At 38.5% G+C, this 72,089-nt stretch overlaps 3 protein-coding genes across 3 annotated transcripts in view; 1 reads left to right on the forward strand and 2 right to left on the reverse strand.

Annotated features, from left to right (window-relative positions):
* The window catches only part of ITPR3 (inositol 1,4,5-trisphosphate receptor type 3), a 128,435-nt gene extending 123,443 nt beyond the window's left edge, over positions 1 to 4,992 (forward strand). Inside the window, 3 exon segments of the mRNA XM_081948825.1 lie at positions 2,001 to 2,161; positions 3,854 to 4,015; positions 4,644 to 4,992. Of these exon segments, the coding sequence (XP_081804951.1) occupies positions 2,001 to 2,161; positions 3,854 to 4,015; positions 4,644 to 4,712 (392 nt within the window). The 3' untranslated portion in view covers positions 4,713 to 4,992.
* An 804-nt stretch (positions 4,993 to 5,796) lies between these two features.
* UQCC2 (ubiquinol-cytochrome c reductase complex assembly factor 2) lies at positions 5,797 to 10,511 on the reverse strand. The gene is made up of 4 exons (XM_081948823.1): positions 10,301 to 10,511; positions 9,112 to 9,186; positions 8,722 to 8,791; positions 5,797 to 7,146 (listed from the first exon to the last, which is right to left on the reverse strand). Exons 1-4 carry the CDS (start codon positions 10,436 to 10,438, stop codon positions 7,052 to 7,054), a joined length of 378 nt encoding a protein of 125 aa, XP_081804949.1. The 5' UTR covers positions 10,439 to 10,511; the 3' UTR covers positions 5,797 to 7,051.
* Positions 10,512 to 15,172: 4,661 nt separating this feature from the next.
* IP6K3 (inositol hexakisphosphate kinase 3) lies at positions 15,173 to 45,924 on the reverse strand. The gene is made up of 6 exons (XM_081947879.1): positions 45,723 to 45,924; positions 37,161 to 37,559; positions 20,685 to 20,895; positions 19,217 to 19,395; positions 18,140 to 18,315; positions 15,173 to 16,937 (listed from the first exon to the last, which is right to left on the reverse strand). The coding sequence occupies exons 2-6, from the start codon at positions 37,357 to 37,359 to the stop codon at positions 16,485 to 16,487; spliced, it is 1,218 nt and encodes a 405-aa protein (XP_081804005.1). The 5' UTR covers positions 37,360 to 37,559; positions 45,723 to 45,924; the 3' UTR covers positions 15,173 to 16,484.
* Positions 45,925 to 72,089: the final 26,165 nt, after the last annotated feature.

Below are 72,089 nucleotides of genomic sequence, written 5' to 3' on the forward strand. Positions count from 1 at the left end.
TCTTGTTTAAATACCAAATTCTTCTCCATCAGTGAGAGAAAACTGGTTTTATAATAAACAGGGTTAACTCTTGTTCCCAAATGAATTTTATGAAACAGTATTTCTGAAGGATATTTTATGGTGGATTTAAAGGACTCTTCAGTTTATCCAGTTTGCATCAAGATAGTTTTAAGAGATTGTTCTTACAGCAGAATATAGAAATCTATGAATAAAGATTATTCCATGTTGGTATATTAAAAAAATCAATATGTATGATTATTCTTCTGACAGAGTTAATAGGATATACATCTTGATCTATGGCAGATCTTTGAATTGTTTGCAGTGGAGCGGAGAGGATTTATAGACCCAGTCTTATAATAATAGAAGCAACAAAACAATTTGTTATGCCCCATCCCTTAAATTATATAGAAATGGAGAATGCTTAGATTTTACTGGATGATTAGCTTAGTTTAGCTTAGATTTTATGGAATTACTGGGAACTCTGTTTACTTTTGTTATTCTACTCAAGGCAAATTCCTCGGCTAAGAATATATGTGTGAGTTTTATATTAGAATTTACTTGATAGAACCCAAGTTTAAAAACAACAAAGTAAATTATGAAGGATTCAACCTACTTATTTTTAACTTATGGCATACTCTTAGGTAGAAAGCGCAGCATTTCTTTAATAAAAGTGTGGGTAATTTCACTACAATAGCTCATTGACTGATACATCCATAGATCATCTAGGCCACTGGTTCTCAATCTTCCCAATGCCGTGACCCTTTAATACAGTTCCTCATGTTGTGGTGACCCCCAACCATAAAATTGGTGTCTCGGTTCCTAAGACCATCGAAAATATGTGTTTTCCTATGGTCTTAGGTGACCCCTGTGAAAGGGCTGTTCGACCCCCAAAGGGATCCCGACCTACAGGTTGAGAACCACTGATCTAGAGGAAGTGTGCTGCCCTTCTGAATAACTTCTTTACATGTGGACACAATTTTACAGTTCTACAGTTTGCCTGTAGAATAGTGCTAGAACATGGCAGCACAAGGCTTTAAGTTTAAGAGTGAGAATGTAAACTGCCTGAAGCAATGAAATCAGTTCTATACAGCAGTACCTGTGTTTAACTTGCTTGTAGTTTAGTATCCATTTTGCAGTTCCAGGGGCAACCCTAGATTGCGCCAGTGAAACATGGCAACAAAACCATTGATTGTTGATGGTCTTGTATTATTTTGCTAAAATAAGAGACTTCATCCTATTTTAAATTCCACATTAGCTATCTACGCCAATGCATCTGATGCAGTGAGGTGGAGTTCATGAAAACTACCTTTTAATAAATATGTTAGTCTGGAAAGATTCTTCCAAGGCTCCTTGGATTTTTGGCTAACATAGATTAACAGAACTCTCATCCTGAAACATGAAAATGTTCTAAGTCTCAATGCACCATTTTTGTCTTTTGTGTCTTCAATTTACCTCCCAAATGAATGGAACATTTTATCACATCCCACTCCAAATGAAGAGAAATGAAAATATCCCCCAAATGTTGCCCTCTTTCCAGATTTCAGAGCAATATGAAGCAGTCAATCAGGCACAGCTGTCTGAGCTCGGGAGATAGTGTTGGCGTGAGAGATGTTTAGCATGAGTAGAAAGAAATGATGGATTGGTTTCTGCTACATACAGAATTTTTGAGAAGTCTTGTTTTAACAAATAATTCATCTAAGTGTCCAAACTGAACACCCTCATATGATTTTTTCTACTCCGCTACAATTCATTCATTTTCTCTTCCAGATTACTGAACTTAGACTGAAAATATCTCAAAGGCTCTCTGTTTTAAGTGTCTGCTACAAACAGGGCCATCAATCCATTAGGTAGTGTCCAATCTACTGCATTCAGATTGCTATAGGTTACAAGTGGAGGACAAATGGGCTGAAGAAAAATGCTTGGAGAACCAGACTTAGCAAGGAATGGAGGATCATAGCAGTTTCTAAGTAATATTTCATTTGACTTCACTTTCTCTACAGGACTTGAAAGGGACAAGTTTGACAACAAAACGGTATCCTTTGAAGAGCACATTAAATTTGAGCACAATATGTGGAATTACCTGTATTTCATAGTACTGGTGAGAGTGAAGAATAAGACAGACTACACAGGGCCTGAAAGCTATGTGGCACAAATGATCAAGGTGTGCATTGTTTAACTTCATAGAAATGAAGTAATAATCAAGTTTGTTATTCTCTTTGAAAAGACTGTCTGATCTTCTTAAAAGAAATTCTGCTCATTGTTCTATTGATGCTGTCCATTATGAAACTCACACCACACTTCATAGGAGTGTGGTGTGAATATCATAATATATTTGGTTTCTAATTTTTTTTAACAGATGGGGATTTATCTTTTTAAAAAATATTTAAAAGGTAAAAAGCTAAGAACCTAATTGTTTGTGACGAAGGAGGAGTGATTGCTTTTAATTTCCGACTCTCTACTGGCATTCACTTTCTCTTCTGTGGTTGACATGAGAAGGGTGGTGGCGGTGTCAGCCATACCAGTGTTGCCTTTGTGGAGGCATATCAATCCAATTTCAGGACTGGTTTTGGAACAGGGATTTGCCTAGCTTTCCCGTAGCATGACCTTTGCCAAGATGAGGAGTCTTAATGAGCCACCATATTGCTGCAGCTCCATTTTTACTAGGAAAGTTTCTGAAACATGCAGGCAGACTATTGTTCTCTCCCAATGGTGGGTTCTGGATCCTGTTGCAACTGGTACAGTGCAATGGGGCCGGGCGTCCACCACATGCACATGCACAGCACGTGCATGTGCGCAGCACAGGCATGCGTATTTACCGCCCGCAACGCTCCATGATGCTCCAGCTGCTCAGCAGAGCGTTGCGCAGGCGCCGTATGCTGTGTGCGCGGAAGCCCCAATTGGCTCAAATACAGGTAAGGAGGGCGGGTGGGCCCTCCAGAGTACCATACTGGAACAGTACCTGGTGCTCCCAGCAGGCACCGGTCTGCTCGTACCAGGGCGTACCGGTCGTATCCCACCACTGTTCTCTCCCATGGATTTTACATAATTCATGTTTTCACTAATTACTTTGGCAATCAGAATATAGGCTGAATCACCACCAATTTATAAATGAATCAAGTCAGAAAAGGTAGATGTTGAAATATTTGACTGTTTGTGCTGTTCTGGAAGACCCAATTTATATGACAGTGATATTAGGCTCATCATTGCCACAAGCAGCAATGATATGGGTGATTCACAGCATTTGCTAATCAAGAACCCCACAAGTCAACCATAAGATACAAATATTCTATCGGTACTTGCTAATCAGGTATGTGTCATATAGATTTATGACTGTTCCTGAAAGAGGGAACAGCGTGATAACTGTTTATATCCCATTGTTCTTGCAATTACTCGAAATAGCCTGGAAACTTTGAACTGTTCTAGGTATATATATATATATTTACACTAGTTGCCAGTATATTTCCACATTTCAAAATATTTATTTTGATTGTCAAAATTTCCAAAGATTTGGGATTAGGTTGCCATAAAGGAGGTTCTCTGATACTTAGCTTTTAATTATCATTTGAGATTTCTGTTAGGTACCTTCAACCCATTCATCAAGTGAGGCAGTAGCTCCAAAGGAGAAGGCATTATTAATAGAATATCAATCCAGACAGACTCATCTGGCACTTACATAGTATTTTCACTTCTTCAGGCATATTAAAGAGATATTTTATTTTAGGTTATATAACTCATACCAATTTTATTTCCGCCTAGGAAGATCTTACTCTATTTTCAGTCTTATTGTATGTTTTGTTTCTAACAATTCTAAACTCTTGTTTAAATTCCTGGTTTTTTAAAATAATCATTGCAGAACAAGAATTTGGATTGGTTCCCTCGGATGCGAGCCATGTCCCTGGTCAGTAATGAAGGTGAAGGAGAACAAAATGAGATCCGATGTCTTCAGGATAAACTGAATTGCACCATGAAGTTGGTATCTCATCTCACTTCACAGTTGAACGAGTTGAAGGAGCAGGTAATCAAAACATCTAATATTTTCTTCTTTTTGCTGGACTATATATTTCTAAATTTTAGAAAGGGCTAGGATATTAAGTGTCAAGTTATGTATTTTGAAGGACACAAATGTGTCTCATTAAAAAATGACATACTGATTTCAGAAAAATGTAGAATGTGCAGTTTTCTGAGAAATTCTCAGCTATGTCAGAAGTAAAATGTACTATTCACGAAATAGCTAGCTTCCTCGATCCTTTTTAAGGTTTCAAATTATGCTTTCCATTTTCTTGCACCAAATGCCCGATTTAGTTTGTAATCAGCATAAGGCTTCCCTTTGATGGAAACGATCTACTTATTTTTAAAAAAAATCAATTGTATTTGGAATAGTTTATCTTCCAGTAAAGTATAGCTGGAGTGCATTATATAAGCTTCTTGAGGATATTTATTTGTACCAATAATTTGCATGAAGTGGAGGAATACCCACTTCCTCCACGTCTCAGCCTTTGAAAAGGTTGAGACGTGTGCAACAGCTATGTTATTGCAAACTATCTAAAGTCGTTTATAGTTCAAGAACTATAGCTGTTGTGAATCCTTAATTAGAAAATTTAAGAACCATGTTTTAATGTTCCTTTTTTTACTGCAAATTTCAGATGACAGAGCAAAGAAAGCGAAGGCAACGAATGGGTTTTGTGGATGTCCAGAATACAATAAATCACTGAGACAGTGGAATCCAAGTCTTCAAACAGAAACTGTAGTATATAGATATGTATGCACTTCCTGAAGAGGTATTGGTACTAAGTTCCTTGCAAAGTTTTTATAGACAAGGAACATTGGTCCAGGCTGTGACAGTTCGTAAAACCTCAGCACTTCCTTTTATCTCAAGCAGGACTAATTGAAGGCATTTAATTCAGCAAGAAACTGAAGCCATGACTAATTGTTTCTTCATATGCATTCAGTTTGCCATACCTTTGAACTGTAATAAAACTGTTCCTTCTTTTTTTCCTCCATGCACTACATTTGGATGGCTACATAGCCAGGTGCAAATAGAATTGACAGTTGTCAGCGAGTAGAAGCTTGCTACCTTTTTAACTTATTCAAAGATATATGGAAAATCACCATAAAAGGATTTCTTTGCAAGTGTTTCATGTTAAATCTTTTGAAGACATGAACATTTTGTGTCTAGAATCACATCTCAACTAAGAAGAATTTGCAAGAAAATATTCTATTAAGTTAATAGTTCAAGCAATCATATAATTCATGAAATGGCTTTTTTTTTTCTTCAATTGACAAGACTGGACATTAATGAAAGATTGCACGTTCAAGCTGCAGTACGAATGTGCAATTTGTGCCTTGTTCACTCAATAGAATAGTATAAAATACTTTTAGAATTCATCCTGCTTCCAGGCACGAGTTTGTGGGAAAATGTTTTAACTGTCATGGGTATCAGAAATATCAGTTATAATTAGTCTATATGGAATGGAGCTGCAGAAAAAATGGGAGGAAAAAAATGAGTAGGACTACAAGTATAAAAGTTTTGAAATATGAACTTAGAAGTTCCTTGACAGAATAATTTGCTCCTATCAATTTAGAAGATTTGTATAAGAAAAAGCCCCCTGTAAAGTCTACTTCTGCTAGCTGCTGTCAAATGTAAGCAAAAACAGAAAACAGTTGTGTATATTAAGTGTGCCCAGTTGTTCCATTAGTACTAGTCTATGGGGGAGGCTAGAAACAATCAAGGAGTCTATTTCATTCACATTTGGACCAAAGCAGAGTGTTCTTCAAATATACAGACTGCTGTGCAGATTTAGTAAGAAAAAGATTTTACTAATCATAAACCCAACTTTGTAATTTATCTTCATCTGGTTTGTTTCTCAAACAGAAGTTTAAAATGTTAATATGTGAATCTTCTGAAATTTAAAACACAAAATCAGTATAATAAATGGAAAGCGGATGAATCAGCAGCCTCTTGAAAATGTTGGTAACTTCATAAAATGACAAATCTTGACTAATTTTCTAAATAAATGCTAATCACCCACGGCCAAAGTTGTAAGTTTTAGAAGGCTATTTTACAAGTCATTTATTCTAATCCTCTGCTCAATGCAGAGTTCCCCAACCTTTCTGGCTTTGTGGATGGGGATGGTTCTGTGTGAGCGGCTGGCAAGCATGTATGCGCGCAGCTCCATTTGCTCGAGCAATGGGCATGGTGCCCGCCACTTGGGCAAATGAAGCGCATGCACACACCCACTGCTTGTGCAAGTAGGGATAGGCGTGTGCTACCCCTTCCACAGCCTGGTTCCGAATGGCTCAAGACTTGGTAGTGGGCTGTGGCCTGAGGATCCCTGATGTATAGGCTATAAATGCTTTCCTTCTATGGAAGCCTCTTTTCCTGGTTCTATGGAACCATGGCCATTGTGACTTATGAACCACAAGATCTATGTATGTGCTGATACATATTTTAGCAAGCATGCTATTTTCTTAGGATGCTAACATGTCCCACTGGTCTTTGCTGTTATTTCCTGGCCACTGAGAATGGACTTTATCTACACTGCAGCAAAAAAATATTTGGGAGCTGCCCATGTATTTGCAACTACTTTGCTATCTCATTGATTTCACAAGCAGCAGTCACAGAACAGAAATTTGTCCTCTCAATATTCAATTCTACACAACATATGGTAAGCGTCTCCCCACCCCCCAATAAGTGCTGTCTTTCAGTAAACACACAAACTAATTAACAGTAAGAAGCCACACATCTCTTTCACAGAATCCCAATGTTAGATTTTTTTGTTTTGTTTTGACATAAACTACAGTTCTGTTAGGCTCCAACACATCAGTTGCAAGATGACATTCACTAGTGCAGATAGGTAAACACCCACAGCATATAACTATATAATGTCCTGTTCTTCAGAGGGACTTCCTAAGTCTTCATAAACCAATGCAGTCAAATGGAGCTAGTTTATCCCATTTCAGAATAGCAGTCCATTGTCCTTTGCTGGTAACAAGGTGGTTTAGCAGTACTGGCAAAAACAGTGCTTTACAAAACCAGTTACAGACTGAGTTATTATTTAGAATCTTCTTTGTGATGCTTGGCAGAGAATTTTTCACGTAACCTTTTCAATTTTCCAAGCTTTCCTTCTTCCATTTGCTTTAGTTGTTCTGCAAACAATGGTAGTTGAATAAATTAAAACAGAATACGTTCTAAAAAAATAAGTTTTATATTTCTGCCTACTGTTTTAAGAGTGCTTTACAAAATATAGGTGGCTAATGTACTTCTTCTAGTATGCAACTGGAAGTCACAAGAATTTTTCCTCCCTGATCCACATGGCTTTGCAATCCATGCTGAATACTCACTATCACAAGCAATAATTCTGTTTTAAGCTATACCTTCAAAACCCTAAAATGCAAAGCATTAGTTTCCATCTAAACCTCTGCTTTGTTGCCCCAGGCAATATGTTTTTTTTATTCAATACAGTAATTCTAGAGCCAGGAAAAAGTAACATTTTCTATATGTATTGAACAAAAACCTGCAATTTAGCTCCATGCCACTCCAAAGATATTTCAAATGCATTCTATTGAGTTTATAAACATATACAAAAAATAATTATAATAGAAAATTATTAAATGATAATAGATTTTAGCCTTAACTTTTATATAGTGTACCCTATATAGAGGAGGCATTATTACATTTAGATCTATTCCTCACATCTTTTTGATCCAAAGAAGAAAGTAAGTGGACAAAGAATATGGACTTCCTGTTACAATTACATGTTATATTACATGTTAGTTTTTGGCTGATCCTCAGCACATGCAGGTTGTCTTTGACTTACAACTGTTCAAGGACTATTTGAAGATATAACGGCCCTGATAAAAGTGATTTACTATCAGTCCTTGCATTATAACCATTCAAAAATTCAGGTGCTTGGCAACTGCCATGTATTATGACAGTTGCAGCATCCTGGGGTCATGTGAGTACCATCTTGTGATCTTCCCAGCCAGTTTCTGACAAGCAAAGTCAATAGGGGAAGCCGGATTTGCTTTACAACTGGGTCAATCAATCACTGCAGGGATTTGGTTAACAATCAAGGCATGACTCACTTAACCCCTTTGCTTATCAATGGAAATTCTGGTCCCAATTGTGGTTGTAAGCTGAGGACTACCTGTACATCCATTTCTTTCTTTAGACAGCAGTGAAATATTGAAAGAGTGGTATGGAATGATATTATATAATATCCACTGAATTCCAAGAGTCATGTGACTTTAAATGGAAGAAATATGAAAATGGCAGTTGGGGCTATGGGAAATGGCTTGCTCCATTAAACCTATAGTAGCCTAGAAGATTACGTTCTTATGTGGAATGATTCATGCATTTAAAAAAAAGCTTGACATATCTACTCTTTAAATTGTTCACAGCTTTTTTGGATTAAAAATGGATTATTGTGTATCACTTTATACCAACATGCAACTTACAGCCACTAAAATACAAATATCAATGAGGCACACTGAACCAGTCATTTACAAGTGTTTTTAGAATATATTTGAATACATAGCTAAGCTGTTGACAAGACAGAAAGTTAGTGGCATCAAATTCTTGTGTGTAAAAGAGCCCAGAGGAAGAAAGAAAAAAAATGTACAAAAATTGTACATAAATCTAGTGTACAAAAGACTCTAGATTTATGCCAATAAATGTTGTTTCAGTAAATAGACTCCAAGCAGTTACTACAGTTTAAATACCTGTTGCAAGGACCAACTTGCATTCCTCCACTGGCACTCCAGAGAAGTTTGTATCTCTCAGACGTGGATACTATTCCAAAAAGAAAAAAAAACATATATAAATATATACCTCCCCTTCTCTGATACAAGGTAATGAAATAAATGGCAAGAAATGAAATACATTTGCTAGGTACTAGAGTATTGTTATGGTAATTAACAGACTTTGTGCATATTCGGGTCTATAAATGCACGTTTCAGACTTATTTTCAAAGATTATACAAAATTTTAGAAGAATGGGATTGTCTTTTTCTTGAACTAAGATAATGAACAGATCTAAACAGTATGCCTATTAGAAAATTATAAAGAGAGGAGTCACTACATACTCATATTTGCCACAATGGCAGAACTCACCTTATTTCTATAATAGTTAGTATGAATTTTGGTTAAACTTTCAAAAATTTCATCACAAGTCACTGGGTCAGCAATCTGCAAGAATAGATGGCAGTAAAATAGGAATTAAAAACTTACATATTTCGCAACAATAATTAAAAATAGATTGTATGTTCTTAATGTTTAGAAGATATTTCAATTATAACTGCCATACCTATTCAGTTATCAAATGAAAAAGCTTCCTAAAATAGATTTAACATGAATCTTGTGTGAATTCCATTTTTTGTCAATCTACAAATCAAAGTATATATCGTAATCCATATAAAGAGTACCTGTGTGATTGAGTAAACAGCCCTAAAATATGCGCACATAATGAACCTAAGACCCACAAAAATATATCACTGGGATATGGAGATCCAGTGTAATTTATATCTGCAGTAATCCCAACATTTACCATCTCACAAGTGCTGGATCCAGATCCCTTCATTTTTGTAACCTATTTGGCTCCAAAATATGACACAGAGTGATACATTTTGCAAAACCATGACTCCGCCTCTCTATCCTACCAAGGTGCTAGCAGTTCTCAGGGCAATGGATACAATCTCCCTGCCTCTGGGCAAGGAGAACTTTTCTCGACAGTTACATAAGTTTTGGCTTTATTACAGTACCAAAGACAGGGACACGCATACACCCCCACACACTCTTGTAATTCAGATTGTTGGGGGCAATATGCTGACTCTGTAAACAGCTTAGAGAGGCCTATAAAGCAGTGTGGAGCGGTATATAAGTCTAAGTGCTATTGCTACTCATGAGAAAATGCTTCCATGAAGTCTTTAGAAGAAAAGAAAAAGAGTCCTGAAGCATCCTACAAACTGGAGATCCACAGATCCCAGGATTGAAAATCACGCAGAGGCTTCTCTTCGAGTCCTTGCTTGACTCTGAATCGCTTGAGCCTCATTCATAAATCGATAAGGCGGCCGGCAGAGAAAAAAAGGCCAAGTCCTGAACTTTTCACAGCCTGCTATCCTGCCGCAGCCCCGGTTCCGCCCACGGCCATTTAACAGCGCCACAGCACAGCCCCTTCCTCGCTCTGGCCCGGGACGAAGAAGCTTGATAGCCGCAAAGTAAACGACCTTGGCGCCGCCAATTGCCTACCTCGGCCCCTTACAGCGCAAGCCCCCCCCCCCCCCCCCCCGATGCCGGGTCCCACCTGGGTATTCTCTCCCTCACGGAAAGCCTGCATCACTTTCTGCCGCACCACGACTCCCAAATCACGGCCGCGCTTGGTCTCCTCCACGGGCCACTCCTCGCAGAGCTTCAAGAAGCGCCGGTACCGCGCAGACGCCATCTTGGCGGACGTTTACCCGGCGCTATTGGCGGCCGGCTCACATGGCCTAGCCCGGGCTGGTACGTCACTCGGTTTTGGCCCACGAAGCCAGGAATCTATTATGAAAGAACGGAAGATTGCGCCTGCGCGAGTGGAGCTGGCCGATACTGAGGGATATTTAGTTTTAATCACCGGGATTACCGTGGTAGAGTTACGGGAGAAAGTGAGACATCAAAAGATGAAGTCAGAAATCCACTAGGGATTGCACTGATTGGACTGGGGCCAATGGCTTTGAGCAGTGCTTCTCAACTTCAGCGACTTTTAAGTTATGTGGACTCCAACTCCCAGAATTCCTCAGCCACCTTGAAGTTCAGAAACGCTGCTGTAACTCGGGACTTGTTACAGGTAGTCCTCGATTTACGACCACAATTGAACACAACACTTCTCTTGTTGAGACACTTGTTAAGTGCGTGCGTTTTGCCCCATTTACGACCTTTCTTGCTACAGTTAAGTGATCATTGCAGTCATTTAAGTTAGTAACACAGTTGTTTAGTAAATCTGGCTTCCCCATTGACTTAGCTTGTCAGAAGGTCATAAAACTCGATCCCGTGATCTCATGACACTGTGACCATCATAAACGTGGGTCAGTTGCCAAAGTGACCATGGGAATACTGCAATGATTGTAAGTGTGAAAAACGGTCATAACTCACTGTTTTCAGTGCCGTAATTTTGAATGGTCACTAAATGAACTGTTGTAAATTGAGGACTACCTATATTAAGCATCTGAAGAATAGATTTCCCAATGCAAATGGCATTGTAAATATAAGCTGAGAGATAGGTGTCCAGAGCAAATGGCAATAAAACCAGAACGGTGACCCCTGTGCCCTATTGTTACAGCGCAAGCTATGCTCTCTGGCCCTTATGACGATATGGCATGCAGCCATGGGGCTGGTTAGCACTCTGAAAGCCCCCCCCCTTTCCCTTTAATTAATCTGTTTTTAAATTTTAACTTTTCCTAGCCTGTTTTTAAATTTTAACTTTTATACAATTTTTCTGTTTTAATATTTTATTGGACATTGGCCAGAGCTCCTCTGTGAGGGAGAGGAGCAGTTCCAGAATGTGGTAGCTAAACATATCATCGTCATTCACTTTAGCCTTGTCCCAGAATATCAGGGGCAGAATTTCCATTCTATTCCATATACATTTCATCACTTCCGCCTCCATTGAGCTCCTTTGCTGAAGCATCATTGTATCAGCAAAACTACCATGCTGGTGACTGAATCAATAATGTTTCTTTGGCAATGTAATCAAGTGTTTGGTACGTCAGGGTTTTGTAATTAAGTTAGGGGCTTATTTAAAAAAAAATACTAACCCTTGCAATAAATATTATTTCCCATCTGTGCATCTTACTGAACATTCACTCACAGTAAATATAATAAAAAGCAGTTGCAGCCCCTGCCTTTTTACAACCACCAAATACTTCACCAACACATGACATTAATCTTAACAAACTCAGTTCTTCAAAGTTTCCCCTATTTTTATTTTTAAAAACAGGAAAAACGTTAAAATGCAACTACCCTAGTTTTTGAGGAAAAACATCCTAAATACTCTTTGGGGGCCTTGAAAACATGAGATCTACTGTATATTCCTCAAGAACAGTGAACGAGACATTAACTAGCCGATTCATCTGACACAGATCTACAATGAGGACATTATGATGTCATTCAGACTGGAAAAATCTGACTGGATGGTAGTCAAAAGAGGGAAGATTGACGGAGTGGAATCACCAGCAAGCCACATAGTAGACATATAGACCAACTACAAATAACCTGGTTTTCCACAGTCATGTGTGAACCACAGTCAGGAGTCAGAAACATCAAAGTATCACCAAAAGTTAAGATAGGCCCTGAAGAGCAAGCTCAATGGGAAGAACAAGATCCATGCCATCAATATGTATGCTCTGCCAATGTGAAAACTTGAAGCTCCTCAAAATGTACCCCAAGCCCCAACACCCAGAGACTGTGCTCATCTGGAAAGAGGGCAAGCAGGGTGTACCAAAGGTCAAAGCTACTATTTATTTATTTATTTATTTATTTATTTTATTTGATTTCTAGACCGCCCCCTCTCCCCGAAGGGACTACTATCACGGGTGAAACCCAGAACGTTCAGGAGCACATCAGTAAAATGGTAATCAAAGATGTTGGGAGAATATCTGACGCAGCAGCAGACAAGAGAGGAAGACCAAGCAGAGAAAGTGCCATGGGAAGACAAGACCCTGCATGGGATGCACCATTGACAGATAGCTGAGTGGCAGATATTGGGGAATTTCTACCTGTGGATAGAAAGGGCTGGACTAAAACACAGCACTGAAGCGCTGATCATAGCAGCATGAGAATAGGCACTAAGCAACAGATCCACAAAAGCAGGGCTCTACCACACTAGACAGTACCAAGGTACAGATGTCAGAGACAGTCCAATACATGATATAAGATGCAGGCAGGAATAGCATAGCTGAACAGCACAACCAAGTAGCTAGCACTATGTATAGGAACATTTGCACAATGTATGAGGTAAACTCTCCCAAATCCTGATGAGAAATTCCACAGAAGATGGTGAAGAATAACAAGGCTAAGATCTTGTGAGATTTCCCGATCTAGATGGATAGGCAAGTAATGGCCAACCAACCAGCCATTGTGGTAGTAAACAAGGACCAGAAGGCAGCAATGATAATAGATATAATGGTGCCAAATGACAACAGCATCATGAAGAAGGAATATGAGAAGCTGGAGAAATATCAGAGGCTCAAAGGAGGAAAGGTTGTGGAAAATAAAGGCAAAAGCGGTCCCAGTGGTGATAGGAACACTTGGGACTATAACCCCCCCAGGTTGGAGTCCAACAGATCCCAGGAACAACTTAAGAGTTTTCTGTCCAGAAGAGTGCAGTGCTAGGAACTACTGAAATACTGTCCAGCATTCTCAAACTTTCAGCCACTGGTGGGGGATGGATGGAGGCAGGCAGGCAGGGAGGGAGAGAGGGAGACAGACAGACTGACATAAAACACTTCTGTGATGGAAACTTTATTGTAATATTTTCCAAGCAAGGTGAACATATGATTTTGGCAGCCAATAGAAGATAGCAAATGTAATGTACTGTTGTAGTAAAGCTACTAATCCTATTCTTCATAGATACACCTCCATTTTTTATTTCCTGGAAAATTTAGTCCTTATATAGGATAGATGCTACTGCTCTATTGATATGTTGAGACTACTATACTTGTTTTGTTGGGGAATATGCAGCCTAAACATCTGGCTGACTGTGTGACCAACCATAACAGTACCAGTAGTAAAAGGTGCCTTGGGTGCAATCCAAAAACAATGGTAACACCACTTGAACACTATTGGCATTGACAAGATCACCATAAGTCAGTTGCAAAAGGTAGCTTTCCTTGGAATAGTAAATGGAGATAATACCTTTAAAATCATCAAACGACAACTTCTGCCTAGGCTAGATCTTGAGAAAGACTCGATAGGTGGATAAAATGCCTAATCCAGTCTAAACATCTGACTGACTCTGTAACAAACCAATTCAAGCCATACAAATCCAATAGTTGGTTTCAAATGGATTAGCTAAAGCATGGCCCCGCGGCCCCCGCCGTTCAAGGTAGGTGAATGGAGGGCTACCTTTCTCCTTAAAATATGTGCAAATTTATTTTCCTGGAGAGCAAAGAAAAAGTATTGTTCTGCTGCCAAATTGCTTCAACGGATGTCTCATCTTTCGTGGGGCAGAGTGGGTTAAGCTGAGGAAAGGACAGAGATGTATGTGGATCGGTGCTAAAAATGAGCAAAATTGGAGAATTGTGAAAAATCCAAAGAAAACCCAGAATTTGTTGGAGAATTTGTTAATTCCATCTTCGTACCATCTGTGTTAGTACCATCTCCATTTGGCCCCAGTGATGTCTTTACAAAGGAACAGAATCCTTCATAGGTGTGGGCACTCCTGAAACTTCTAATTGCTAAGAGCAAAAGGCAGAAGCATAACACTATTTATGTCATTCTATTTGTGGTGGCATCGCTGGCAGATCCTTGATATATAGTTAGGCAGATGCTTTTTCAGGGCGCTATGTTCTCTAGTATAATTCCCCAGTGCTCAGGCTTGACCATTAACTCTAAAAGAGCAAATTTAAGAGGAATGAAAGGTTTGCTGGATGTCATTTTAGCATGGCAATATTTTTATTCAATCCTTATACAACATAATTTAAACATTTATCGTTATAATACTCATTGAATTGACCCAGGAAATTTAGGGGGTAACTGGGTTGTTCCATTCTATGTATATTTACTCAGACAAAAAGAGGAGTTTAATGCCATTTCCCTAAAATTGCTTAGAGGAACTTCCTGCAAAGTTAAGCTTTTACAGCCTTGATGTTTTATAGCACGGTTATCTACAATTCTGTGCTGTAATAAATCCCATTGAACTTTATATGGCATCCTCCCTGGAAGTAGGATACAATTGCAACTTTTATTTATACATTTACTTAAATGTTGAAGGATGTTCCATCAAATATATATCAATGTGCTTAATTCAGAAGAACTAGCTCAATGTCTTATAGTCTGCATTAGCAGTTGTAACAGTTATAATCTAGATTGTTGCAGAAAATGAACACATGCATAAATTGCTTTCTTACTGTCAAATTATTATTTTATAAATATTTGACACAACAAGAGTTTGAGTTTGACAGGCAGCTCAAATGAAGACAAATCCTTTTGCACCCGGAGCCTATGAATGTCTAATGTGGAATTGCTTTGGATTTTGCGATGTCAGTGCATATTAACAGTATTCAAGATTATGAATAATTTCTAGTAATTTCCTGAAGCTGGGCAGCAGGCTAAGTGGAATATGAACTTGGCCTAATGATTTCATCTGCCTGTCACACAATTTGTTTTAAAGACACATTAAAGAAACATGTAGATAGCAAAAAGATTTCCTTGGAGGTCTGGTATTTAAACTAGGAAAACATAATTTTACAGCAATTATGTAAATATTGACAGATATGTGAGAAATTACGTAAGGAAATATAGACACAGTCAATATGTTGTAAGGCCCATATACTTTATTTACAGTTTCACATTCCGTCTTGCCTGCATATTTCTAAATCTATACTTTGTATTTACAACACTCAGCGGATTTTCCATATGACATGGGAGCAGTGTTCTTTATTTACCAAACTCCAAACTCCTGTAAACATTTTGTGAAGTTTGTTGTAATGGTTACCCACATGCAAGAAAAATACATACATGCATAGAAATGTTGATATAAAATGTATACTGTATCATTATTGGGCCCATAATGATATCGGTACACCCATGTTTCAAGATTGTCTTAACTCCTCGGCAGTGTAACTCTGACCTGAAGTATCAAGGTATGAATCCTTCCATAACTGCTTTTTCCAGATTTTGCTCCCTCTCTGTAACAAGTCTCTTCTTATTCTTCCATCAATACCTTACATTATTTCTCTGAGAATATCTGGAACCCTCTGCTTTTGATTGTGGCTCTGTCTTTGGAAAATACTTTGGCATAGACACTAGCATGGAATACAAAGGAACAAGGAGTTAATTTAATGTTTTTAAAGTACTGCTGTTTAGTAGCTAAGCTTATTCAAAAGTGATTGTCCTTCTTAACCCATAAAATTGGATGAATTAAGATGAATTGTTTTAAGGACCTGCCAGCCTATCTTCATAGCTCTTTTCATGAGTTTCATAGTTGTTTGGTCCTTGCCTGCCCTGCAAATCTGAATGGCTCTTCATTAAAAAAGTCCTTAACTCTTTGAGTTCTTTTCAAGTATTCTTTTTCATAAGTGACACGAATAGGCAACGGTAGAATTAGAAAAGAAAATCATCCAATGTTCACAATTATGAGGACTTCTGCTCAATCTATAGTGGCATATAGTATGAGCTTTCCTTAACAAACTGCCCTTTTAATTGCTGTAGTAGCTGGACGGTTTCCTACTGTTATAGCCCAATGTACAGGTTCTGCTATTTCAAATCATGAGTCTTTAATTCCGTAATTGTCATTCTCCTATAGATATACTCTGGAAAATTTTAATTAAGTTTTCTAGACCAAAAATATAACCGTGATCTGGTCCTTCATATCTCAAGTCTTTGTAAGTTGCATGAGCAAAGTCTATCATGCGAACATCAACTTTAGGATGGCCATTTCCATGTGAAGCAGAGCAGACTATGTTTTGATAGTGTCCCTGAGGGTCATTGTCTGAAGGCATTGTTTTCTCCAGTCCCTCATAGTTTATGAGAAGTGAGCTAGAGAAGAACCGGTAAGAATTTTGGTTTTTGATGACAGATAGCAGAGTATTCAGCTGAAACAAAATTGGTTCCACAAGGTCTGTTCTAAAATGATTCCCATTGTGAAGGAACTGGCAAAGGGCTTGCTTGAAGCCATCTGGTGAAAGTTTTCGTCCGTAGTACTTATCCTTGCAATTATATTGGATGGTATCTGCCTGGTAAACCTGAATTAAAAATAACAACAATCTATATTAGCCATCTGTTTTGCAGATTGTAATTCGTTATGTGATTTTATGTACTCCTTCTGAAAGCTTCAACAGTACATTTTGAATGTGTGCATTAGAAGCTTACTATATTTATCTTTATCGCTGCAAAGCAGGACTACAATGTCTTGCATACAGGGAACTGAAGTGCTGAGAAAGTGCAAGCTGAGATCAAGGCTTTGCATTCATGTTAACATTATTTATTATATTTGTATAGTATCTTTCTTTTCAAAGTCTTTTTGGTGCATTCTTTCAGTAAACCAATGACGTACTTGGGCTGAGCGCTAGTTACTGGTTTCCATGTTACCCAGCAATATTCAGAGCTACTGTATCATCTTTTAAAAAATGTATATGTCAAAGGATTTAATTTAATAGTTCTTGATGGCAAAATAAATTTACACTCAGGCAATCCAGTTCTGAAATTTACTTTCAGTTGCCACACTGACAGAAATGACTGCTTTGATGATTACATAGCTGCAATTATTCAAAGCCACAGGACAGCTTTGTGTTCTCCCACTAAGGAAGAATTTATTTAGTAGATGATTGTCTTTGACTTAGATCATCTGCTAAAGTGTCTCTCTCTATTGAAGTAGTTAGTAGGAGGATCAAAACCTAAAGTAAAATCTGCAGCTTTAATATATTTGCTTTCTATGAATTATCCTTATTTTTAGTGGCAAAGAAGCTGCTGTTTAGCTTTCTTCAGGGTGTAAGGATAATTCAGGTACATTTAAATAAATGGGCATTCCTCATCTGAATAGTGGACCATTGTCATTGCATATTTGTGTCTCCATACACTTGCTTAACTTAGATAAGAGGTGACATTTTGTTGTGGTTGCTATTTGATTAGTATTAGCTGCTCTGTGATGCACTGAAAATTTCAGTGATTTTCAACATGACCAATCTTTTCCCCAAAAGATTTCAGAAGGGCATTCATAACTTTTGCAAATTAATTTTTTTTGGAAACTGTAATTATCACCGATCAATAAGCATTTCAGATATATCATGTCTTTCTAAGTACAGACTGAGGCTAACACAGAGATGCTTGGGTGGAAAATCATATTTGAATTTAATTTATTTATAACCCTTTGTTTATTTATAATCACTAAATTCATGGTACTCTTTCATGGCAACACGTGTAATTTTTAAAACAGATTTCTGCTCACCTGCATGCCACAAATACGGACTCCAAGGGAGGCTGATGTACTCTGTTCACATTTCTTTATTTGCCGTGCTTTCTTCTCCTCTGATGCATCATCACCATGCTGCCTGGTTCCCATTTTTAAGTCCAGAATGCATGGGTATTTATATTTGGATACAACATTTTCTAGCAACAGAAATTCTGGATGTACTAGTTAAGGAAATCAGTATTTTACTTAGGTTTACTTTGCAGTTTTCCATTAGTTTCTGTACTTAGCTTTTTGTTTCCATTTCAGCTCATTTAGCACGAGAAATGTGTCCATCGTTTTCCATCCCTGGTAAAGGTCAATATATTATTTCTTCTTAGAGAGATCAACAATCAATGTACATACGTTGAAGGATAGTTTTAATTACAAGGTTGAGCTTTCACATACTACTAAGATGTGAATATCATGGTTCCTTGAATACAATTTCTAAGTGTGTAGTCTTTTTTAAAAAATTATATCTGAAAAGACTTTCAGCACAAATTCAAAATTTTGTTGTGTCTCTATATAACATTCTAGTGGGAATGCAATATTTTAAATATTCTTATAATCTGGATTATACAAAACTGAGCTGTTACACATCAAGTATAAACAGTGAAACTCGAAAATATATGAGATGCAAATTTGGTTTCCTGCAAACGTTTACTAAATAGGTTATGGCAAATAGGATGTATAAACAAGATTAACATTGTTAATTATTACTATACCGGAGATACATAACTGCCTTTCTGATAATTGTTAAATGCTAAATAAATTAAAATCTGCATTTTTCCTATTATAGAGAAATCCAGATCAAAATATTTAAGAGTTTCATCAGGTTTAGTGTGTACATTGCTGCAATCTTGGTCCCACTGAAATACATGTTTACCAACATAATCAGTGTATAATTTAGACATAAAATGTCCTTTTTGTCATTAACCTATTGCACATAAACTTTTGATTAACTGTCCCTTCTATGTTTGTACTTATAACAGTACTAGCAGCCTTTAAAAAGTACAAATTATCAATTATACGTGTGTACAGTATTGTAACGTTCAGCTAATTCAGGAAAAAAGATACGATGAGGTTTATTCTCCTTATATTTGGAAGACATGCGATTTAGATGCTGTTTGTGACAGTGCAATCCCCAAGGATTAAAGCTGTTATTTGCCTCTTGGTTCCCATTGGCATCCTTCATAAGTGATGATACATCTTGGTGGTACTGAAGATCTGTCTGCTGTCGTGTGTTCCCATGGCAGCTAGACACAAAGGAAGCTGATTAGCTTATTGTCTGGAAGGAAAAAAATTACTACCATATATCTCAGCATATCTATGTATTTCTAAACCCTTGTAATCTCAGCAGGATTTTAGACATAGTATTAAGCCCATGTAGTCAGAAGTAGGATTCTGCAAGTCCACAATTCAGACTGCAGCCTGACAGAGTCATTTGGTACATTGTTTAGAAGCCTTACTGAGTTCAGGCTGACTTATTCTTAAGAACGTGGGCACTAAACTGCAATTTTCATTGTGAGACAGAATGGTAAGGATTGTAACCTAGGTAAAGGTTCCCCTCACACATATGTGCTAGTCGTTCCCAACTCTAGGGAGCGGTGCTTATCTCTGTTTCAAAGCCCAAGAGCCAGCACTGTCCGAAGATGTCCGTGGTCATGTGGCCGGCATGACTAAATGCCAAAGGCACACGGTTACCTTCCCACCAAAGTGGTCCCTATTTTTCTACTTGCATTTTCACATGCTTTTGAACTGCTAGGTTGGCAGAAGCTGGGACAAGTAACGGGAGCTCACTCCGTTACTGGAACTGCCGACCTTTCTGATTGACAAGCTCAGCATCCTAGCCACTGAGCCACCGTGTTCCTCAAGGATTGTAACCTACCTGGTGTTAATAATTGTAGACCTATTTACATGTAGGCAATGCACACAGTTATCAGTTAGTCATAACCAGCAAGCAGTTTTCTGATTAACGAATATAGGAAATTTTTATTTTATAGTTTAAGAATAGCACAATGAACCAACATTTTAATTGAGAATAAATCCCCCAAATTGTGCAAATAATTCAGACTTAGTCCACTTATCTAAAAGAAAACCGTTCATGAGTTTAACGTGCCTCTTCCCTCCCTCCTGCCAATAAAAGATTAGATAGATCATCTTCCTCAATTACTACATTGGTGAAGTTAAGCAGCTTATTCTGTGCAAGGGCAGCCTCAAGGTGTATAAAATCTCTTTGACTTTGTCATCTATTATCTTAAATGGAAATCAAGTACTGTATCCGGGCTGGAAATAGAGGCAATGCAAGCAGGATTGTGATTGGCAATGAAGGAATAGGTACAATATAAACCTAACAGTTCATTTAAAAATATTCATGCTAGTACAGTTTTCTGGCAAGTCAAAATAATTGGATAATCCTAGAACTCATTTGTGGGGCAAGGCTCATACATAAATGTGGGATTTATGTTAGTAATTTACTGGATGGAAACCAGAAAATTAAGCTTTCTTCTTTTGTATTGCATTTCTGGCTTTTTGTATTGCTCACCTGCTTTCAATGACATTTGTGAATGGGCTTTGATTCCATTTGACAAATGTGTGATCATTCTTGACGGTTTTTGCTTGGTTGAGTTTCTGCCATATTGTCATTGAACCCTCCTTTGAGGTGTTATCCAAGGAATTGTGATGGTCTGTGTGTGGACAGGCTACAAAATTCAGGTTTCCCATGCTGTCCTTCTTGAGATATACAGATATTACACCTTTAAGTGGAAAAATAAATTGCATCAATGTGGGAGAATTGATATGTAAATTCATATACATAAAATCTGATACAATGCTAGATTTCTTTTTCTAATTTAACAAATGTTCATTGCTAATTTAAGAACCTCCATATTCAAAGCAAATAAAATAAATTGTAGTTCTTCATACAAAGTTAAACTGCAGTTAAACTTGCCACAGAATGCAGTGATGATTATAATATTGAATTATTTTAAAAGATCAGAAACATTCATAGAAAGAAAGGTAAGCAATGACAAGTATTAACTATGTCTACAAATTTCTAGGGAGTGCAATTAAGAGAATGCTTCAGCCTTCCATCAAATTCTGGTGGGCCTTTGTGGAAAGAAGAAGTTGCATTATGTAACCTTTGATCAGATCACAGCTGAACTCTTTATTTGCTCGACATTTATTCCAAACCATGTCTATATGAGACTTTATAGAGAAGTACAGAGATGGCCTTGAAGAAAACTGATTGATTAAAAGCCATCAAGTCAGGATCAGCTTCTAGTGACCCCATAGTTTTCTCTATCACAATTTGTCCCTAACCTGGTCCTACAGGTCTTTCAAAAATGCACACATTGCCATTGTAACCGAGTCCATCTACTGATTCTACTCTTCTTTTTCACAGTATTAAACATGATTGTAGTTGGAAGAGGCACTGGAAGTCCTCCAGTCCACAACCCTCCATTCAAGCAGGAGACCTCATACCATTTCAGATAAATGGCTGTCCAGTCTCTTCTTAAAAACCTTCATGGACGGAGCTCCCACAACTTCTGAAGGCAAACTATTCCACGGATTAATTGATTAGTTTCCATCCATTGCTGCTTGTCCTGCCTTCAGGTGCTTTGGAGAATAGATTGACCTTCTCTTCTTTGTGGCAGCCACTCATATATTGGAACACTGCTATCATCTTAGCCCTAGTCCTTCTTTTCACTAGACTAGTCATGCCCAGTTCCTGCAATCGTTCTTCATATGTTTTAGCCTTGTTGGTTTTGTTCTTCTTCCTTAGCTTATCATTTGCCCATGAGTAGTTTGTCTACAGTCAGCACCTGATGATATTTTAATGCTATAATTAAGTTGCTATACCTCAACTCAACAATAGTAGCTTTAACAATAGTATGGTCACTTAATGTTATGTACTCCATATGATGATGTCCATATACAGGCATTGTTTAGTTGTGTGAAGAAGTATTAGTTAAGAAATCATTGGATACAGAAATTGATAATTACTTCTCCTGCTTCATCTCCTGTAGCAATTATTAGGAAAACATTAACTTGGCCCAGGAAAACAAGGAAGTACGAGAAAGAAACTCAAGACTGTTTTGCCTTGATTCTCTTTGATATAAGAAGTAGAGAAGAAGAAATAATAAAAGGATTTCAAGATTCAATTATTATAGCCAAGATCAGTAAAGTAGTGTCCCCAGTATTTTATGTAGTGTCTTTTTCCTGACCTAGGTTATCCTGAAGGGCTGATAAATATATGTTATTTTGGTGTGCTGCCATTTCTTTAAAGTATGTAGAGATGTCAACTATGGATGGGGGATAATCAATCTCTGCTCTCCGTGTTCATATTGATCCAAAATTCTTGCTGTGTGCTCAAGCTCCTTAGTTACAGGAGGTTGGCAAGCAAATTATATACTCCAAAGGCCTAATCCCTGTGTCAGAATGTTGGGTGTGTCAAATTGCCCCCTAAAGTAGAGAATAAGGATATAAGTTAAATTACACAGTAAACTGGAATAACCCCATCTTTCTTTCCTTCCAATTTTTTTCCATTTCAGTATGATTCCATATCTTCCAATTTGGGTAAGGAGAGGAATCTAGAGAAATCTTGGCAAGAAAACTTTGTCTCTATTCTGATAGTCATCTTCACAGCACTAAAAGAGATGTCTGAAATTAACTATAAAGTCTTCACAGGTTAAGGTTAAGATAGACAGATAGATGATTGATAGGCAGGTAGATGATAAATAAATAGATAGATATTTAGAAATAATTTTTTCTCTCCAAAAGATACATTATGGCTTACTTTTCAGTTAGTTATTATTTTCGGGGAAATATTGTAAATGTGTCTGTCTGGTTGACAATCTTCAATGGGGTTTATTTTGGGGGTGGCTTATATTACGAGTATCCTGAAAAATCATGTTAGGGCTTATTTAGATCTTAGTTTTGGGTAAACACGGTTCTGTTGACTGGAGATTTCAGAATTCTTTAAAATTAAACCAAACTTCGTCTACATAGGTCTAATTCCAGGACTGATCTCTGTAAAAGACAAGTTATGACTATTCTATTCAGCACTCTATTCCTGCATTTCAAATTAATTCCAGTGCCCATTCCATAGGAATTCTGAAGCTATCTGATTGGAAGGTTCAGATTTACTATTATACACAGTCTTTCCCTTGAGCTTCACTATTGAGTAGTAAGAGAGCATGAAGTGCCTTTAATTTCCCCAGATGAGATTATCATCTTTGGAAATCAAATACAATCCAAATCAGGCAAAGAAGATGATTACTTTAAAATTTGATTTCACCCCAATGTAATTTGGGATTAAAAAGTAGTATAGCCATATTATCTAGTCTTAACCTTTCCTTTAGTTATCTAGAGTGCTGCTTTGCTTGTTCTAAAATAGAACAAGCTCTTTTTCACATTGCCACATATGTGACATTTGAGTAATCTGCCATGCCCTAAAATAATACACCATGGAAAGCAAAAGTGGGAGCTGCCAGTTACTAAGAAAGTAGAACTTGTTGTTGAAATAAGTTAGAAGTTCTTCCAAACAGGAACAAACATGACATAATCAAATTAGAATAATCCTCTCATATGTTTATATAATTTTTCAAATGCTGAAGGCTCAGACGTAAAGGGTAAAGGACTTGTATTATCCTCAATACTCTTTCCTTGGGAAGTAATTGCAAATTAAGTAGTTGTTTCACTCTTAATATTGACCAAGAAAATTTCTAAAAGTTATTTTATTAACCCCACTGTTATACTGTAGAATACATAATCTTTACTCTGACATATGGATATGGTATATGTTTTTACCTTAAACAGAGCATCCACATTTTTGTTTATTCTTACAACTCTATTATTTATTAAATTGTTATCTTGCCTTTATTACTTTATTTATAAAGTAATAAATAACTCAAGGCAGCAAACATATATAAGACTCCTTCCTCCTTCTATTTTCCCTGTGAAATGAATTGAGTTGTGAGTGACTGGCCTAAAGACACCCAGCTAGTTTTTATGCTTAAGGCAGAACTAGAACTCTCAGTGTCCTGGTTTCTAGGCCAGCACCTTAACCATTACACCAAACCGGCTCTTCAAACTCCATATGGCAATAGTGCAAGCAAAAATTATATTAATAAAGAAGGATATTTGTAGCTCAGGGCTGAAATGAAAATTATATTCAAAAATTATATTATATTCAAAAACTATATTCTTTGTCTAAAGATGAAACAAAATTAACAAAACAAAAGAAGACAGGGGGTGATGGAAGAGGTCAAACTACTTGTACAGATCAGATTATTACTTTGCGTATAAAGAAATAGCTTCCTAGAATTTCTAGTAGGAGAATAATGCCAAATATTTTATCCTTCTGATTGAGATTACAAGTGCATTAATTTATTTTGGTAGTGAAAAGAATATTGCAGAGACTTTAAAACTATAGCATGTTCTTAAAATTGTATTCTTTTATCTTTATTCAATAATGCTTGGCTTGTTAAAAGTTCTATCAAAGCACCTATCTACAAAATGCAGACAAGTTCAAAAGAGAGAGAAATTAACACTATACTCGCTTCTAGGACTCCTCTTTATGCCAAACAGGTGGTGACCCCTGTTGGTAAAACCTAGGCATTGCCGATGGCTGTGGCTAGTGCTACCTTTATTTTTTTTTACCCACTATGATAGCACAAGAGTTGTCAATCAATCAACCAGGCACTCATGAGAGTACTCAGTTCCAGCTTTCTTCTATGCAAATTGAGAGGATAGTAAGACTTACTCCTTTTGAACTTGAACATGTTATTTTCCCCCTTCCCTGCAAGCGTTTTGATATTTCTCTATTGTGCCACTGGAACCATTAGAGGCCTGCTCTGATGTCTGATCTTCAGAAACAGAAAGAATAATAATCTAATAGAAGAAAATATAGTAACTCAGAGCTTAAATGCTCTCTTTTTTTTTTTTTTTGAAAAAAAAATGTTTTATTGGTTTTTTAAAAACATTTATAGGGAAAAGGGTAAATGGAATGGTTACAGATTTTGGCAGTAGCAAGTGTGACAGACGCCCCCTCCCTCCAATCTCATAGGTTACATCCATATATCAAGCATTAGTCCATAATCATAAAAAATCAGCATATTAATTCTAGAAAAAAATTTTTTTTCAGTCAGCTTATATTGTTATAATATATAATCTAGATATAATTTCATTATTACTTTCGGTTTGTTTATAACATTGTGGCTTTCTTATTCATTTTTGTGATCTGAGCTTTCTTGGTATTGCCCCTTCTCCCCCTGCTGGCAGAGCTCCGGCCCCTCCCGTGTCCTGTGTGACCATTGTGGTATCTTCTGTTTTTTCTAGGTTCGCTTTGTTTTTTTCCATAAAGGCCTGTGCCTCTATGGGTGTGTTAATTCTAATTCTTTTCTCCTCCCAGAATATCAGCATACCTTCAGGCATCAACCATCTAAACCACACCCCCTTCTGGTATAATTTATTCGCCAATTGCGAATAATTTTTCCTTTTCTCCCTAATTTTTTTGGGAATCTGTTTTAGAATGGTTATCTCCCTATCATGGTATGTGAGTGTTTGCCCCCTTTGCACACCCAGAATTTCATCTCTTGTGCTTTTCCTAAGGAATCTAATATGAACCTCCCTGGGCACATTGTGTGTTCTGGCATATACTGAGTTCACTCTATAAGCCAGATCTATCTCCCATTCCATCTGTTGTTTATCTTTATGTATGTATTCAGCTAAAATATTAGTCATTATGTCCCTTATATTTTCCCCATCTGTTTCTATTACATTTTGGAATCTAAGATAGAAGGACATTCTCTCAAAATCTGTTTTCATTTGTTGGGTATCAAGTTCTTTGTTTCCCCTCTGCAAGGCCTCAACCCCCCTTCTCGCCTCCGCCACCCCACCCTCCACAAAGTCCAGTCTCTGTGAGTTCTTATAGATTTGCACTTGATTTTCTTTGATTTCATCTTTCATTTCCCTTAGCTGTTTCTTAATTTCCTCTTGGCCCTGTAAGATTTGTTGGAGCATTTGTTGAAAGTCTATCTCTGTAGTCTTGGGTTGCATCAATTCTGTTATCTTTGACTGTGTGGCTGGGCTAGATGTTGCAGATGTTGGAGCAGAAGTGGCAAAACCAGGTTTTCCAGGAGGTGGTCTTTTTGGAGACATGGTTTGAAAAGCAAAGGAATCAGTCACTGTAGAGACTGGGCAGCTGGAGAAGAAGAGCAGGCAGACGAGTCCAGGAGATAGAGAATCCAGACAGATGGGAATTTCTTTAGTAACTCTAGCAATAGGTGAAAGTTTTTTTTTTCTCCAAAGGGTTCAAGGAATCACAATCCACAAGAGGTTCCTCTGGGTGGCTCGGAAACAAAGACCGGAAGCCTGAATTTTGAAGGTGGAGTCAGATTTCACAGTTCACAAAGACAACGGAAGTGTGCCATCTTGCCCTGCCAGTTTTGGGCTCAGAGGCATAGCAAACTTTTAAAAGATCAGAAAATTCTCAGTTCACCCATAAGTTCTGGATCTAAGTCCAAGGAAAGTCACTTTTATAGGGGTGAGGCATCATTAGTTGGCTCTCCCCCTCCCTCCTTCCCCTGGGGGCGAAAGCAAAATCTTTTCAAGCCGCTTGTCCAAGGGGGGGGGGGAAATCCCCCTCCCTCTAGCCGCACCTCCAGCAAAAGTCCGAAAGAAACTTTGTTTAAAAAAAGGCTGAAAAGTCCATTAATTCAAAAGAGAGGGAATGGAGAAGGGAAGCCTCTCACCACACCGCCGCTGCTTCATTCAGAAGTATATTCTCCGATCGGCATGGGGCGAGACGCGCGCACACGGGCGCCCTCCGATACTGCTCCCCGGTGCCTAGAACGAAGCGGAAAAGCCCCCGCCAGCCGACGCCGACGCCAGGACCTTCCGCAAGCCGTTCCCTCGGCAGGACGCCTCTCCGGGGCGTCCTGTGCCCCCCCAAAAGCGGGGGAAGCCCACCGGGAGAGCGGGAGCAGGCAAAGGCTTGCCTGTCGCCGTAGCCGCCGGAACCGGAAGTGAGAGCTTAAATGCTCTCTTGAATTGGTTGTTATTTTACTGATGCTTCATTACCCAGCTAGGTAATCATTATGAGTATCTTCATTACCTAGTCAGGTAATAAAATGTCTGCAAGAAAACTATCTTAGAAAGCATCAAGAACTTCACAGAATAATATTTTTTTCTGACACTTGCCTTAAAGATAAAGTGGTCTGTATACTCTGTCTTCAAACAGTATGTTTTGTTACAAAATGCACATTCGATTTTGGATTAGTTATTGAATGAATTAACCCATGGTGGTCTTGAAAACCATATTGATGAGTATAATAACAGAATAACAGAGTTGGAAGGGACTTTGGAGGTCTTCCAGTTCAACTCCTTGCTCAAGCAGGAAACCCTATATTATTTCAGACAAATGGCTGTCCAATCTCTTCTTAAAAACTTCCAATGTTGAAGCGCTCTCAATTTCTGGAGGCAAATTGTTCCATAGATGTTAGAAAATTTCTCCTTCATTCTAGGTTGGTTCTCCTCTTGATTAATTTCTATCCATTCCATTGTTTGTTGTTCTGCCTTCAGGTTCTTTGCAGAATAGCTTGACTCCCCCTTCTTTGTGGCAGCCCCTTAGATATTGGAACACTGCTATCATATCACCCTTGCTCCTTCTTTTAATTAAACTTAGACATATCCAATCCCTGCAACCGTTGTTCATATGTTTTAGCCTCCAGTCCCCTTAATCATCTTTGTTGCTCTTCTCTGCACTCTTTCTAGAGTCTTAATATCTTTTTTATATTGTGATAGCCAAAACTGGATGTATACTATATGTGATACCCAGCCAAAAATGACTTAGCTAACAAACCACAGTTGAGCAAAATCATGGTTAAATAAGTAGCTATTCTCCAAGCCTGTTTCATTTATGTAACCCTGTATCAGTAAGTGTGGATTTGGGCTTAATGGCTTTTTTAGACATAAAATTGCTGCCATTTCAAAATGAGATAAATACCCACAGTGAGAATGAGACAAGTAGGTGCCATTATATATCCCAGGGGTTCAGTAGGCAAAGAAATTAATCTTAATGTTCACAGTCCGAAAGTTTTGGGGAAAAAAAAACAATTTCTCTCCCAGTTGGATAATGCCAGAAGCTTGCAAACACTGTTGCAGCAGAGAATTTGGGGCTGTGTGTTTAGGTAAGCCTTAGATCTTTACATTCAATTTAGATCTGCTACAAATTTATTGTGTACTGTTAAAATCACCTGCTGTGGTAGACAAAGAAACTGCGGCTTCTCCCACTGATTCTTCTATCAATCCTTTCATCCAAGCCGCTAAAAAGCAAAATGACTACAAGATTGGAAGGGGGAAATGGCTAAGGAACGGGTGGGAGAAATCACAGTTATTCAGTCTATTCCTACTTTCAAAAGGCATAGGACTAATTCTACATCATGACAAGGCAAATCTAATTTTGAAAAAACAACAACACCTTAGTATTTATTTCATGTAATAAACAGTGCTCTGTAATTCTATATTTCAGCCATGCTTCTCCTGTTGACTTAAATGGGGCTCACATGGCTGAGGTGTCAGACAGCCTTTGACATATTTATGCCATTCCCAATAAAGCCTGGCGGGGACACAGTTGCAGCTCATAATCTCAAATGACAGAGTACCTTTGAGCATAGCTGGTGGATAAGGCATCTTTGACCTTTTGATGACACATCAGTGATAGTGGGCCATCTTCTCAAGGATACTACAGATTCTACTTAGTAAGCATAGCATTTTCAATTCTAGTTCTACTTCCTCTCAGCTGCCCCTAATGAGAGTCTTACATAGTACTGCTCTTTTATAGGCAGCCCCCTTAGTAACATGAGCTACCTGAAGCAATATCTGAATAATTTTAAGATTTAGATGGGAAGTCAGGGCAAAGCAAAGTTGTCAACTGACTATTTTTAATCTCGAGCTAGGAGGAAGGTCACTACTCCCTCTTTCTGTCCTTCGGCTCATCACAGAAGACCATGCAGGCAGAAAACCATATTTTTTTTATTTTTAATGTTGCCTTTTTATATTTGTGTTGTATTTGTAGTGATAAATAAATAAAGGGAGACTAGTATAGATCTATTTCGAGCTAATTAGCTCTCATCAGCTAGCCATACCCTTACTGGGATTTGAACCTGGGCTGTATTATATCTTAGGCAGGAGTCTTAGCCACTAAGCCACATATATATTTGGGCATACCAGGGGTTGTAACACAAATACATACCTATTTCCCTCGCTCAACTGATAAGGAGGCGAGCCTGTGGCTTAGTGGCTAAGACTCCTGCCTAAGATATAATACAGCCCAGGTTCAAATCCCAGTAAGGGTATGGCTAGCTGATGAGAGCTAATTAGCTCGAAATAGATCTATACTAGTCTCCCTTTATTTATTTATCACTACAAATACAACATATATATATATAATAATAATATATAATTTGTGCTGATAAATAAATAAAGGACAAATGCAACACAAATGTAACAAGGCAACCTAAAAATAATGGCTTTCGGCCTGCATGGCTCCTAGGGTGAGCCAATAGACAGAAAAGGGAAGCAGTATGCTCACTCCCATATTTGTGCATACCAGGGGTTGTGACGCTATATATATATATAGTGTCATAACCCCTGGTATATGTGTGTGTGTGTGTGTGTGTGTGTGTGTGTGTGTGTGTGTGTGTGTGTGTGTATAATTTATATACCAGAGGACTCCAAGGAATATATCCAAAATTCACTTAAAATTGCATAGCAAAAAAGTTGCTGCATAGCAGCATTTTCTTACTTTATTAACCTTGTTTTGCCTGTATTTAACATTCATTACATTTTCCTAGCTCAGTGGTCTCAAGATGTCCTAAACACCTGTTCTCACCTACTGGAAAATCTGGATGCTGTTCCTTTTTCCATCTGTTTAAATAAGACCAGGGAAAATACAAGAGTATATCTGAAAGATATATCTATATCTCATCCAACACCTGGCATCTGTATTGCAGTCCTGAATTTATAAAAATGAAGAAGAAATGTGTGAAACAAGGGGTTTGTGTGTATCAGAAAGCTTTGGTGTAATAATGTGTCAATATCACCGTCAGATTTAATCCCCTTAGTCTTTGGGATCGTATGACACCAAAGTAGAGCTTTTCATATATTCCTCCTCTTTATGTCAGGCATGCTGAATCAGCTTCCTCTTAGTGCCTAAAAATGCTTGCTCTATGTACCCAAAGAGACAGGAGAAGGCCATTCTGACTCATGAATCAAGCTGTCTATTTTTGTGCATTATCTAAAAAGATGGACAGATTCAATCCTGAATTGTCAGGTAAAGAGCCACATTTCATAGCTAAAGCAAAACAATTTAAAAATAACCCTAATTTATGAGCTGGAATAGAATGACAAGTACAGGAAGAGCTCTGAAGAACCAAGCCAGACTGAGAGTCTTAAGGCTGCAATAAATGCTGGCTGTATTTTTTAAAAAATGTTTTTGAAAAGAGGGCAGATCATTTTATTGATCAACTATAAACAGAAAAAACCTAGAATGCCACTAATATGAAAGGATTAGCCTAAAACAATGGATTCTTTGTACGTTCTATGAGATAAAGAAGTTGCTTTCCAATTGCTTGTTTTGAAAAGAAACATTTGGAAGTCTCTAATAGGTGAGGGAAGAGGGACGTGGTGGCTCAGTGGCTAAGACGCTGAGCTTGTCCATCAGAAAGGTCGACAGTTCAACGGTTCGAATCCTTAGCACCGCATAACGGGGTGAGCTCCCATTACTTGTCCCAGCTTCTGCCAATCTAGCAGTTCAAAAGCATGTAAAAATGCAAGTAGAAAAAATAGGGACCACTTTGGTGGGAAGGTAACAGTGTTTCGTGTTCCTTTGGTATTTAATCACACCGGCCACATGACCATGCAGACGTCTTCGGACAACACTGGCTCCTTGGTTTTGAAAAGGAGTTGAGCACTGCCCCCTAGAGTCGGGAACGACTAGCACATATGTGTGAGGGGAACCTTTACCTTTACCTTAATAGGTGAGGGACACATAAGACCATTTCCTGCATAATTTTTCTTGACCCAAAGGGTGGTAACTGAGTAGAAAAGAACTAAACAAGTGGACCTTTCCTTGTTGTACAGCAGGGGTGTCCAAACTTGGGAACTTTAAGACTTGTGGACTTCAACTCCCAGAATTCCCCAGCCAGCCATGCTGGCTGGGGAATTCTGGGAGTTGAAGTCCACAAGTCTTAAAGTTCCCAAGTTTGGACACCCCTGTTGTACAGACTTCTAAATTGTTTGGAGGAAGATCTCATGCTACTGTTGGCTGATGGGAAAAATTCAAAATCCACAACAGTAGAACCAAGTAAAATGTTGCAAAGTTACAAGCTTTTGAATACTGCAGGACTGCTCATTAATCCAATGAAGAGAGACCATAGAATCAGAATGGTGAGGTTTCTACACTATGATAAGCCATAATATACTGGTAGTTGGATTTTAAATAGCATCTTGGGAAAGCTTAGTAACTGTGTTTAGTAAGCTATGAATTTTGGTTAAGTAATTGTGTTTTTTCAATAGGCCATGGCCTATCCTTTCTATTAGCTTATAATATAGCCTGATTTTTTGTGTAGTGCATGTGACTCACAAAATGACTTAAGATAACTAAAGGATGCAATTAGCATATACTAATTTGAAAGACTAATCATTCAGTTAATGGGCACTGTCATTGGAAGAGTGGATACATTGTGCAATTGCCACTTATTCCAAATGACCATAACATCTCCTACTGGGATTGTGTCCAGTGCTCCCACGAAGCAAACTGGAATCACTGGGGGACAATTGCAAACTGGTAAAACTCTTGGCCACCTTCAAATTTTTGCTTTCCCCACATTTTAGGTGCACTTGAAGATGGTTGCCTGCCAAATATGGATCTTCCTATCTTCCTCCCTTTCGCAGAAGAGAAAAGAGAAAAAACATAGGCCAGATAGCCTATTGTCCTTAAAGAACCTTCAGCTTTCTATATGAAAATCCTAGGAATAACAGCAAAAATGGGGAGAAAAATCCTGACATCAGGTCCATATTTGGAAGATATTGTAGGCACTGTAGAGAAAGCCATTTAGGTAAAATGAGAGTTGAAAAAAACTTGCAAATAAAACAATGTACCAGATTCCAATTAGCCTGTTGCAGCATAAATAGCCAAGACTCTCATCGCATCAATATGAATGATATTGTTGTGGCCCGCGACAGAGTTGGGCAGTGAAGAGGTTGAGGAGGAACATAGACCAGTCCTGGAGGCCGGGGAAGGCTCAGGCGAGGGCTCTGCATCAGAGGCAGAGATGGAGCCAAGGCCGTCTGGCAGTTCTCAGCTGCCTTTGGAGCTAAACAGCAGTGAAGCAGAGGAACAGCTGGAACCTGTTACTGGTGTGCACATGCGCAGAGCTGGCAGAAGAAAAGAACAGCTAAGGAACCAGGGTCGACTTAGGAGTAAAACCACAGGTGGCTGGTGAATGGCCCCTCCCATAGGAAATAAAAGAGGAGCGAAAGGGGAGTGGGCTTTTGCAGGAAACAGTTCATTCATTCATTCATTAGTTCGTTTCAGGAGTGTGAAGATCTGTCTGTGAATCTCAGAGACTCTGTGCCAAGTCTTTCCTTGCATAGCACTGTGTTTGGAAAATATTTTACATGGCAGCTTTCCAAGCTAGATAATGTATGTGGTCATAACTTCACCTTTGAAAGACTGTTTACCAGGTCTTTGCTGAATGTGAATGAGATAAATTCACATTCATTTAATAGAAGGGGTTTTGTCGGGACCAGGAATGTGCTTCGTGCTTTTTGGGGAAGCCTAGATCAGAACAGATATATATGACTATAGAATCCATCAACATACGCAACATAGTTTCAGCACATTTATTTCTGCAGGGCTCAAACCTGTTTGGCTTTGTACATGGCAATGGCAGGCAGAGGAGAATATTTGCAGAAGATATCAAGTTAGAAACATCTCGGCAATTCTTAGAAGCTGTTTTGCTTTGAATCTCTATAGCTCTGCTCCTGGATGTGTGTTTTTAAATAAATAGGCACATTTATTTACTGCCATGTGCAACATAAACCTGAACAAAACCTAGTTGAAAATAAGTCTAATCTCATAATGAGCTCTAAACTAGACAAGTAATTTTGGGAGAGAAGATGTTGCCCAAAGGAAGGCATTTGTTTCAAGATTGTCTAATTTGTACTGAAATGAATAAAAAGACAGTTTTATCTGAAAGTAGCCTTCTGAAATAGTGCTAGCTTGTAGTAGACTTAATTGGTGGTAGCTGGGCAACATTTTATAAAGTGATATCATTACATAATGGCTCTTAAACTACCTCAAAACCTCCAGGAGTTATAAATATATGCAACTCTATAAAAATATCTAACTCCATAACTCCACTGGTGAATCCATGCCAAAAATAAACAGCTATTTCTACTGACGCTCAGACTGACCTTTAGTTTTCTAGGAAAGTGTTCAGATTTTTTTCAAAGGTAATGTCTAAAGATATGCTGATACCAGATGAAGGGTTTTTTGGGGGTGGCATGCCCTAAAAATTATAGGGGGCTAGTCAGTGGAATTTGTATTTCATTCTAGTATTCCGAATTAGGAATTCCATTGCTATGCTTGTAGGAAAACTAGATCCTTATTATAAAGGTATTGAATGACAGTCATATACAGTAGAATATCTGAAGCAAAATTATGAAAACCTGTTGTTTCATATTTTTAGTTTCAAACAGCTGTCTGAAGAAACTTTCTAGTTCCCAACAAACCTCTTTATGACTTAACACTCCAGCCTGCCATTTGAAGCAGCAGGCTGGGTATTGCTGTGTGGAATTTACTTTTGTGAAAGTGCTTCAATCTATTTAAAATGGCAACACTTTATGTGAATTCCTGTGATGGTTTTTGCAGGCATGAAATGCCTTCTTGGTAAAAGTAAAAGCTATGTACTGAAACTACAAAGTCTTATTCCTTTTCACCCCACCAAAAAGTAGTTGCCTTTGAGTGTAATTACAAGGATGCCTTTGAATGCGTTTCACATGATATACAGTATCTGTGAAAGATTCAGAAAACTGAGCTGTTGATTAAGAATTTGCAGATCATGCTTGGGTGAATTTATCTGACTTTGGGTATAAAACCTTCTTGGGACATTAGCAGCCAAAAATAGCAGTGGGACAACAAAAGAAGATGGGGAAAAATGCTACTTTTTATAGAGGCCTACTGTACCTAAGATACAAAAATTCAGATCATCATTAGGTGATAGCAAAAAAAAAAAAAAAAAAAAAAAGCTTTTCTGTACAGTTTTGTTGCTATCTAGAGTCTCATCTGGAGTTCCCAAACTTTTGGGGTCTAGCACTTATGAAAAGATTTCTTCATTTCATAACTTTTTCTGCAATATTATAGAGAGGGAGAGATTATTTTTTAAATACAAGCAACACTTGTAAAGTATGTATTATTTTTCAAGGGAAAATGAGCCATCTTGATGTTTTCATGTTAATGATAAAAGAATGAAATAAGAGACGTGGGAGGTGATTGTATATTCTATTGAGCTCAGATAAGAACTCTTAAAACGCAGGCATTCTTGTAAAACAGCTCTCGGCTGGAAAAGTGCCAACTCAGCCCCAGGGGGACAATTTTATGTTTAAATCTTGCCTCTTAGAAAGAAATGGGGTGGAAGGGGCTTTAATTGGGTCAGCCTGTCTTCCATTGCTTCACAGCCAGGGTAGAATGAACGACAACTGAAGCAATGTGTAGTCTGAATACATATTATAAAATTGGAGCGAATGGGGGGATATTTTGGGTTGAAGCAGCGATATTTCTTATTACATAATTCATATCAATGTCTTTGTTCCCTATCCCATTTTGAAAATTATTGACTGCAAGCTCTTTTTATATCTCAAAATGAAGTTTTCTCTTACACAAATGGGCTTGTTTCAAATTCTGGGTCTGCATTAATTCAACTTAACAAAATTATACAAAATGTTGCTGTTGATTTGAAGCGACCTGTGTTTAGTTTTATGGCTTTATTGACTGGTTTGTATTTATTTATATTTTGTTTTCCAGATTTTATAGTAGCCAGCGTCCTAGTATGGTTTCAACAAAATGTAATGATATAATGAAAAGTATTTCTATAGAGAATATTAATATCTGATCGGCAATCTTTCAGAAACTCTGATTCCCGGTCAGAACAAACCTAAAGACTCATCAGACTGACATAAGTCTTTTTTTTTTACCTTTCTGTGTGAAAACTGACCAGATTGGTAACTGAATCTTACTTCGACATTGGAAACAAGGTTCAGACAGGAAATTTCGGCCTAGAAGTAGCAAATAAGTCAGAGACGTTGAAGAACTGACTTAACATAGTCATAATCCTAAATTTTGGCAATTCTATTGCTATATTCTCCTCAAACATGAAGTTATGAATAAACTTTAATAAATAATACTGGTACATTGCACTTGTTCAAATAATTATGATGCAATGGATTTATCCCAACTTCCATTGTTTTAAAACTTATTTGTATTCTGTTTTTGTTATTTGTATCATACTAATTCTCTAAGGAACCTATAACTAAATGCAAAGAGATCTTCCCACAGTATTCCTGATGAAAAGACACTTGGGCCAAGAGATTATGAAATCCTGGAGCAGGTGCTACTTCTTTGGAGCAGATATCAGCATCAAAATTAGATAATATATCTAGGCTAGTTATTGTGTATCTGATTTCCCAGTATTTCATTTCATGTGTTCTTTCTCATACTAGGAATTGGGCAAGGATGAATGTCATCTGATTTAACTAATTTAAAGTTTATTGTACTTTTGTTTGCCACCCCCTCATGCTTTTATTTATAAAACTTTGAATATTGGCTTATCTTTCCAAGACAACTAAAAACCCCACATCATCAAAGAGATACATAAGGGTGGTTCCAGTCCAAGGTCATTGTGCCCCTCATATATGGAATGAATAATGATCAAAATCAGAATGACAGATTTTCTGCAATTTAAGTTGTTCCCAGCCAAGTTTTTACTAGCTAACTTTTAACTGGCAGGTATTTGTTCATCTGAACCATTAAAGCAACATTGTCTGCATCCTGACAGATAAGACACTGAAGTATTCTCACCCACCCACCATCTATTAATCCAGCCTTAACAAAAATAATGAGACTCACCAGTATCAAACCGTTTCTTAAAATAACTTCAGTGCAATTATTCCCTGGACAATTGGACAACACAATCCATGGTATTAGCTATCATTTCAAACAACAAAGTAATTCACTCCCTCACTTTCAGCATCATTTAGAAGCGTCACTTTTCATCTCTAATTGTTAAAAGCACACAGTAGGTTTTGTAATCCTTCTGTTGTCCTACTCTTTGCAAGTTTACTTATCAGAAAGGCGGGTTATCTAAACATTGGCATGTGCCATCCTCCGTCACTTATTCAATTTTTCTCTGCATACGTATTTATATTTGCAGGTTCTTAGCCATAGTTCCACCGAACGTTGGAAGGTTGTTTCCAGATGTGAGGTATTCAAAGAACACGGTGTAGACAGAAATATGAAAAAATGATAAATGCTGCCTGGATGTTCACAATATTTGGTAACCAAGGCAGGACAACTGCTTCCAGTGAGGCTTTTATAGAGCAAGATCATCTTGCCTTACAAATACCAAGAAAGACACAACAATCATTTTCTTGCTCCTGTCTCAGATTTCATTCTTTCCTTTCACTAGTTGCTAACAACTGCCCTGTATATTTTTAATGGCTTTGAACAACATATCATTTCTCTGTGCGACAGGGTCTAGTAGCTTCACTTCTTTCCTGGCAACCAGAGCAGAAAAGGTGGTATTTCTGATATATATTTTTATAAGCATCGTTTGCTAAGCTCATGCCCTTAACCTCTCAATATTAACCTGGCAACATGGCCTATCTTACATTTATTCGGAATCTATAGGCCCTTATTTCCAAATGTGTGCATTCACGATTTGAGTCTTGGCCCTACCTTTGTAACAAGGAGTGAACTGTTTCATTGCTGTTGGAAGAGCTTCGTAGAACCATTGCTCCTGAGAGACCAGTGGCTTACAGACAGTGCAGTCATCATACTTCATCATGCTCATATGTCCTCCAACCTGGTGGGTGAATGGTTCCAGCAGGATTCCTTTCCTGGTTTCCCCGATATCCAGATTACTCTGCACCACCATGATGTAACCAGAGATATTGGAGTCTTTTTCTGTTGGCTGTTGCTGGGTCTCTAATGGAGGAGCCACTGTCTAACTAGGATCAGAAGGTTTCTTGAGATTTTTATGCCAGCAAGTAAACTCAGCGATGAAACATATATGCCCCTTGGCAGTTCAATAATCCTTTTAGAACTTTTCTGCACCCCAGAGTATAAATTCAACAGCTGAGGGGAAAAGAAAAAAAAGCAAATGGCATCATTCCTTCTCCTGTAACACATCCACTTATCCACTCCCTAGTGCACTTGTTACAGTATTTAACATCTAGTACTTTGGCTCATAACTTTGCACATGTTAAATTGATGTATTCCTAACTTTGGGGAAAGGGTGAGGTATCTTCTGGGATTCCAGATCTGAAAGACTAAAATGGATTCTAGTTAGATTGCATGGACAGCAGTGTCTGAGTAAAAAGATAAGGCAAGTTAAACTAGAAGAGCTATCAGGCTAAAATGGCCTCTCTGACAGCAGCCTAATTGCACTTCCCAACAGCCATCTAGCACTAATGTATTAATAAGGGGTTCATTTTCTCTTCTTGTTAAAGAGAATCCAGGTTGAGAAAAAATGCTCAATTTGTTGACCCAAGGCTGCTCCCAACTGGCTTTTCAACCTTCATTCATGGAGCCCTGGAGCAGAATGTTCCCTACCAAGAAGGTTATTAATATTGCTCTGTGAATAGTAGTCTCTGGGCTTTAACAATATAGTGTTAGTAAAAGGGATATTCACCCTTCCTTCAGGGAATCATTTTACCATTACACTATCCATCTTTCCAAAAGACACTTGAGATCAGAACATTCCCTACTTCAGCACTAGGACTTGGGGAGGGGGTTTCTTTCTTCCTATCCCTCCTGAAGTCACATCAGGGCATTTTATTTTATTTTATTATTTATTATTTTGTTCATATAAATTAATTATACATTTTGATGTGATTTCAGGAGAAATGGGAGAAAAGAAACTACAGTTATACCTCCATGTTAACAGATATAAAACTCCTTTAAAAAAGAGATAGAGGCCGTGGAGGTGGGTTTCGACCTCCCCTCACTTCTTACAGCTCACTTTACAAAAATTCAGGATTCATCTTTTACCCTGTGGTGTTTATACCACAGATATTCATAACAGTTCCTCTATGACTGACAACCTACTCAATTTTGGTAGAGTCCCTCTCTTTTGCACACATCACAACAGAAAGACTGGGTTGACATTTCCTATCAGGTTATAATGTAGTTTTGTGGACTGTGGCTCACAGAGATGGCTGGGGCCTACTCAACAAACTTAACAAGATTTAGTGCAATATGTGAACCCAGCTACAGTTGTGCAATAGGTCAGGGTGTCCTTAACATAAAGCTAAGGGCATAAGAAACAATATTATATTGCTATCTTTCAAAGTACCTAAGGCATAGCCAATAAAGACTGTGATCATCATCATACCATACATATATTGTGATTTTATGACAGAGAATAGTAGATACTACAGAGCAGGAGACATTGTGACATGATGTGACCCGACTTATACTAATTTCTGGAGAGAACTCTGAAGAAAATCAATAGAACTAGATGGGACCATGGTACTTGCATCTCCATCTGACTCAGGGTCTGGAATAGCAGCAATATATCTTCTGGCTCCATATTATCACTTAATCCATTACGGTAGTCTACAGGCTGTTTCCAAGCCTATTTATTGTTGTCCCCAGATTTAAGGTTATGGCACTGAAAATTGACAGCAAACTGCTAAACAACAACATTATGTCTCCTGCCAATTTTCAGTGGGAAACTCTTTACACAAACAGTAGTTATTAGACTCAATAGGTTTATACGCAGAGAAAACTTTAAAAAAACAAACAGGAAACAGTCCACCCCTTCGTCTCTCTGCTCTTTCCAGTAATGTTATTATGTCACCACCCTGCCTGCATATCTTTTGGCTACCAAAATAATAAAAAATGCAAAATAAGACTTAGAAGAACACATGGCAAAGAGGATTAAGAAAAAGATCTCCAGGTTGTTTGGAATAGAAAATTGGTTAGAATGATAGTTGGACAATTGGAGCATTATAAAAGTCCTAAAGGGGGATAAGAGTAATAGCAGAGAAACTGAATGGGATTCTTTATTTCTTTCTTCACTGTGAAAGATGTAGAACAGATTCCTGTGCTTCAGCTGAGGGAAAGCAGGACAATGGATATTAACAGTCATAATCAGAAATATAACATAATGTGTTATAAATCAGATAAGCTAAAGATAGACCAATTCCAGGGCCAGACAGCACTCAAGACCTCAAGTTTTTATTTCATAAAAATACTCAACTTCTCTTCAATATCAGAATCTGTTGCCAAGGTCTGAAACAGTCAATGTGACCTAAGTTTTCGAAAGGAGATTTATGGGTGGTAAAGGAAACCAGTTATGCTAACATCTGTTTTCAGGAAAGTATTTTAAAGTATTATTAAAGAGAAAATAACCAACATAGAAAAACAAGCCTTTCTGAAAAGAAACCAATAATTTCGGCAAAAGAAAATCCCGTTTCACTTATTTTTCTAGACTTTTATTGAGGGCGTTGATAAGCATGTAGGCAAAGTGTTATTGTATACCTAGATTTTCAAAAACTGTCTGACAAAATTCCTCAGCTAACTCAGTTGTCATTAGTATTTGGATTAAAAAAACAGGAAACAAGAGAATGGGAATAAACAGGTAACACTGGTAAGATACACATACAGTAGTGGAACTGCTGCTTTTAAGCTGGCATATAATTTGTGAAGCGCTTCGAAGGGAGTTCAAGCTTGGGGATTGGGCATGAAAATGGCAAATGCAATTCAGGATAAAGTAGAGTAAAGTGCGGGACCATTGGCACTACCTAATCAGGAAAAGGATTTTGCAGTCAGGATGGACAGCATAATTAAAAATATCAGCCCACGTGCAGCTGCTGTAAAAAAAGGTAAACTCCATGCTTGGAATCTTTGGAAGGGAAGGGAAAACAGAATTGCTAATATAATTCTGTCCTTAAATAACACTGAAGTGAGATCATGCTTGGAGTATTGTGTACCGGACTTATGGGATGCTATGTTTTCAATTTGGAAAACAAGATAAACATCATACAAATATTAGGAAAAAAATGTGATTTTAACTAGCAGACAACAAGAATGTATGAAGTGGATTCTGGATGTGTGCTGCAGGATGGTTTTTACTTACAGGATTTAAATAGTACTGTTGCAAGCGTGTTGTGTTAAATGTGAAAGCACAAATTACAAGCTTAGTTAAGGGACCTAATCAAGGCAAGCGATTTTCAAGAAAATGTGCTATTTAAACTTTTCTTCAGCTTTTTTTTTTAAGGTTTTGCTTCCCTTACAAGTGTCACCTGAATACTGGGGCAAATCTCCTGCAACTAAGAAGAGCATGCAGCAATAGGTATTAAAACACTCCCTGCTAGCAACAGTAAAGGAGGCAGGAGTCCCTTTTTAACATCTTCTAATGTTGCTGTTGTACAAAATTCTTGTTTTTCATTCCTGTCCTCATAGAGACTAAAGATAGATTAGAAACTATAATTGCAAAACTAAGGTAAGTGACTTAACTATATATATTTTCTATATAGTAAGGGTGTTAAGTATACAACTTTTTAAAAGAATATATATTACATGTACATTTAGTTTGGACAACAATTGGATTTCTCTGAATTACTGAAGCTACGCAATTTTCAAATCTCATTGATTGAATCAATGACTAGAAATTGTAGGAAGCTATTGAACTTGCTTTCGGCCAATGTGTGCTTTTCTACAGGCAATAAGACTTGTTTATTTATTTGTTTGTTTGTTTAATTTTTATGCCACCCATCTCCCTTACAAGTTGACTCTTGAGTTTTGCTGATAAATTCAAAGAAATGATAATAATTTGTTTTCAGGCAAGGAAAATCAGTAGCATCCTTTCACAACCTACGTAACCTGCCCATATTAAATGTATTAAGGGCATCCTCTTTGGAACAAGACTGCCCATTGCACAATTGGTCTGTGGGGAAAACACTAAAGGCTGGAATCCAAGAGATCCTGAGTTCTAGTCCTACTTAGGCATGAAAGCCAACTGGGTGACTTTGGGCCAGTTACTCTCAGCTCAACTCACTCACAGGGTTGTTATTGTGGGGAAAATAGAAGGAGGGAGGATTTTATGTACATTTGCTGCCTTGATTTATAAAAATAATGAACATATGCATTTATAAATAAATGCATAAACAATTATTGTCATTATTGTGAGGTGGTTAATTTTAACAGAAACATTGCAAAGAAACTGCCAGTTTAGAATGAAACAAGACTGACCATCAGCCCTGGCTACTCCCTGACCATTACATTCAATGGCAAAAGCAGAATTATCATACAGGAAGCTGCAAAGTAATTTTATCTGGCTTAGGGGTTAGATGTAATCACCATTATAGTCAGGTTTTTAGAATATGCAATTCCCAAGAGTAACTTTGACAGGACTGTTACGCATTCACATTTCTTCCCCCAAAGCTCCAATTTTCAAAATCACACAGGGTAACACTAAGAAAAGGGAACCAACCGCTGGCTGTAAAGATCTAAAAATAGTTGACTGGTGCAATCTGCTTACTTTTCCCTTTGTGCATTTCAGTTTCCCATTACAGCCACAGAGTTATATATACGCATAAGTCTCCCTGTTGATTTATACCTGCATTACTTAATGTCTGATCAACAGCTGCTTGTAGATATGGGAAGAAAATTGCTTAATTTTAGTAGACTCTTTACTATTTCCATGTGGCTATTTCATGCATGATGACTAGATGCTGTATTATCCTTCAGTGTATTTCTAAATCTGCTTTTGCTCCTCTTCCCTCATCTAAAAGAAAAACTATCTTTGGTGACAAGAGCATTGCTAATGAAAAGCTCCATTCTCTGCAAGGAACCACGTTTCAGCCCCGATGCCATAAATCCTTGTTTGCACAAACCCCGAGCCCTTTTAATCTTGCATTTCCTTTCCTGAAAGAATATGATGTTCATAAACTTTATGGCTAGTCCCAGCATCCCTCATGCACACGAAGCAAAGAAAGATAGCATTTGTTTCCCTGAAAGATTTATATGACTGCTTTGCAAACCTGGAGGATTGCAGAAAAGATGGGAGTCACGTTTTCCTGGATTGATTGGCCGTTAAAATGCTCTGTTTATTGCCAAGACTTCTGGAATAATGGGGGTTAGTTGAGGGGTCTATGGTTGCACTACAGATAGTCCTTAACTTAGAGCATAATTGAGCCTGGAATTACAGTCAGAAGTCATTGCAGTCATAGGTTGAGGCATCGCATGGCTGGACCTGATGTTTGCGGCAGTTGGTAAGTGAATGCCATGCGTGTCAAGTGGCAGTGGTTGTTAAGTGAACCCCACACTCATTAAGCAACTCAGTTTTCCCCATTAGGCATGTTTTGTCAAAAACCGGAAGTAAGTGCTAGAAACTGACAAAAAAAGTTGTAAATCAGAGTCACGTGACCAAGGGAGACTGCAAATGTAAATGTGGGCTGGTTGCAAAGTCCCTAAAATACAATTTCATGATTTTGAGGGGTGGGCCTGGCTGTTAAACTTTGAATCTGGGTTGTAAGTAGTCCTGGAGTGGCACATGGTAACTCTGAATGGTTGCTAATTTGCCAGTAGCATGTTTCTAGCTATCTTTTGATATATTTTTTAATTATGTTTTTTTAAAAAATAAAAGATAAAAGTCATACTTTTTAAAACTATGGATTCTGGAATAATAATATACATCAGAAAGATTTAATCAAAATGTATATTTGGCCAAGCCTAAGCAGAAGATAAGAAACGTTGGCTGTATTTAAAGAGTTTTGGTGGCGCAGTGGTTAGAATGAAGTATTGCAGGCTAATTCTGCTGACTGCCAGCAGTTTGATTCTCTCCATTCTTCTGAGGTTGGTAAAATGAGGATCCAGATTGTTGGGGGCAATGTGCTGACTCTGTAAACTGCTTCGTGAGGGTCATAAAGCACTGTGAGTGGCATATAAAACTAAGTGCTATTATTAGTGCTAATGTTATTTGAAAACTAAACGGACTCAAATTTGGATAGCACTTGAAATGGAGACCACAAGGAAATCCCAGGCTAATAAGTTAGATGGGGGAAAAAAAGAACAACAAAAACAAATTCTTGAAGAAGACTATAGCTAATCACTTACATTGCCAAAAAGATTGTAATGGAATATGAGAGTGACAGAAGATACGGTGGGGAGAAAGAGATGCTTTGTAGGGGACAATCAGATAAAAGGGGGAGGAGCCTGGAACTGAGTAATGGCAGAGAAGACTAAAAAAGGTTCCAACTTCCACCCTAACCAAAGAGGCAGTAAAACAGTTGGAGGGAGATTTGTATTTTAAGACTTGCATGATTCTGTTAATATAATCGTATAATAAAGTGGAATTAGTTCACATTGTTATATTTCTTGTCTGGTCTACTCGGGAGCTTGATAAAGCTATATGGATGAGTCTATATAGTCATCAGGTGTGAAGCTTGACTCAAAGGAAACATTTGATAGGGTGACTCTAAATCATATTTCCCTGTCAATATTCGTCTAAACTGTTTTTCAGCCAGGTAAAAGCACTCGGCTTTCAATATTTTCCTTGCAATGTAGATTTGGGCTAATATTTTTCCAAAACAAACCTATTTGAATCAAAGAATATTCTGAGAATCTGCTTCTGATTCAGAAACACAAATGCAATAACTGTCTTCAACAGCAAAGAGATTGAGCACATGGCCCAGAATAAATGAGAAGATGATCTGTTGTTATGTAAGAGACGGAAAGGAAGAAGGGAAGCTTGTTTTCCTAACTCCATTAGCTTTAGCAATGCTTTTATTAAAGTAATAAGAGAGGGGTGGGCTCTCTGCCATTACTACTGGTTTGGTAGTAAAAAGATTTGCTCCGCGTGTGTGCGCATTTTCATTTAAAACAATCTGCGCATGCGCACAACATTAAGAAACAAATAAAAATTATATTTTTAAAATGAATATTGTTCTGCGCATGTGCAGAACAGAAAATCAAGATGGTGCCGCTGATCATAGAACCGGTACAGTCACGTGTCCACCAGAGTTACTACCTATTCGGCCGAAGTGGACCGAATAGGTAGGAACCCACCTCTGTGTCATACATTGATATAATGAAGACACAGAACAGGACACAAGATCAGACAAAGGAATTTCCAGGAGCAAATTAGAACTTTGAATGTCATGATAATTTTCAAAATGAAAACGATAGAGATATACTTCTTTCTACTCCTCAAAGCTTAGACATATATCCCTTTGAAGATGAAACCATGGGTAGGACCAGTGTTCCTTTTCAAATACTGTAAGCACACTTGCAATTTTATTTATTTCCTAAGCTTTTTACAGTGCCAACTCCCAACATCTTTCTGTGGTTTACATTTGTAGCCATATTTTAATTTCTGATGATTTTGTCAAAGCAGAAAAGAAAACCGAAGAAACTACATTGTTTGCAACGGGTATCTGCCATTCATTCGCCTCGAGCCGCTTGTCTGCCTGAAATATTTTAGTAGGACTATGAGACTAATGTATACTCTTCTTGGTAATTGCTTCAGATTTATATTTGGCTGGCCACTGGGAGCTTTTTCCTGTAATGTATCAGTTGACTTAAAAGGCTATGGCTATTTCACTAGGTTTATCAAAAAGCATTTAAAAGTGATGTACGAAACCTTTCCAAAATGACATCACTCAAGAAAGGTTAATGTTTTAATGGAATACGCTGACTACTGACTATATAATAATAATAATAATAATAATAATAATAATAATAATAATAATAATAATAATCAATTTCTTCTCTATGCTCACAGAAACATTCAGATCAAGATCAAGAAAGGAAAAAATCTACAGGACCCACTGAGCTTTATCCTTACCCTAAAGCAGTTCTTCGGTAGCCTCTCAGGCTTTTCAATCACATCCTTCCAGATGTGCTGGACTTCAGTTACCTTAACTACTATTTCAAGTCAGTTGTATCAGCTTTGAGAGCTCAAGTTTTGAAAGTCAGCTCGTTGGGGAAAATTGATTTAGGGAATCTTAAAGGCTAGCTAGTTACCTTAATTAGTTTGCAATAGAAGCCATAACATTTTACACAGCTTCCTCTAGAGATAATTTATTGTTCAAGTCTCATGATTAATATTGTCCCTCATCATCTTTACTCACCTTGCTTCTTCCTGATCCAAATGGACAAGGTATATGCCACTTTAAATATCAGCTCTAACAGACCACGGTTTTAGAATCAAATGGAGAGTTTTACTTAGAAGGTTTTTTTTTTAAAAAAAACCATGAATACAGACCAATCGCATTAAAAACTGTTACTTACCTAACTGCTCCTTTCTTTGCTGGACAGTTATTACATTCATAGCCACAGTAGTGTGTGAGTATCCCACCATCAGCAGGAGTGTGAATCTGCTGGGTTGCTTTGCAGTCCTGCTAGGATGTGTAGCCTTAGTGTGGGAGCTGGGGATAAGAGAGGAAAACGAGTTGGAGCGTGGGCCATCATCTGACCTTCTTAAGACATTCTTGGCAGGCATGTGTTATGTCCAGCCAACAGCTGATGCAATTGGACTACATGGGGTTAAATTGAGACACTAGGAAAGGGAAAAACACTTATGATATTGAAGGAAACAAAGCTGTGACTATGAGCTGCCTCATCCATTTTACTTTCTCAATGCACACCAAAGGTTCATTGAACCAGTGTATGAGAATCCAGTGACAGTCACTTGCCTTGTGTGGGGGCACGTTTCAATATTTTTCACAGCAAGTAGCAGTACCACATTCACTCCTTTTGAAATTGTTTAAGCATGATCAGACTTGGTTAGTATTGGAAGGGAGATCATTAGGGAATCTCTAACTGCAGTTTATAGTGGGAAATAAAGAAACAAAAACAAACAAAAGAAAAAAAATACAGAAAAAAAACGCAATAGCAATTCGCTTCTGTATTGTTATCAAGAAAACAACACACAGTGGATCCACCTAGCAATCAGGAGGTTCGGGGAGAACCAATTTGGCAACACCGTTGTTCTGCCTCATCTAATTAGCTTGAGGAAAATCAGATGCTCCTATAAGCTTCCTTTAGGAGTTGCTATAGGCCAAATTATAAATGTAGGAGGGGAGATTTGTGAATAAGAGAAGCTATAATTAAAACACTAATTTGAAACTGTTGGGAGAAAAGAGATATTGGACCAAGATTGTAGTTGTCAATGTGTGTGTATGTGTGTATGTGTATCATTCCAATGATTTCTGAGACTGCAACTACCCACAGGTTAAATGTACAGATATAATTTGAGTACTGGTTTATTTTATCCTCTAAAGCTAACAGCAGCTTCCAGAAAATATTTTTAATTAAGGGGATGGTAAAGGGGGAATGTTTCCTCAGGGCTAAACTTCCCGCTGCCAAGGTTACTATGAATACTTTTAAAAAGAAAAGGGGAGGGGGGAAATTTATTCATAGAACCCACTTTGGGAGCCAGACAAATGTTCAAAGTGTTCAGTCTCAGATCATGCCAAATGCACGGGAGTGGCAAGGCTCTATGAAATGCTGAGAGGTGCAGGACAAATTAGCTGAGATGGAAGAAAAGTGAGATAAATAAACCAGAGAGAGGCAGCAAGAACAACCAATACTTTTTGGTGATAGAATATCATTTTTTATCTAGGATATGTTCCTAAAGTAGGTATTCCTCCAAGGGGTGCAAAAAGCAAGAAAAGCTGTGATTGTGAAAGAGGATACCACCAACTGGGGAGAAGGGACAGAATTCACCCCTTAGACATGGATATGAACAGAACAGAATGTTCTTAGAACTCAAGCATTACTGCAAAATTGTGGGGCTGTTTTAGAATTCAAGCTTGGGATGGATCCTGAAAAATGGAATCTGATTGGAATTAGGCACCTCCTGCCAGAATGGGACAACACACTGCAGCCAACTTGCCACAATCAACTCACCACAGCCAACTTCTGTGGACAACTCACCATGGGACAACTTGCACAGGACAATTTAACAATTCAATTTAATTATTTAAAGTAAATAAAAAATATTATCTTAATTTTTGTCATTCACATTTCATTTTTGTCTCTCCTTTTGCATCCTTTCTTTCATGATTCTATTCCACCATTTCTTTGATATGAGTGTAACTCTTGTTCTGCAGTGAGCTGTCCTGCGGTGAATTGGTTGCAGCAAGTTGGCTGTGGGAAGTTGGCCATGATGATTTGGTTGGGGCGAGTTGGCCGGGTCAAGTTGGCCAGAACAAATTGTCATAGACCCACACCTGCAAGACAGCCGGCCAAAGCAAAACAAGGTTCTTAAATATCACTTGACCAGATTAGATCATAACACCATACACAAATCACAAACTCTTGCCAGTCAGACTGGCCACTGTTGATACATCCTCTTCCATAATTGTTGCAGAGAAACATAACTCTGAAGAACATTCTGTGCATTCTATATAAATTCTAACTGGCTGGAAATTGTAAATCTTGTTCCCAAAATTGGTAGTATCCAATTTCTTTTTTACTGGCATATGTACTGTTGATCATGTTTCTTCAAGTTGGTGCCTTCCAATTTTATTGAATTATGCAAGCTGGGGTGGCAACTGTATTTCTACTTGCTCAGTAATAATATAACTTTATATTATTATAAACTTTAATAATAATATACCAATGTTGAGAGACTCTATTTATCAAGCAGTATAGGTGGCTCAGTGGCTAAGATGCTAAGCTTGTTGATCAGAAAGGTCGGCAGTTCAGCGGTTCAAATCTCTAGCACCGTGTAATGGAGTGAGCTCCAGTTACTTGTCCCAGCTTCTGCCAACCTAACAGTTCGAAAGCATGTAAAAATGCAAGTAGAAAAATAGGAACCACCTTTGGTGGGAAGATAACAGCGTTCTGTGCGTCTTTAGCGTTTAGTCATGCTCGCCACATGATCATGGAGACGTCTTCAGACAGCGCTGGCTCTTTGGCTTTGAAATGAGGATGAGTACCGCCCCCTAGAATCAGGAACGTCTAGCACATATGTGCAAGGGGAATCTTTATCTTTACCTTATAGGTGAGCATGGGATGTTGCAAGTACACTTAATAGTTGAAAAAGAAAAAGAGGGATTCGAAGAATATCTGAAGAACAGTGAAAAAAATGCATTGAAGCTAGTACACCATGAAGGCTTGAGTACCAAAAAGATTAAACTTGCCTATAAAAAAATAAAATTAAAAATAGAAAAAAACATGCTAAGGCAAAATATTACATGGCCAATGCATAAAACCCCTAGCAAAGAAAGCAGATAACAACAAAACTTGGAAATGGATAAGAGCAGTTGAAGTTGAAGAAAGAGACAGGAGGGTTAATTCTGGATGGACAAAACCAAGATTTAAGAGAAATGCGTATAAATCCAGATCTGAAAATATAGCAATAGATAGCAATGCCATCACTGTAAAGAAACAGTGGATCATCTTGTTAGCTCCACAGATTGACTACAAACCAACTACAAACCAACATCATAACGAAGTAGCAAATGGCAATAAATACCATTTGCTTGCAAGCAAGAACTTGTGGGACCACAAAACAAAGGGATAAAAAAATAAAGAAGCTAAAGTACTCTGGAACTTTATAATTCAAACAGAGAAGCATCTGCCATACAACATCCCAGATTTAACAATTGTTGATAAGAAAAGCAGAAAAGTCTGGGTAGTGGACTCCAGTCTCTGGAGACAGCAGAAGAGAAAGAACTATTAAAAATGGCAAAATACAAAGATTTGCAAGCAGGGGTGAGTTGCTGCCGGCATTATTGCCAGTTTGCTGCGCAGGCGCTTTGTCAGCGTTACTGCCAGTTTACTGCACACACATGCGCAGTTGCCTGTAAATTGTTCTGCGCATACACAGAACATTAAAAAAAAACTAAAAACATGCCAGCAATGGCATGGGCAACCGGGGAACTGGTTTGGGGGCATGGCCAGCCTGCCATTCCTACCAGTTCGGCACCCCAGTCCCAGTTTCTACTACCGGTTCGCCCGAACTGGTGCAAACCAGTAGTAACCCACCTCTGTCTGCAAGTCTTTGAAGTAGAATGAGTCTGGCATAAGAAAGCAAAATAGTACCAATAATAATAGACACCTTGGGTGTAATCCCAACACGTTGGAAGCACCACTTGAATGCTATTATCATTGGCAAAATCACCATCAATCAGGTCAAAGGCAGCTTTACTTGGAACAGCTGACATCCTGCGATAATACCTTTAATATTGTTAAACAACAACATTTACTTATCCCAGTTTCTTTAGCAGGCCTTGATAGGTGGACAAAAATGCCAAATTCAGTCTGCAGATCTGGCTGACTGCCTGACCAACCACAATAATGTTATAGATGTTATAGATGTCCACTCTGATAGACGCTGGGTGACTTACACAATCTAAAGTAATTAAGCAAACTATACAGTTAAAAACATACACATTTTAAAGGTTTCACTGAATTACCCACAGATTTAGTTAGACTCTTCAATGCTAGCAGAGCAAACAAATACATAAATACAGTTAAAACATACAATTTTTAAAGGTTTCACTGAATTACCCATGGGAGTTTAGTTAAGTTTTCCAATGCTACAGTAATATAGCCCTCTGTCTAATAATGTGAATAAGTGCACTGCATATACTTCCTGTTGGTGAGATATAAGCAAGGGTGTGTTGGCTTGCAAGACAGTCTCCAAATTAGAGATCTTAGTTTACGTAGAATAGTGTAAGCCTGCTTGTGATAAAGCTGGACTTTAGCTGTGTTTGGGCTATACTGGCTAAACTGGCCAACCTCACTGGTAATGTTAACAAGGAATGCTGTATGTAGAATGGAAATGACCAAGGTGTGACCAAGTTTGTTCTTTTTCTTATTAAAAAGCATTGTATAAAAACAGATGGCAGGGAGCAATTATGTGGGCCCATCTGTTGATAAACATTATATATGGAAGAATGCAACTAGGAATGTAAGAGAAGTAAAGGGTGAAGAATAAATAAATGAGCATGCAAGTGGAAATAAATATGTAGATGTAATTATGAATGAAAGGGCTACAATGTATATCTGCATTATAAATAAATATTACCTACATGTTCTGGGTGCATATGAAAGTAAGAATTCAGAGACATTCCACTCATGTCAACGTTCATGATCATGATAATGGAAGGAACAGAAAACAGAGGTGTGTTTCTGCTGGTTCGGCCTGGATCTGGCGAATATATACATATACACCAATACACCAATATATATATATATATATATATATATATATATATATATATATATATATATATATATATATATATATATATATATATATATATATATATATATATATATACACACCAATATATTTACATGTCTTGGCGTATTCGGATCTTTTCCCGTGCAAGATTGAGAGTACCTTGGCGATGTTTCAATGAGGTCCCACTCGCCATCTTCAGGCTGGTGCCTTCGGCTTCATGCTTATGTGAGCAAAGCCTGATCGGAGCTACTGTCTTTCTATAAATATTGGTGTGTGTGTGTGGAGTGCTGGCTTTGTTGCTGTAAGCGGATTGGTTGGCTGTATTGTAACATCTTGATTAGTTGATAGAGTTGATGTTTGCAGATTAGTCGGCTATTTCGTAACATCCTGTGTGGCTGAGGTACTGGCTGTATGCCAATTGTTCTTTTGTGTTGTAACGACCTGGGTAATGGGTTGTGTGGGTGAGTGGGACCTCGTCGAAACATCGGCAAGATGTTTCTCAATCTTACACGGGAAAAGACCCCGAATATGCCAAGACCTTACACTCTCAATCTTACACGGGAAAAGACCCCGAATATGCCAAGACCTGCATACCTGTACCCGTGAAAATCTATGAAAACATATATCTATATCTATATCTATCTATATCTATATTATCTATATCTATATCTATATCTATATCTATATCTATATCTATATCTATATCTATATCTATATCTATATCTATATCTATATCTATATCTATCTATCTATCTATCTATCTATCTATCTATCTATCTATCTATCATCTATCTATCTTATCTTTGGTGCCTTTGATGTAAGGGAGGAGGGCGATGCTGTTGTCCTGTTCTGTGTCTCAGTTTTTGGGTGGAGCCTCCCTTTGAATTAGGTTGGTAACGCACAATCCCATCACCACCCTGCACCTGAAAACTGAATTACACACTCTCACAAACGTATTAATCTCCAACGGATTCCAAAGAAAAACAATTACCAACCGAATCCAAAGGGATTGATATTGTGTTGTGGTACCACAGATAAAATCAGCAAAATTCTCCACAAACACAATATCAAGACAGCCTTCAACACTGACCAAAAAATAGCCAACATCTTAAGAAACCCCAAAGACAAAATCCAGCTAGAAAACCAAGGAGTCTACGAAATACCATGCAAAATCTGCCCTGCAACATACATAGGACAAACGAACAGGAGAATAAATGCACGCATCACAAAATAACACAGTAAGAAAAAAGAAAAAAACTTCCTCCCTTTTCCAGCACCTTAAAGCTATAGGACATGAAAGTAATTTTGAAGAAATCAAATTAATCTCCAAAACTGAACACTTCAACAAGAGAATAATTAGGGAAGCCATCGAAATAGAGAAATATCCCCACAACATGAATAAACGTGACAATACCTCCCACCTACCAGACATCTGGAAACCAGCCCTAGTCAACAAACGAGCCCCACCCACCACCCAGGCCATTACAACACAAAACAACAATGGACACACAGCCAGCACCAATAAGCATCAATCATGATACAGTCACACATCCAATCAATCCATTTACTGAAACAACTCTAGCACTCCACCCCCCCCTCCAAGATTTATAGAAAGATGGCAACTCTGACCACGCTTTAAGCCGAAAACACCAGCCTGAAGATGGCGATTGAGACCTTGCCGAAACGTTGCCAAGACAATCTCAATCTTACATGGGAAAAGACCCGAATACAACAAGATCAGCAGGTGGGATTCTGCCTATTGCTGTTATATTTTTCTGGATTCTAGTTGGGAGATTTTTATTAATTTTTATCTGTATTTATTGGGGACATAATATTTGTTTGCTGCTGGCAAATTATGGCTGGCTACCTGTTGAATAAATTAATCTAATGAATAAATCAGCTAGATAAAAGATGAAATATTCTGAATCTGGGACAGATCATAGTTTGATAGTGTCAAGAATGGGCAAAAGAAAGGAAATGAAACAAAAGGAAAGAAATGAAAGGAACCAGAGTGAAAGTAGAATGTTTACAGGAAGAGGACCTGTGAGACCCACACAAAGTATTAGAAGATGGATTAATTTCCTGATTGTATGAATGGAAAATGAATATAAGAAAAGAAGATGTGGAAGCTCTCAGAACAACACCTTACAGAACTGTAGCAGTTTGTGAAGTCGTGGAAACGGAACATATGAAAAAAATGCTTCATATATCACAGCTAATCATTAGCACTATCCAGTGATTTATGTGGAAGAATATAGTAGCAAAGCAAATTTTGCGATATGAAAAATGATGGTTTTTAAAGAAGAAGAATGTGTGTTTACATATGATCAATTGTAAAAGACCCAGAAAAGTGTTATTTTTAAGCACTATGCTTTGTTCATTCACTGGATAAATTTATCAAACTTATGCTGGTTTTTCACTTTGAATAACCTAAAGACCATCCCTCCCAGCTCAGTATTATTGCTGATCTGACTCTTCAACCTTTGCTTCTTGAAGAAGTGTGGGGAAAGACGAGGCTTGACACACTGAGGAACGTCCAACTCTATTTTATTTGAATTAACTACAACGAGCAATACAGGAGAGAATCGCCCGTTCCTTAGCCTGACAGCTATTTAAGGGAGAGCTGTCAGGCCGAGGAACCAATCAGGAGAGCAGATCAGCCCGCCTTCAGCCATGCCGCGCCTGATTGGCTAAGGCGCAGCATGGCTGTTGCTGGCTGACAACAGGGGGAATTCCCCGGTCGTAAGTCGGGGAGGAAAGAATAGAACACTTCTAATGTCTGCTCTGTGGATTGGTTTTTAAAAATGCAATTCAAAAGTTATTCGACTACATTAGTCTGCTTTTTGGCTACAGAAGAGCTAGAAAAGAGGGTGAAACTAGGATACTCACTTTGTTTAATTGATCCTAATGATTCAATGTAATGTTACTAGGAAAGTCAAGCAATGGAAAATTTATATTGTGATCTTAACTCCCCCCCCCCCGACCTGGAGAAACTCTCTTGAGTTCCCATGAGAGACATCTGGGAGATTCGCAAGACTATAAACATCTGCCTGCCTGCTTGCCTGCCTGCCTACCTGCCTACCTACCTACCTACCTACCTACCTACCTACCTACCTACCTACCTACCTATCATCTTTTTTTAAATTTTATTTTATTAACAAACATATAAAATACACACACACAAAACTTAGACGTACAACACATTTACACAATACAATACAAACAGGAGCTTCCTGTTCTTTCTAATAGCAGTTATCAATTGATAGCGCTCACCTTATATTATTTCCCATTCAATTGTATTTCATTTGAGTTTCACCATTCTTAACTTTCTTATTTTACTCATAACTATTATTTTTGAGTTTTGTTACATTCCTTCATTGATTCTTGTTTCTTTCCTTCATCCACCTATACCAGTGGTCGGCAAGCCGCGGCTCGCGAGCCACATGCGGCTCTTTACACAATTTAATGCGGCTCTTCTGTGTGCCGGGCGCCCTCTCCCCTCCCTCCTCTCAGGCGGCCGCCCCAAAAGTCAGGACTCTGCAGCTAGCCTCTGTAATTGCGCCTATGTTTTCCACGGCGTGGAGCAGCGGCGAGCTCTGCGAGGCCAGCGATGATTCCGGAGGCCATCAGTGGGGGGCAGGCCATCAGGCCATCAGTGGGGGGCAGGGTCCCCCCTCGCATTCCTCGTCTTCCCGGATGGCCCCCGGAGTCATCGCTGGCCGCGCAGAGCTCGCCGCTGCTCCACACCGTGGAAAACATAGGCGCAATTACAGCCCGGAGCAGGAGCAAAGCCCCTTTCCCAACTGGCCCTTCCTCCCTCGGAACGCTTCAGAGGGAAGCTTCTGCAAAAGCCCGGGCGAGTGACAACAAGTTCCCGCCGTTACGAAGTCTCTGAGGCTGTAATTTTCTGAGCTGTGCGCACGTGCCTGTTTTCCACGGCATGGAGCAGCGGCGAGCGATGATTCCGGAGGCCATCAGTGGGGGGGCAGGGTCCCCCCTCGCATTCCTCATCTTCCCGGATGGCCCCCGGAATCATCGCTCGCCGTGCAGAATCTCGCCGCTTTTGGTCCTATGACTGCAGAATGCTGCAAAATACCATAAATGCAGGCCAGTTGTTGAGTGTTTCAAATGTGATTGGAACACTCAACAAGGTGACCACAGTGTGTGTGTGTGTGAGTGAGACAGACAGACAGAGAGAGGAACAGAGAGAGGGAGTGAGGGAGGGAATCAGAGAGAGACTGATAGACACACACACACACACACACACACACACAGAGACAGAGAGGGGGAGGGAGGGAGAGAAAGATAGACAGACACAGAGAGAGACACACACAGAGTGAGTGATTAAGTGAATGAGTGAGAGACAGACACACCCACATACACAGAGTGACAGAGAGAGAGAGGAAGGGAGGGGAGAGAGACAGAGGGAGAGAGAGACACACACACAGAGTGAGTGAGAGACAGACAGACACACACACACACAGCGTGACAGAGATGGGGGAAGGAGGAGAGAGAGACAGAGATACAGAGAGAGAGACAGACAGATAGACACCCAGAGAAAATGACAGAGGGAGACAGAGAGGGAGGGAGGGAGAGAGAGACAAAGAGCCAGAGAGAGAGAGAGAAAGAAAAAGAAAAAAAGAAAGAAAGTGGGAGAGAGAGATGAAATTAAAAACAACAACATACAAACCTGACTTACTCAAACTATCCAAGGAAATGCAAGGCCAATGTTCACATTAGTGGTTGTGACTTTGTCAGTCATTGTCAGGATGTAATTTTCTCTACATTGTAAGGCAAATTTTACGGAATTTAACGTTATCGATAAATAATATCGTTCTAAAGTTTTTGTTTTATTAGTTGTGTTATTTGTATCCTCCCGACCTATGTGGATACTTGCATGCAGAATATTCTCAATAAAAACTTATTGAAACTAAAAACAGTGTACCATCCTATGTATTTTCGGTTTTAAAAATGTGGCTCTCAAAATAAATTTCAATCGTGGTTTTGGCGAGATTTGGCTCAGTTGAAAAAAAAGTTTGCCCACCACTGACCTATACCATTTATCCCATATTTGGTAGAATTCTGATTCTTCTTTTCCCTGAATTTCTTTAGTTAGTTTGTCCATTTCAGCACAGTCCATAACCTTTCTTATTATTTCATCTTCACTTGGAGTTAGTTTGTTTTTCCATTTCTGGGCAAAAGCAATCCTTGCCGCCGTAATTATATGTAGAATTAAATACTGGATTTCTTTTTTATATTTCGCAGACATTATTCCTAATAAAAAAATTTCAGGTTTCCATTCTATTTTTACCCCCATTTTTGCCTCCAGCCAATTTTTGATCTTTTTCCAAAAATTTTTAGCCTCCTCACAGGTCCACCATAAATGGTAATACGTTCCGTGTATCGATTCGCATTTCCAACATTTGGGGGAGGTATTTGTTGATATTTTAGCTAACCTTGTTGGTGCCAGGTGCCATCTATAAAACATTTTGTATTGGTTTTCCTTGTATGCAACACCTACCTATCATCTATTTATCTATCTATCTATCTATCTATCTATCTATCTATCTATCTATCTATCTATCTATCTATCTATCTATCTATCCATCCATCCATCCATCCATCCATCCATCCATCCATCCATCCATCCATCTATCATCATTATCTATCTATCTATCTATCTATCTATCTATCTATCTATCTATCTATCTATCTATCTATCTATCATCTATCATCTATCATCTATCATCTATCTATCTATCATCTATCTATCTATCATCTATCTATCTATCTATCTATCTATCTATCTATCTATCTATCTATCTATCATCTATCTATCTATCATCTATCTATCTATCTATCTATCTATCTATCTATCTATCTATCTATCATCTATCATCTATCATTTATTTAGCATATGGCATCTATAGAGGTCATGCAATCACTGATATACAATCTCTCTATAAAAGGGTATACCGGTAATAACCTTCTTATTCACCTTAACCCTTGGTATAGATCAGTGGTTCTCAACCTTCCTAATGCTGCGACCCCTTTATACAGTTCCTCATGTTGTGGTGACCCCCAACCCTAAAGTTGGGCTCTAGCCTTCCCTTCATCGCCACATTCCTTTATTTTATTTTATTTTCCCTGCCTTGTTTTACGCCTCAGAAATGGTACCTCTTGGCTTCCGTAGCTCTGCCCATCAACCTCCGTCGCTCGGAGCGAGCTGATTTCCCAGTGTCCTCTGGGCTGCGCGTGTCTCTCTCCATTCCAGCTCCTACTTTCCCCCCACCGACACCGCACAGACACACACACACGCATGCACACTCCGATCTTGGGTGCTTGGCTGCCTTTGGCGAGAGGAGCAGCAGAAGCCCCTCCCCAAAGGGGTCGCGACTCACAGGTTGAGAATCGCTGGTACAGATTATAGCTACTAGTTGGTAATTTGTTGACACAATATATTTTTTTGGAGGGGGGAGTGATAGTCTACCCAGAATCTCCAGACTACTGGTCTAGAATGCTTCCTCTTTTTCTCTGCTTAAAATTGGCTACAGATAGGAAATTAGCATGTCAGTTAAAAACTCTACAGGAGCTCTTTGCCTGGTGCAATCTGATCTGTTATTTCCAAAAACAGTATCAGGAGTATAACCATGGCACAGATCTGCCAATAGGAAGTGCATACAGCCATATTGAGGTAGGAGAAAAGCTAGGCCTAAGACTTTGGTTCATTATATTCAAAACTTTGGTCAAGGAGAAATGTGCAAACTGTTGCCAGTTTGGATTGCTGATACAAGACATTGGTATTTTTATCTTTAAGCACAGACAGACCATGAGGGGTGTATCCTGTTTATCGGTCAAGGACAGGGGACGGTTTCTCTATTTTCTTGCAGATGTCTACACTTTATAAACCACCCACTAAGGGCTTTTTATTCTTATCTTTTCTGTAATTTTCCACCCATCTTTTTACCATGTTTGGAGTATGTATGTTAATGTAATTGTGTACGTCAAAATGATTATAAAAGGTTGCTGAAGTGAACCATTCGGGGTTCAGACTATTTTCCTAATTTTGGTCTTTGAACCTTGCGCAATAAACTTTCTTGCATTGGAAAGAGCTGGTCTTTGACTCCTTGATTTCCACAACAATATCCCCAAAAGCTATTTGCCCCTCTCTGCAAATCCTGGCTCCTTAAGATACCCGCAACATGTGCAATTCACAGCAAAATGGGTAGAAACTAATCTGGGAAAGTCAGTCTGAACAGGCTGCAGTGTTTTTCCAAATGATTTCATCTCTTTTTATAACTTGGCAAGCAGAAGAGGGAATTGAGATTCCAGACTATACTCTGTGGTATGAAATGTGGAACCATAGAAAGGTTATCTCAATACCTTCCAGCAATGTTTTTCTGACCTCTTCCCCTTTAGTTCTCTCCCCCACTCTCTCTCTCCCTCCCCCCTCTCTCTTTTACCAGTGTTTGCAGGATGTGCAAAACTGGACTCCTTAGATGGCAACTATTTGAAGCAACTTCTTGTCAAGGAGCACTTGGTGACAACCCAAATGGTTTAAAGTAGCCTGTCTCAGCCTGAATAATCTCTGGAAGTGTAGGGTCCTATTCGCAGAATTCCACTGTGACAATTACAATCAGGTGCAATAATTTTTTGGGACACTTATGTGCTTATATAGCTTTATGCTCTGAATAAAGAATATAGTTGTCTTATGAAATCAATTGTTCCATAATTAGTGTGTTTATATGAGGCATACAGGGATGCGGTAGCTCAGTGGCTAAGACGCTGAGCTTGTCAACCAGAAATGTCAGCAATTCAATGGTTCGAATCCCGAGTGCCATGTAACAGAGTGAGCTCCCATTACTTGTCCCAACGTCTGCCAACCTAGCAGTTTGAAAGCATGTAAAATGCAAGTAGAAAAATAGGAACCACCTTTGGTGGGAAGGTAACAGCGTTCCGTGCCCCTTCGGCATTTAGTCATGCCGGCCACATGACCACGGAGACGTCTTTGGACAGCGCTGGTTCTTTGGCTTTGAAATGGAGATGAGCACAGCTCCCTAGAGTCAGGAACAGAGGTGGGTTCCTGCCGGTTCGGCCGAGTAGGTAGTAACTCAGTGTGCCACACCCCTGAACTGATTCTCCTACCGCACCGCCATCTTGGTTTTTTTTTAGTACTGTGCACCCCTGAGCGAACCGGCAGTAGCAGCAGGCGGAATCCACCCCTGGTCGGGAACAACTAGCACACATCTAGGCGAGGGGAAACTTTACCATTACCTTATATGAGGCAAACATTGTTCAGTAATGATGTGTGTGATAGAATGAATGTGCAGTCTGCCAAATGATTTAATGTATCTTGTATCTTTTTGTTCTCCCTTAAACTTGGCTTCCTAATCTTATGAAGCAGCTATAGATTGAGCACAGTAGAGCAAAGGGACCATTTGGGTGGGGTTTTTTTTTTTGGTTTTCTTTTATCATATTTCAAAAGTTGAAATATAACATGAACATTTTTTTTAGACATTTCAGGAAGTTTTTTTTTCCTTTGCTGCTGAGTCAATTAGCACAAAATGGGTACTTAACACATGCTAACCCCCACAGTATTCTTGCAGTGACATAATTCATATGACTGAAATATAGGCAACTAGACAGATTGGCAGCCAATGGCTTTCAGAAACACAAGGGCACACAGCGCTTGCTAAATGATCGGAGGAGAGAACCCCCTGGGAGACAAAGGTCCCTTTGATACTTGCAAGCAGGTGTTTCCAGCTATTCTCGCCATGCCTGGGGCAGGCATGAGGAAATTTTCCAAATGAGGCAATTGATTGCTTTGCAAAATAGGTTATCAAAGCTTTATATACCAATTTTCATAGGCTTACCGAAAGTTCAACCTATTAGTTGCTATAAGAATTTTGAGTCTGGAATGCAAGTGTTAAACTCCTGGAGCCACAGCTAATCCATGTGATGTCTAGAATGTTGTCTCAGATATGTATCTGAACACAGCAAGGGGATGTTACCGTACACAATCTTTTCTTGTACAAATAAGAATTGATCCTCATTTCTATTCTAAACTTTTTGTTTATTACATTCTAGATCTCAGACAATTCTGGGCAGCTTCATGGAGTAAAAGAATATGATAGAAAACAATGCCAAATAAAACATGGAACATACCCAGCATATTGAGGGAAATCACAAACAGACAACATAGCTTCATTGTATCCATTCAACTTCTCTAGTCTCAGGCTTTGTTCACAAGGAAGAAGATAGGCACATTGAGAGCTGTATGGATATCTGGGGGATTTTCTGCTTCAGTGGGATGGTGCTGCAATAGAACAGGTGACACTACTAAATTGATGTGACCTGGAATAGGCCAACTCTATTTGAATCAACAGGATGGGCACGCTAGAGAATAGGATGTTCCTCAAGAAACCAGATCTTATATCATGCATGATTTTATAGGTGATAAACAGATCCTTGAATTGCAACAGAGGCCAATTGGCAACCAGTATGTGTCATGTAATAGGGATGTTACATGGGCATAGTGGATTTTGCCCATCATTGTCTGTTGGACTATATTCTGGATCGTCTCTAGCTTCCTGGTAATTTTTAAGGGCAGTCCCATCTTGCAATAGTCCACCTGCAAGGCGACCATAGTGTCAACAATTTGCAGAAGCTCTCTCAATCAAGGAATGGGTCCATCAGACATACAAGATGAAACCACTGCAAGGGTTTGCTTGTCTATAGCTTCTCATGTAGGAGTTGGGATTTCAGTATCAATCTCAAGTTGAACACAAGTCCTGAGCAGGGCAGCACAACCCAACCTTAAGAATTTCCAAGGATAGAAAATCCTCAGAATCAGAAGAACCCAATGCTCAAAGCCACTTGGTCTTGTTAGAGATGTGCCTGAGCTTGTCAGTCCCCATGCAGATTCCAACAGTCTCCAGGAGCTGGAACAGGATTTCAAAAGTCTTTCTTTGTCAGTTTGATTAGATGTACAATTGGAACCTATCAGCATACTGAACATATGGGACACCCAGATCAATAGATGACCTAATAAAGACCTCATGGAGCTATTAAATAGGAGGGATGAGAACCTCAGGTCTTGAGGCATCCCACAAATATTTTAGGCTTGATGTCTCATGTCAATGATCCTGATTGGAACTGGCTGCAGAGAAAGGAGGATGCCTCTCAGAGAGACAGACAAAACCATAATGGATGCTATGACCTGTCATCTCCTGAGAATCCTTCAGCAGCCAGTAGAAGCAAGGATCTAATAAATAGCAAGTTAGCTTGAAGTTCCAAGGATCCTGTCCACTTCCTCAGGAATCACAGAATCAAATTCTTTTGAAATAACCAGGACAGAGAGAATAACAAAATATCACAGTTGGAAGAAACCTTGGAGTCCTTCAGTCCAACCTCCTGCACAAACAGGAGACTCTATACCAGGGGTGGGTTCCTGCCAGTTCTAACCTCTTCTATAGAAGAGGTTCCACAAATCTACCGTGCCATTTAGAACCGGTTCCAGCTCCCTCCCCCTGCCCGTCCGCACCATGCTTGCCCCGCCTGCTGCTCACTGATTGGCTGGCTCACCAATCACCCCGCCCACCTCTAAGAGTCCTATCTAAACCTTAAAGTCTTAAAGCTGTCAAGTTTGAACATCCCTGGGTTTTTTTTTCTAAAGGTTTAGGGGTGCAAGGGTCTTGTAACTTGACAACTTTAAGACTTATGTGCTTCAAATGCCAGAGTTTCTGAGCCAACATTTTGGTTGCTAAGCAAGAGCGTTGTTAAGTGAGTTTCACCACATTTTACAAGTTGGCCATGCCCACCCAGTCACATGACTGCCAAGCTACTCTCACTTGGTTACATGGCTGGCAAGCCACTCCCATCTGGTCACATGGCCAGCAAGCCACTCCCACAAAGCAGGCCACACCTACAGAAGATGTTCTAAAACTTTTTGAAACCCACCACTGCCCTATACCATTCTGTACAAATGGCTGAGGAATTCTGGATAGATTGGTTCCCTTGACCCTCTCTGGATAAAGAGAGAATGCAATATCAACCAAACTGTGCTCCATGCGGCTTACTTACACAAGGAGATTGTAAAGTACAAATAATTGGAAGGTGGGAGAATTGGGAGCCAAGGAAATTTGCCATATTTCCTCCAGTACAGAATCTTTCAAGGACATTAAATTTGCACTTCCTATGCTAATCACTTTTAAAAGTTGCCTATTCATTACTTTAAAGAAGTTAGACATCTTCAAAATGACAGGGCTGGAAGCACTGGGTGAGTGCCTTCAATCCTTTATATAAGAACATGAAGTTGCATATTTTTTAACCTTTAAGAATTTAAAATAAATAGCAAAAACAAGACAAGCTTGTGGCTACACAAAGTTTTAAACTGATTAAGATGTTGAATAATGGGTTTTGAATACAGTTACAATTTCAGTTAAGATTATAATTTCCATTATTAAGCAAGGTGCCCAATTTTACAACCTATTTTTCTAAGGTTGTTAAGCATAACGTTTAAGTTGTTAAGTGAATCAGGCAGCCATTAAGGAATTTGTCTCCCACCCCCCACTTGACTTTGCTTGTTGGAAGCCGGCTGGGTAGGTTGCAAACAGTGATCACATCACTCTAGGACATAGCATCTGTTGCAATTACATATTGGTTGCTAAACTCCCAAATTTTGATCACATGGGGAAGCTTGATGGTCTTAAGTGCAAAGACTAGAGAAAAAGTCATTTTTTTCCAATGCAGTTGTAACTTCAAATAGTCACAAGAGGAATTGTTGTAAATCAATGACTACCTGTATTAGGAGTCTGTCATTAATTTTAAAGAATAAATGTATTTTTGTGAGAAAGAATGTAGTTTTTAATATTGAAGACATTACAAAATAATGGTGTTCAGAGCCATTTTTGAGGAACAGCATTGGGACTTTGAAATCAATAATGCTAGCTGTGTTTATCTTCCTGGAAACAGTTTGTTTCCATAAGAAGATGATAGGATAAATATGCAACAAAATCTATCTGAGAGCAATATGAACAAGAAATTGAATAGAAATTTATTATTGGACATAAAAATAATTGGATGAAGCTTAAAATTAAGAAGGAAATAAAAATAAAAATTCTAGAGAATAATTGGAATAATTTTTATTTACTGGACTTACAAAAGAGGCTGTTTAAAGTATTGAGGAAATTTGAAGCAAGGATCAACAATCATTTGAATGGATTAAAGAACAAGATTGTTTTACATAAAAAGAAGGAACACAAAATTGGTTTATTTGATCAGGGTTAAAATGGGACATCTATTTCAAGGGGTTCTTTTGCTGACATCTGGAGTGGAAAAAATGTAAATTAGATTTCCTCGCAGTTAAGCCTAATGCTTAAGCCTTTCTCTACAGTTACTTTATGTATCCTTATCTGACAGCATTTAAATTGGCTTTGTATCTAACTATCCTTTCACTTAAAATAAGGATTTTTTGTGAGCTTGTTCTCTTTAAAGGACATGTTAAATTTCAGTATTTTGTTCATACTAGGATACAAATTACTTTCTAAATATTAACAGATGAGATGTGAAATGCTGACTTTATATTTGTTAATTAATGTTATTGTTTTAGGGCTCTGTCTGGACTTTTTGGATTGGAGAAAACATTAGTTATTTATTGGTTGAATAGTATTATACATATGTGAATTTAGAGGAGACAAAGAGATAGTAAAATTGTTTATACTTCAGATGAGGGTGGGAAATTGCTTTCATAGTTTTTCTCTTTTTCTCCATTATTTTCTTCTTCCTTGCATTTTTTTTCTTTTCTTTTCTAATTTGTATTATATTTTCCTTTTAATAAAATTATTAAAAAAGAGAGAAACTGCCTTAGGTATATGCTATATGTTATACACACACACTCACACAAAATACACACACAAACAATATTATGATTGGCCTATGGCATTTGATTCTGAAACACAATATATATATATTTTAAGCCTTGTATTCACATTTCTCTTTAGATGCAGTTATATAAATGTGAAATGTACAATAGCATATAATATAGTATAAGAATATATATGCAAAATTACAACATTTAAATGAAGTTTATAACAAAGTGACATAATCCATTAACCAGCATCAGTAAGAACTACAGCAATATGGTCATAGTAATTCAGGCAATATATTGGAATCAGGCAGTGAGTTTTTCTCTTATTTATTTATTTATTTCAAAGCCATTCAATAGATTCTGACTAAACTTTACACCTGCCCATTTTCTTCCAAGGCAAATGAGTTCCTTAGTCATAACACAGCTTGGTTTGCTTCGTTTCTGTCCCTCACAACTTTGAGGATATCCATTCTGGCTTGCCTAGTTGTTGACCTCATCTTCCAGTGTTACTTACGCTGATACGTCAGCTGGGCCCGATCAGGCCAAGAAGAAGCACTGTGTAACTAGGTCAATACTGGCGATAATCCCTGTCTTGCCCCTATCAGCCAAAAGATGCCAGAACAGAAGCTGACCAAGTCTACTTCTAATTATTTAGTGCAAAGGAAAATTACCTGCCCTGGGTTGATCCTTGCTTAAGGCAGCCTGAGATCATGAGGCAGCCACACATGGCCCATTTTAAAGGCCATTACAAAGTAGCCAATTGTCCATTAATTTCACACCAATCCCATATTCCTGTCTCATGAGCAAAGTGGGGGAGGGGGGAGAGAGAAAATATCATTCTTTGGCACAATCTGGAGGAAAAAGGGAAACAAAACCAAAAATGTTTGGAAAAAATCTTTTAAAAGCATAGAAGTTTCAGACATGTCCACAGCAACTTTAGGAATACTACGGTATCAAAGTCTACCTGGTTGTGTTAGCATAACAAACACCATGGTTTCCTAGTGGAGATTGCTGAAAAATGTACCCTAGTGGGAAAGGATTTCTAGCCCATATCCCAGAACCTCAGCATGGAAAACATTGCACAATTGTACAATAATACAATAGCAGAGTTGGAACGAACCTTGGAGGTCTTCTAGTCCAACCCCCTGCCTAGGCAGGAAACCCTATACCGTTTCAGACAAATGGCTATCCAACATTTTCTTAAAGACTTCCAGTGTTGGGGCATTCACAACTTCTGGAGACAAGCTGTTCCACTGATTAATTGTTCTAACTGTCAGGAAATTTCTCCTCAATTCTAAGTTGCTTCTCTCCTTGATTAGTTTCCACCCATTGCTTCTTGTTCTACCCTCAGGTGCCTTGGAGAATAGTTTTGACTCCCTCTTCTTTGTGGCAACCCCTGAGATATTGGAACACTGCCTAATCTATCATCTATCTATCATCTATCTATCTATCTATCTATCTATCTATCTATCTATCTATCTATCTATCTATCTATCTATCATCTATCTATCTATCTATCTATCTATCTATCTATCATCTATCTATCATCTATCTATCTATCTATCTATCTATCTATCTATCTATCTATCATCTATCTATCTATCTATCTATCTATCTATCTATCTATCTATCATCTATCTATCTATCTATCTATCTATCTATCTATCTATCTATCTATCTATCATCTATCTATCATCTATCATATTAAATGCCCTTCTGTGCACAGCTAGCAATTCTCATAGTAAGAGCACGATTTATAACCTCTCTACACTGCTCAAAAGCTCCATTTAGAACTTCTACACAAACCTGGGAAAAAGGAAAGGCTGCATCACTCATAGCTACTGCATTGCAGCCCCATAATTCTTTGGGAAGGGTGCTGAGACAAGGCTTCAAGATTCAGATTTATTAGGATGAGAAGTGGCAAACAGCCACGGAGAAGGATCAATACATATAAGATCATCTGCCACAAATGACACGGATACCAACAACATCAAGGGCTCAATGTGTCAGGAGATGGAGTTGGGAAGCAAAATAATAGTGTAGACCAGTCACTGTTTTGCACATGCACATCCTTGACTGATCATTCACAGCAATAGAGTTCTCTGGGGCAGGAAAATAACTTTAGGTCATCCTTTGATGAGTTTACAGAGCCCATATTATTGAAATGAAAAATATATATTACTGGTTCAACACTGCTCTTTTGTGTGTGTGTGTGTGTGTGTGTGATAAAGAAGTATACCTTTTATTTATTTCCTTTGAATTTCACTGTACTCGGCCTAGGACAGGTGGTTAGTCAAAGAGCCCAAAGCCCATGTTCTTCATCAGATTCTTCAGATTATTCCTTGACCTCTTCTTTGGCTGGAGCTACTGCAGCAGGAGCGGCTGCTTCGGTCATTGCTGGGGCAGCAGCAGCAAAAGCTGACGGATCAGCCAGGAAGGCCTTCACCTTTTCAACTAATGGGAAAAAGAGTAGTTTGTCTCCACGGCGACAGCCAGGACTCGCTTGTACCCATTGATAACACTGTCCTTTTCTAGCATCCTTGTTATACATTAAAAGGCATACTTAAGTCATGCCCTAAAGCAATGCTTGTTGTCAATATGATGAATGAGGGAATAGATTCTTCTTAGCAACATTGATTCATGTCAATAAAAGGTGAGATGAACAGCTGATGTTATAAGAAAAATATGAAATTTTAACCACATTTGCATGGCTATTAGTTTAATTCATTCCAAACATTTATATAGCCACTCATCTTGTACCAAATGCTGGGTGGCTCACAACCAAGAGATAAAATAACATTTATTTACAATAAAAATATTAAAACCAAAAATATTAAACCCAAGTAGCTAGCACCATATTTAAACTTTTGTGCAGTCCACAACAAGTACGTCTCACAACCTCACCCTGTCCCAGCACAATTAAGAAGGAAATAAAAATAAAATTTCTAGAGAATAATTTGAATATTTTTTTATTTACTGGACTTACAAAAGAGGCTGTTTAAAGTATTGAGGGAATTTGAAGCAAGGATCAACAATCATTTGAATGGATTTCATCCAATTTTTTTATGTCCAATAATAAATTCCTGTTCAATTTCTTGTTCATATTGCTCTCAGGTAGATTTTGTTGTGTATTTACCCTATCATCTTCTTATGGGAACAAATTGTTTCCAGGAAGATAAACACAGCTGACATTATTGATTTCAAAGTCCCAATGCTGTTCCTCAAAAAAGGAACTCTCTTAGCAGACTATATTAAGAGAGACAAAAATCAGCTGTGGTGGGATATGGATCTAGTCTATAGGATAAATTCAGCATATGCTAGAAGTCATAATGTTCCAAGGGAGGTACATGTTAAATTTCTCAGGAGGACCACAAGGGATGAGGTACTTGGGACCCAAAGGTAGAGACCATTGAAATACAAAGATGAAGAAATCACCATTCTTAAGCAGATTCCAAAAAAGATGAGAGAGAGAAGGAGGAAGTATTCCTCCTTAGCAAAGAAATTATATAATAAGGAGTCTGGTTTAAATGGTTATTGCCAGAAGGAATGTTGATCTTTTGGGAGGGAAATAGGATTAGAATCAATACAGTGCAGGAGGCGGAAGCCTTCATAAAAAAAAATTCTCTCCTCCTAGAGGACGAACATAGTGAAGGTAGTGGGAGGGGCAGCATGGTGCAGGTTAAGAAGGAGGGGGGGGGGGCTGAAGGCTCCTCTGGGGACAGGGAGGAAGAAGCAATATCAAAAAGGCTCAGATCGCAAAAATAAAAATATTTGAAATAAACAGCAATTGGTGATACTCTAGAAAGTGACAAAGGAAAATGAATGAACACATGGTTAACATTACAGAATAAGATCTTGTTTTCTGCTTATCTTTTTTATTTTGTTTTTAAGATTGTAAAAACTGTGAGCTGGATGGGTTACTAACACCAGTGTGGGAGCTGCCAAAAATTTTTGTATACCCATTTACCTTTCCCCATATATGTGTAAAAACCAATAAATATTTTTGGGAAAAAAAGGAACTCTAAAAAGGCAACATACCATTTGGAGAGGCAAGTACCCTGTCTATGCTATCACCCCATTTCCCTGTTGGATCAGGACCCTTGCATGAGATATAAGGGGAACTAATCATCATGGCTTTATTCAAATTACTCCTTGGGCCTGCCATTTACACCATATTAGCATTGAAATTAATGGCTTACTTGGCTTAATGGAGATGGAAGGCTGTACTGTCAGGAGGTGGTCCATTCTTCCTCACTCTGATCCTACTTTATTGGCTGCTTTAGAGTGGAGCTATGCCACATCAACGTCTTAGTACCTTAATTCCTATTGAGAATTACCATTTCATGAGCCAAAGATAAAGCTTCCCACAGCGAAGTAAATTAAAGTTTCCTCAGAGGAGCAGACCACATGCAGCTCTGGCTTTGACATCTCCCCTGTGTCAATACTTGGTTGCCTTCTTTCAAAGGACTTTCTGACTAAATACTATATGGGATTCAACAACTCCTATTACTTTCCACAACTTATGAAGACATTTCATTTCTTCAGATTCTTGGTTTTTGTCCCTAAAGTTTAATCTCATTTCTGGAGATGGGATGAGAAGCCAAGTCCTGACAGAATGGTTTCCATTATCTACTATCTGGAATCACTTTCCTTCCAGTTAAGAGAATCGGACTGGGATGCTTTTCTTTTTCCTCTGCATCCTTAATTTTGCCTCCCCTCCCAAACATGTAAATAAGCTCATTGCCATTAAATAATTAAGCAAATGCCTAACATAATTCACAGCTGTGGCTCAGACACATTAATACCACAAATTCAGTTTTCCTCTGAGCGTAGCTGTTCATCGCATCAGAGGCTACTTCCACCAGTAGGTTGCCTGGATATAATTATAAATTAACTTGCCAGAATTGCATTCCAACCCACAGACTTCTGGATAAAGCAGCTGCACATCTGGAAGGAAGGTCAAGAGATAACTTTCATCCTCTTTTCATCTAGTAGTTTGCTGCAGCCTGAGGCTGGCAAAATACCTCCCCCCCAAATGATAAATATATTAGAGGCATAAAAATCAAGCTTTTTATTCAATCAGACTTCACATAATAAATAAAAGTGATGATTACGAGTTTTTATCAGGAGGCTTCTGGGACATTATTAGCATTTTCTTAAATAAGCATCCTGGAAAGAAGTTAGATATGTCTTTGTTATATTTTCATTTCAAATCCAATATAAAGACATTTCTTCACAGAACGTATTCTATGTCCTCTCTCCATTACCACTCCATGCAATCATTTTCTTGATGCATGGAAAAGCTGGAAGATATCTGATGATTCAGGAGGTCATTCTCTTCTCTGATTGATCACTAAACAGATGGCTGGAGTTTGTAGGAGAAGCCTTCACCATATACTTCGAAGAGAGATGAAAGGGAACTGCATGCAGAGGTCATTCCCTTAGACCCATAGTTCTTCATGGTATCATCCAGCCATTGTTGAAAAGCTTATTGTCATTATTGTTATTTTAACCCAATGCTGGTGAGATGATTCTGGGAAAAGCTATCATTTGCTAGTGAGAAAATACCTCTCTTTTAAATGCACCCCAAGCCTTTTTTTAAACTAGTAATTTTCATTATTTTGTAGCATCATCCAGTTATTGTCATGCTAAAATAAAGCCTGATAACATAATTATAACAATGGTTGGAGGATTATATAGGATGCTATAAATCATATGTGAGAAAGTGGCCATAGTATTTCATCACTGCATCAAAAGTTTTTGTTTCTACCTACAACAACAATACTAATACTACTAATACTAATAATGTTGTTGTTAGTTGTGAAGTTGTGTCTGACCCATTGCGACCCCATGGACAATGTTGCTCCAGGCCTTCCTGTCCTCTACCATCTTCTGGAGTCTATTTAAGCTCACACCTACTGCTTCGGTGACTCCATCCAGCCACCTCATTCTCTGTCGTCCCCTTCTTCTTTTGCTCTCAATCTTTCTAGCATTAGGTTCTTCTCCAGTGAGTCCTTCCTTCTCATTAGGTGGCCCAAGTATTTGAGTTTTATCTTCAGGATCTGGCCTTCTAAATAGCAGGCAGGGATGATCACTTTTAGGACTGACTGGTTTGATCGCCTTGCAGTCTAAGGGACTCACAGGAGTCTTCTCCAGCACCATAGTTCAAAGGCCTCAACCTTTCAGCCTTTCTTATGGTCAGCCTTTCTTATGGTCCAACTTTCACAGCTAACATTGCAACTGGAAAAAACATAGCCTTTACTAAACACACTTTTGTTGGCAGGGTGATGTCTCTGCTTTTTAGTATACTGTCTAGATTTGCCATACCTTTCCTTCCCAGGAGCAAGCTTCCTTTAATTTCTTGGCTGCAGTCCCCATTAATACTAATAATACTAATACTAATACTAATGCTGCTGCTGCTGCTGCTGCTGCTGCTGCTGCTACTACTACTACTACTACTACTACTACTACTACTACTACTACTACTACTACTACTACTATGCTTCTGATATCTCACATATAGCTAGATTGGAACCACCCTACATCCAAGCTAACAAAATAAAATTGGTCTGTTAACAAACACCAAAGCCAAACAAAACCCCACATCCCATGACGGTCTGCTTTGCATAATTCATTAGGACAAGGACTTGTATTGAGTTACAAATCACCCAAATCTGGTAGTCTAGGCTAGTAATTTGTGCAAAACCACTCCCAGTGCCAAAAGACCTCGTTGCAACAAAAGCCGACATGCTGATCCAATTCTCTTGATTTAAATTGAGTAATTCCAGACTCCCAGTTTTCTTCACTCTTCTTATAACTGTTCAAAATAAAGCTGCTTGTTATAGCTCTTTACGGAACAAGAATGTGATTGAATTTAATGGCTGTACGGAATTAATGGAGTGAACAAGGGAGGAAAAAAAAATCCTCCAAACACATCCAATTGTCTCTGAACGCCTTAAAAGCTGTGTGACATACGGAAATCAAAGAGGATTAGAAAGTGAGCTGTGTGACATACTGAAATCCACAGAATTAGAAAGTGAATTGTATATGCGCATGCTGAGGTGCATATTTTTAGCCTGCAATGCAAGCAGTCAATGCTGCTTTATTTCACATTAATTCCTACAGAAATTCTCATCCGGTTCCTGAGACCCAATTTTACCTTCCATTACATATAGAGGGCCAGTTATAATTTACCAGCCCCAGTACCACCCACTCTTTGCTGTATAAGGTAGAATAGAATCTCACTTCCATACCAACAATAAATAGGCTCCTCCCCATCTCTCAGAAAAGCAGTTCAGGTTAAGGGCTGCAGAAGAGATATGTAGCATTTGTAAGTTTGATGTCTAAAGGTAGATCCTTACTTTCTTCTTGGCTGACCATCAGTATGAATTACTCACTGTTCCCTGAATGCAGAAAAGATAATGTCATCTTGTTCTCTTTCCTAGCTCATCCCAAATGTAATCCAAGCCTGTTTTTCCCCCCAGCTTCAGTTCTAGTCTGAGCCATTTTAGCAGATTATCTCCAATACTTTATTGCATTCTGAAAGCAGCACCAGCTCTGGCTTTGAGGAGCTGTGGTGAGGTAGTTGTTAGAATGCAGTATTGCAGGCTAATTCTGCTAATTCTGCCAACTGCCAACAGTTTGATTCTGACTAACTCGAGGTTGACTCATCCTTCCATCCTTCCAAGGTCAGTAAAATGAGGACCCTGATTGCTGGAGGCAATACACTGACTCTGTAAAGCACTTAGAGAGGGCTGTAAAGCACAGTGAAGCAGTATATACTGTAAGTCTAAGTGCTATTGCTATAGCTACTAATGCATAGCAACAAACTACTCTCGACTCTAGAAATTCATGCTCCATTCATGTCTTCCAATGAGCAACCTTTCATTCGCAGACAATATATATAGCTCAGTTGACCCGAGGAGTCCTTGGTGCTTCCTGTGTTTGATTGTTTGTAAATGTTTGTTTCATTACCCCTGAAGGTAATATCATCCGTGCTAGTGAGTGTATGGTTTGCTTCCTATTCATATGCAATGGCTTGCCCTTTCAGTGTTGGTGGGGGTATGATTTTCTCCTTGTTAGTTCCTTAATTTTTTTCTTCTTCTGTTTAATTGTGCCCAATTTTCGAAGACTGCCTGGATAAGTCCCTGCAGTTTTCTTGGCAACGTTTTTCAGAAATGGTATGCCACTGCCTCCTTCCTATGTCTAAGAGAAAGGGACTGGCTCAAAATCACCCAATTGGCTGTGTGGGGACTAAAATTCATAGTCTTCTTGTTTCTACCTGATACTTTAACCATCACACCAAACTGGTTTTCCAGTTCCTTGATTAGTATTTTGTTTTCTGTTTGTCTGTTTGATGGTTTGTTTGCTTGATTGCCTCATTTATAGTTCCTTAGTTAGGTTACTGTTTTCTGCTTGATAATTTGCTTGCTGTTATTCCCTGCTTATCTGGGTGATGGCTGTGTTAGATATTAACATATATCGTGGCAAGTCTCCTCTCTGGTCCGCTGCTACAGCGGGAAACAGGTATCGTTCTGATTGGTCGAGGGGCGTACCCGATCCCTATAAAAGGGGAACCCTCCGACCACAG

Source organism: Natrix helvetica, assembly GCF_964273705.1.
Source record: "Natrix helvetica genome assembly, chromosome: 3".
NCBI lineage: Eukaryota > Metazoa > Chordata > Lepidosauria > Squamata > Natricidae > Natrix > Natrix helvetica.

Bases quoted from the DNA above. Each gene is read 5' to 3' on its own strand.
- IP6K3 (XM_081947879.1), bottom strand. From the start codon at position 37,359: ATGGTGGTGCAGAGTAATCTGGATATCGGGGAAACCAGGAAAGGAATC. The intron at 20,896-37,160 runs GTAGGGCCAAGA...TTCCACTTAAAG, and splicing joins GTTCACTCCTTGTTACAAAG to GTGTAATATCTGTATATCTC. The intron at 19,396-20,684 runs GTGAGCAATACA...CTTTGTGTCTAG, and splicing joins ACAAATGTCATTGAAAGCAG to CTGCCATGGGAACACACGAC.
- UQCC2 (XM_081948823.1), bottom strand. From the start codon at position 10,438: ATGGCGTCTGCGCGGTACCGGCGCTTCTTGAAGCTCTGCGAGGAGTGG. The intron at 9,187-10,300 runs GTGGGACCCGGC...CTATTCTTGCAG, and splicing joins GTGAGGGAGAGAATACCCAG to ATTGCTGACCCAGTGACTTG. The intron at 7,147-8,721 runs GTATTTAAACTG...CATTGTTTGCAG, and splicing joins CAAGTTGGTCCTTGCAACAG to AACAACTAAAGCAAATGGAA.